The sequence below is a fragment of the Protopterus annectens genome, chromosome 5.part0 (genome assembly GCF_019279795.1).
Source record: "Protopterus annectens isolate FY-2018-M chromosome 5.part0, PAN1.0, whole genome shotgun sequence".
NCBI classification, from domain to species: Eukaryota; Metazoa; Chordata; order Ceratodontiformes; family Protopteridae; genus Protopterus; species Protopterus annectens.
Window position 1 is genome coordinate 630159976 of NC_056735.1, and position 72089 is coordinate 630232064.

A 72089-nucleotide genomic window follows, 5' to 3' on the forward strand; every position below is an offset into this window, starting at 1 on the left:
TTGAACTTTCAAAAATTCAAGTGTCATATGGTCGATACCATATGATCAAATTTTTGAGAGTTCAAACATTTTAAAAGAGATCTTCATACAGCGTGGAATGGGAAAATTTCCCTTTTCTGCACTGTAGTGTGATCTTGGAGTTGGTATATTTAAAGAGTAAGGGGTGTGGGGGGTTCAGGGGTCTTCCTCCCCTGCTTAAAATGTTTAGGTATGTTATTTGTGTAGTTTATTTTTTTTTATTAGATGTTCAAACTTTTATAAGTTTGTTCATATTGTATCGACCATATGATAGTCAAACTTTTGAAAGTTCAATTATCTAATATAGACCCACCTGCAATATAATTAACATAATTTATTGGCCCTATTTTAGTTTAAAAAAGGGTCAGAACTAATTAAATAAGTTTTTCTCAGACAAGCTCATCACAGTGGTGCACCATGCAAACACACACACGAAAGGTAAACAAAGCTTAGAAGTTAGTGGACACCCCCCCCCATAGTGACGTGCTCAGCTAGGCACCGTGCCATGCAAACATGTGCACCTAAGCTAAAATGAGATTAGACGTCAGTATACACACCCACCCACCCCAGTGTCAGCTATGACATGTGGTGGTATATTAAGATTTGCCCATGGTTTGTGTGGTTTAATCATGAGGGCGAAGCCAGAGTGATTAAATAAAGTCAAACGTGGGTAAATCTTAATATACCACACCACAGAGTCGGTTATTGCTATTATACAATGACATTATTTAGGAAAAAAATGACTTACTTTTCTTAAATAATGTCTTTGTATAACAGTGCCATGGTGTACCTCTGCTTCTGCTGCATATCCTGTTTTTTTTTTTTTTTTTTTTATGTACTGCGCATGCACATAGAACTTGAGTTCCTATGCTTACCCAGTACATCATTGCTTTGGAAAGGAAGCAATGGAGAAAGAAAGGTCTCCATTCATTTTTTTTTAAATAAAAAAGCTTTCGGACAGTTTGGGGGTAGGAGAGAGAGATACAATGGAGGAAATACATGGAAAATCAGGTACATGTCTTTAGTATTGAATAACGTACCTGATTTTCATAGTATTTTCTCGGTCCTGTCTCTCACATAGCTCTGGAGTCTGGATTTGTAATTTTCTTTATTTATTTTTGTTTAAAAGAAATTTAAAGTTACGGTATATACTAATGGAAAAAAAGTCTGGGTGACTGGACCTTTTTCCATTGATATTTGCTTGGATTTACAATGCGCATGCTGGTTGGGCTGAGCAATCAGCATGCTAGTTTTTGAATGCCAATGTCCAGTCATTGTATAATATGTAATTTACAGTGAAACAGCTACTAGACAAGCATCTTACTGCAAGCACTAGAAACATATCTCATTGCAGCGCAATTACCTATCAGCTATAAAAATTATAGATAGATTAAACTGTACAATTCCTAGACAATGAAAAATCCGTACCCCTATTAAATAGTGAAAGTCCAGTATATAAGCCTACTTATAATCTCAGACAGCATAGAAATGATAAAGAATTATTTCCACACAGTGGGAAGCAAACAGCTGAAACAAAACCTGCATATGTGAAACAGATGGTTGCACAGAACAGCTGTATTTTAAGAAGTAGGGTAATGATTTCTGGAGACTAAGTCAGTGATATCTTTAACATGGCTGAGCATATGACTGAGTAAAGGCAGCCCAGTATACAGACTGCTTGTTGTCTGGCCCTAAGCTGACACTGCAGTTGTGCACATAGCAGTCTCAGTTGTGCTAGATTTTAACACATGGACATCCTCTTTAAGCACATGACTGCATGCCAAAAGTAGGCATTTCCTAAGGAATTGCATATTGATTACATATCTCTTAACCTGTTGGCATAAGAAATATGGATGAAGTCTAAAATAATGAGGGGGGGTTCAAAGGCCCCAAAATATGGACAGGTTTTAACTATTGCTCTTATAAACTTAGAAAGTGGCTAGAATAACATGATTTGTGTTAGTATGCATTTTCTGAAGAATATGAAGTCTGAAACACAAATTTGTTTCACTATTTAGTGGCCTCAGTCCTCACTAATGTGCCTAAAAAACACAGATTTCATGAGGCAAAGACCAAAAATAGGAGGCAAAAAGCACTGTTGTTGAGAGATATGCTTGATTACAGGTGCAGTTGTTCTACCATATTTTTGCCTAGTGACAAGGCATTCTTTCTTAGGATGTCACAATACCATATTGAGAGAGGAAGCAACACAAATTAGCATTTATCAGCTAGTACCTGGAGGTCATGCTGATTTCTGAAGAAGCAAAGCAGGATGTTGTTAAACAATACTGTGAAACATTTAAGTTTCTTTGCCTATGTTGAGGTGAGCATAAGAGTTTAAGAACTTTCAATATCTCTAACAAAAATGAAGATGCTTGCACACTTTTGTTCTAAGACAATTAGAATTTTCTTCTATAGAGAGGATGGGTGCCATTATATATGCAAGCACCTTATTAAATGTGCATTTTCTAGCAAAAGGTCAATTTCATCATACTGATTCCATTTTGTAGGTATTTCTTTAAGTCTGCTACCAATGCCAGATATTATTGCATTAATTTTGAATAAGAATACAAGCCATTTCATATTGATCTATTTGTGGTGAGGCGGTGCAACCAGGTCAGTTGGAGGTCATTCATTAAGATCCTGAGGATCTGGAAATCATCAGGCACAGACTGTAAATATTGCAGACAGAAAATATCCACAGACAAGAATTTACCATGTAATAGTTTCCTGTGGAACAGATGATATTTCAAGCATAGATGCTAAAACAGCAGCTTTAGTTTTGACCATAAGCATCTTTCAGGAAATGAATTGTGAAAATCAAATAAGGGACCTGCACCAACACTTATCTGTAAGAGAATTTGAGACATAATTCCAAAGCAACATCCACGAAAACACTCAGCTTAGGTTCCACTAGAGAGGATGACTTAAAAACATAGTAGCACAGCTTTCACATCAGTAATGCTTCTTCAGGTGTTCAAAAAGTTATTAATGGATTCCATCCCTTAAACAGTGAGAAGTGACATTATAAACTACTTAATTAATAAAAGCCTATTCTAAAAGCATTCTTGCATGTGGAATTCACTTCATATTTGAATAAAGTTTATGCTGAATATTAAAATTTGAGAATCAAATGACAAATGACAACACTAGACTATGTAAACTTAGACAAAGAACAATTCATAACTATTTAACTTGTGTCTATTTCAATTTTGGTTTAATTTTGAGTATGACTGAGATCTGCTTCTACTGGGAAAAATCCAATGATAATCTAATAGATCTATATGTTTAACCACATAGTAGTACCTCATTATGTTAAATACATATATTAACTCTATAAATTTATCCATGCCCATATTGCATACAGAGTTAGCAAAACATCCATTTTGCTGCAACTGAATCAATGATGAATCATGCAAAGAAAACTGTCACAAGAATTAATAAAAGAACCTACCACTGGTATTAAGGACCATGGTAAAAGGTCCTGTTTACATAATGTGGAGATCTCTGATTCAGAGACACAACAGCTGCATTGAGGAAAGATCTCTCTGAATCCATGCTACCTGAATGCAGATTAGCACTTTTTTGAGGTAGTTAACAGTGGCACCCACATTGTATTAATGCAGCCACTTCCCTGTCACTGTCCCGCACATACATACAATAACACACACACACACACACACACACACACACACACACACACACACACACACACACACACACACACACACACACACACACACACCACATATCCAATACCTCACCATGTTATCAGAACATCCAAGATGTCTTATTTTCCCTTGCCTTATCAATTTACTGATGATTACAGTCAGTCCTCAATGACAGACATTTGAATTTCACACATTATATCCTTTAGTAAATGCATTCTAGTGCAAAAGCCGCTTGCCTAGCAACTTACTACATCTGTTGGAGATAACATTAAAATCCCACCATGGATTTGTCTTACCATTAATTAATCTTTTTGTCCTGATGTCTTGCACTACAAGGTTGAAAGGTATTTTTAATATTCCCTGTACATCTCCCTAGTAAGTCACAAAGTCTTGCAGGCATTTCATAATGCTAGAGATCCACAATACATACAAAAAAAATGTTTTTGTGTTATTTTTAATATATCTCTGGTGTCTAGTGGTGGCAGTGAGAACTAATATTGTGTGGGGCGTGGGAGGGTTGGCATCCATTTTAGTTTCTTGTAAGACACACACTACTCCTTGGCATCTGTTGGTTCCCTGTGTCATCTTTTTTTTAAATACTTGCCTTTAAGATACACTGTCTAGTGACCCCAACATGACCCACTTTGTGTTTAAGTGCCTTTCCGGTTGTGCAGAGTAATCTCTAGTGTCTATTGTTTCTCCTGACCCTGTGTGTCATTAAAGCATGTAGCTAAATATTTACACCTCATGACTAATCTTTACCTCCAAACCTCCAATCCCCATTCTGTTTAAGTAATGCTCAGGCACAAATTTAAAGAGGTAATCCTAGTGGCTAGCAGTTCCCCCTACCAAATGCTGCAGGCTCTGCTTGCTAGTTTAGGGGTATGTGGAAGCAGGACAGCTACCACAATACACACACACACACACACACACACACACACACACACACACACACACACACACACACACGTCTAAATTACCCACCTCACTAATTTCAAATTTCTACCTACCTGGCAGGCACACATTCACAGATACAGTCAAACATGTAGCTACTCGAATGCATTCATTCACACACAGGCTAACACTACCTTACCACTTAACTCATTCAGCTGTGAACATGCCTTATGACAGGCAGTTCTGGGAGAAAGTACATATCTAATTAGCATATGCGTCTTCCCTGGACTGCTTTATTATCATGCACTATGACCGAGTAGACAGCCCACCACAATGGGCAAATGATTTGGGTAGGGCTATCTATGACTTTGAACCATTTCCTTGTGTACACTTTGTGGTAACTTAATGGATTTGGCCCATTATATATGTTGAGATGATGTAAGGCAAGACTTGCAGGTATACCAATTGCTTCAGCAGTATTTAGTAGAGCTGTTAAGAAGGCATGCTCTGACTAAGTGGTTAGACATTGTATTTAGGGAAATATTTCAAAAGGGAATAAAAATTCTTTATATAAATAATTATGCTCTCTATGTAGTAGTTCAACTGATGTGTCAACCAAAAACAGGAAAAAAAAACATGCGGTCACTAGCTTGTCCAAGAAAGGAGTCAAAAAGGTGCAATTGACCAAATAATTTATTAGAACTCAGTTAAGCACTTTTGTCTGGCAATCAGTAAAATAGACTAAGATTTAAGATTTTGGTTGCTTTCAATATGGTTCCTATTTAGTGACATATTTTTACTGTTGACTATTTAAGTGGATGAATTGCAGTATAGGTTCATAGTTTAGTACTAGGCTAACTGCCCTTGTGGGCCATTGTAAGCCTCACCAATTACCCCAAGTGAGAATCAAACCCTGTGCCTTGTGTCTGTAAGGTAAACACATAACCATTATGCCAACCTCCCCCCTAAACAACCTTTGCAGGGTTCAAACCCAGAACATTGCACACCATAGCCAAAGTAATTTACCACTAAGCCACATCAGATATAATGTGATTTTGTTCTGAAAAAGTCTGTTTTATTGATTGTCAGATGAAACCACTTAACTAATTTCGAAGAAATTATTTGGTCAAGTCCACATTTTTTTACTCCTTTGTTAGACATGCTAGTGACCACATGTTTTTTCTTAGTTCTTGTTTTACATGTGCAGATGTTTTCTGTACTTCTGGCTATTAGTTGCTCAACTGACATGTTCGAGAGACTAAGATACAGTTATTCCAACAATACCCTAAACACTCATTTTTATTAAGTATTTGGTCTCCATGACTTAGTCACTTATTAAATTAAAACACTCCTACAATCACACATTCTACATATAAAAGTGCAGGAACATCTCATTCTCAGTATTTTAAGAGGCTTTAATGCACTTGAATATACAGGCATGGATACTACAATGTTTTTAGCCTGTATCTGAAGTATTCTCTTGTACTATACAACCATCTCAAATTCAAATGATGGCATGACATGAAAAGCAATATTCATTTCATTTAATATTCATTTTATTTCAAATACACATTATGAAGTGAGTACTACTTTTTAATTTAACAGTATCAGGTAATGAAACATGAGTCTTCAGCAATAACACTAAGCCATATTTCTATCTCGTATGAAATGTTATACAAATTGCACACCACTGCGTCTATGTTTTAAGACCATTAGTAATAGCTTTTGGAACTCCATATCCTATTATATAAATAGACCGCTATTAGCATATGAGGCATTTTCAAATATTCTGATTAAAAAGTAGCTTATTCATCACCTTAATAAGAGAAGCAGAATCTATCAAATTCTTCTGAGAATACCTGCATGTTGCCTTAATTAAATTACAAACAAAGAAATGGATTAATAATACTTTGTCACTTCATGGTAAACAAATTTGTTGAATGACCATCAATATGCAGGGTGTGTGACATTCAAGAAACACAGCTACATGGTGCAGTCAACCATGTTATATACAAATGAACACAGAATGAAGCACCAGGTCTGCTAATAAGGCAAAATAAAAAATGGCCAAGTGATTCAGAAATGCTTAAACATCCTACAGCGACGTTGCACCCTCTTTAGATCTGTACACGACCATATGGTCATGTTCAGGCATTGTAAGACAGTGAATAGTGTTTGCTGTTGCCTCAGGATTCAAAACATGTATTTGTAAGAGGCTCTTATAGCAGCTGCTTCAGCCAACAGAGCATGATATTGCTCCCGCAGGTGCTGGATCTTCTGGCTATGCCATGTATGAAAATGACATACTGCATCAGTGCAGTGTGGACACAGACACCATGCAACAAATACTGGACATGCATCAGCCTCATCTGCAGCCATGTGGGAGTCATGGATTAGCCTTCCTGTAAATGCAATGATATATGCAGCTTTACATATGATAGCTATAGGGACCTTCAATGACCCAGTGAGGTCACAGAAGGGGTATCTCAGGCATCTGCCTTGTGAATACTCCTTCAGTTCCATGATGCCAGGCTTCAACATGTAGGGGGACATATGTGGTCCCCACCTGCACCAGAGGAGAAATCAAATGCTGTGTGGTACTTCTATGCAATAATCTGCTTCCCTGAATTAGTAGGGGCTATAAACTATACCTACATTAAAAAAAGGCCCCACCTGTTAAACTAGGAAGGAGATACATGAACCGCAAAGGGTATTGCTTCATCAACTGTCAGTTAGTCTGTGCTGCCCAATGTGTATTCTACAATTTTTGTGCAGGCCACCAAGGTAGTTTCCATGACTTCCAAATCTGGCACACATGTGAGATCTATCAGGGGTTTTCCCGAGGACATTTTCCATGGATATGCCCTGTATATCTCTCAACTGCCCAGATTTCTGCAGAATATCCATATTTCTGCCTCATATTTTCGGACTGTTTCTCCTACAATTTGTGTATCTGATGTTGTCAGTTTTCATTCTGTAACTAACGATTTTACGTTATTTTATTTTATTTTATTTCATTTATTCTGTTAAATGGTTGGTTGCAGTGTTGTTTTGGTCCTTTTTCTGTTTTGTTTTTTATGTGTTGCTTACCCTTGTGTTTGTGTTTTGGTTACTAATTTTCACTCTGTCTTCAACTTATGTGTTCAGATCTGATCTCACAGATCTGATTCAGTCATTGCAAAAGCTCATGGCAACTAGAAAACTGTTGAGCTACGCCCTTACGTACAATGCACCAATTCCAAGTACCTCAGATCTCGTTTGCCACTTGAAAGTGTAAGACATGGTGTTAGCTTCTCTTGAGCAGCTGTGTTATTTTTTCATAAAGTTTTATGTTTTTATTCTACATATCCAAAATATCTAAATACTATTGTTTCTCTATCTTTAGTATCCCTTACCTTTCCTTTTCATACTTTTGTACTCCTTCATATACTATCTTTAGTATATTTTTCTAATAGTCTACATTTACTGTAGTTCATTAAATACCAGTGTTGGTATTTCATCCTGTTTAATAAAAAAAGTATTTTGTTTAGCTTATTGTTGAGTGCTGTTATTCCACTTTCTCCTTTTTTGCTATGTCTGACAAAGATAATGGCCCAGTTGGGTTTAAGAAATGTGCCAAGTGTGGGCACAAAACTCCATTTTTTGATACCCGTTCACTTTGTATTTACTGTTTAGGTCTGTCCACCTGCAAGAAAACTGTTCTATCTGTCATGCTTTCAACCCAAGACCTCTGGTTGAATGTAAAAACAAACTTATTTTGAAGGGATTACTTCCCTCTTCCTTTAGTGAGTCACCATCTGCAGCTTCCCCCTCTCCAAGTACTTCTTCAGTATCTTCCAAATATTCAGACAAATCTAAGAGGTGTTTATTGGATTTGACAACTTCTTCAGATGATAAAAAGAAAAACTTAAGTCATCTGATCCAACTTCAACCTCAGATCCTAAATTGAAAAAGAAAGACTCCGCAGACCCAACCTCACCATTGGATCCAAAACCAAAAATGGCTAAAGATGCTTCAGAGCAGAGTGCTTTGAATCCAACACAGAAATCATCAGATTTGACACCCAGCATTCCCTGTCTCCTGAGAACCAGATATGCTCCATCAGTGGACTCAGTCCCCTCTAGGGTCCATTCTCCTTTTTTGGAGTGACCAAAATCCCAATCAGTAGTTTCCACTCGCTCTTCCAGGAGCCTTATGGAAGAAGACATCGAGAGGTTAGTGCAAAAGATTCTCTCGGCTCAGAGCATGTCAAGCATCCTGTTGGCTCCTACCCCTCTGGGTCAGGAGATCTGACCTCCCACTACACCCCCTCTGCAAGTTCCTTCTACAACTCCATACTTGGTCTTGGAGATTTCTGATCAGAGTCATCCAGGTCTGTCTGCATAAGATCCAAGATTATCTTTATCTTCAGATATAAAGCTCACTCTGAGCTATTTGGTTCCATCAGATCCAGAGAGCTCTCAGAGCCAGGGATACTGTGTTGGGTCCAGGGTGTCACAGTCAACTCTGAAGTTTTTGTAGCCATCTCTACACCTCTTGGCCTCAACATGGGTTGCTTCAGCTCCAACTTCAGCACTGGGGAAGTTCTCATCAGAGCAGGGAGGGACTACGGTCTGAAGACTTGCCCTTATAGAGCCAGGGTCCTCTTCCTATTTGAGGGGTCTGCCTTTGAGGTCATGGACAGAGCCTTCTCTACTTCCATTGCAAAGATGGTTCCATTCCCCTTGGGTCCTCAGTCTGCAGACTTGTCATCTCTTCACTTCAAGTCTCATCTATCGTCTCCACAGGGTCATCTGCTACCAAAACATCAGGCTTCCCAGCAGGGTGTTTCCACCTCTTATGACACCTCCCTGGAAAATCCCACTGAGGAGGTCCCTAAGAAGATAATGTGCAAGAAGAAGCACTTAGACTCCCCCGAGGAGTCAGTCACAAAACATACAGACTCTGATGAAGGTAAAGGTGAACTCACGTTCACCTCCTGAAGATGTCCAGGTTGGAGACATCCTTGAAGTCCTGAAGCAGAGAGGTGGCTAGAAGTCTAGCAGCCTTTTGTCTGAGGAGTCTGTATTTCTGGAGGAATTCAGTACTTTTAGTCTATCTCCTGGATGACTCTGCCCACCAATGACCTCATAGATTTGAGTTCATAGGTTCATAGGTGTTTACTGGGCTAACAGCTGCAAGTGCTTTTTTAAGCCTAGCCATGCATTCCAAATCTCTGACAAGTTCTGATACCTTTGATACGTGTAAGCAAGGGCTTGGGAGATGACACGTTTACAAGTTGGGGCCTGGGAGATGATCCATTTACAAGTTGCCTGTGTCCATCTGAGACATACCAGGGATGAATTTCCTGTTCCCCGTCCAATTGTCCAGGTTGTACTTGAATTGGATTAGGGAGGAACTCTGCTTCATATGGATGGGGAGCCTGTTCTAAAGACTGGGTAATCTCTGGGATACAGACCTGTCTCTCCAGCAGGTCCTATGTATATCACAAGCAAGGTTTAACTCTTTAGAATGGGTAATTCTGGTACTTGTTTGTTTTGTGGATATGCAGGAGGTCCATCAGAGTGTGGTCTGACAATGCCCTGACAATGCCCTGTATGTCAGGCATAGATCTCCCCTCAAAGCCTGTAGGAGATAGAATACAGGGATAGAGCCTTGAGGCAGTCTGTATAGGATATTTTACTTTAGCCCTGTATTCTTTAGTGAGGAACCTCTGTGGATGTTCCAATTGTTGGATATGCTTGATTAGGTACATATCAAAGGGGGCACTGCACTCAATGATAGGTCTGGTGAATGCCGAATACAGTAGAACAATGACTTCCTTGGACTCAAACCTTTGTTTATATGTTGTGCAACATGGAAGGATTTCCTCACTACTGCAGACATGTGATGGTGAAAGGCTAGATTACTATCTGTGTGTGTCCCTAAGTCCCTGACTACTGGGTCAGCTCTAAGGCGTGTGTTGTCAATATGATAGTTACCAAGAATAGATGACTACCCAAAGGATATTATTATGCATTTCTTGGTATTTAGTTTTAGTCCATGGCTCTGACACCAGTTGTTTGTCTGTGTCAGCCCCTCCTGGAGAACATTTGTATCAGTGTGGGATTCAATGACAGCTCCTAATTTGCAATCATCTACAAATTTAGTCAGCCAGAGTCTACTGACATTGGCCTTGACTTCAGAGAAGTAAATGCTAAAAAGGAGTAGTCCAAGTACTGATCTCTGAGGGACTCTACTTGTGACTGACCTCTTTGTTGAGGTGGACTCCCCAGTTCTAACTTCCTGGGTCCTGTCTGTGAGCCAGCCAAGCAGGCATGGAAGGCCCCAGACACCTTTAAGCCAATCCCCTGGAGACCAGAAAAATATAACAGCACCAGAAGACAGGCAGTTTTGGACAAAAGGGGTGTATGTTGATGCCACAGTGGCCACTAGAAAGAAACTTTTCAAAGTTCCACTGTCCATCCACCAAACAGGGATTCTAAGATGATGGACAGGTTTGGGAAGTGTGTCTATGCTTCACCGACCTTTGCCTTAAGGTCTCTGAACTATTTGACACATTTCACCTGGTTACAGAGAGACCTGATTAAGGAACTCTCTGATACCCTTTTAGTATCCATTTCTGATGAGGTAAAGGCATCTGTCACTTCTCAGTTGGCTACCCTGCAATCAATTTCCAATTCTTCAATGAGGTTAATTTCACATGTGGCCAAAGGAACCTGAAGGGCAGTGGGTTCCAGCATTTCCATAAGGAAGCATGCCTGGATGCGCTTATATGAGTTTGCTGAGCCATTCAAGCCTTCGTTTGTCAATGCTCCCTTTGATGGAAAGTCTTAATTTGACCCCAAAGTTAAGGACATTTTATCCAGGTGTGAAAAGGATGGAAAGACCCTATCTGCTGTGGGCATACATTTTTGCACATCTCAAAGATCCTTCTCCAGGAATCCATGAGGTACTGGGAAAATGTGGTTCAGAAAGTTTCAGGGTCTCTTCCAGAACACACATGGAGGAGGTTTCCCCCAGGGGTAGCGAAGGGAACTCCAATGATAGATGCCACCCTCACAAAACCAAGGGTCCAGATATTCTGTTTTCAATAGACCCTTCCAGTGCTTCTGAAAGCAGAACCAATTGTCCCCCTCTGGAGGCAATCAAATGTCATTTATTCCTGCACTATAGAGCCTGGCTAGAGATAGCAACAGATACATGGGTACAGAGGATCATTTCCAGAGGTTATATAATACCTTTTTTCTTTTCACATCCCATCTTTAAAAAAATCCCTGATATTCCACCCAGACAGAAGGACCAAGCACTTCAAATACAAAAGCTGCTAGAAAAAAGAATCATCCAAGAGGCCCTGCCAGACCAGATAGAATCTGAAACTTACTCATGATTCTTTTTAGGACCAAAGAAAACAGGGGACTGGAGACCAATCTTGAATCTCAGCAACTTGAACAAATCAGTTTGATGCACTTAGTTTCAGCTGGTCATTATTCAGTCCATTCTTCCATTTCTGGGAAAGGATGATTGGATTTGCTGCCTAGACCTTCAGGATGTGTACTAACACATAAAGATGAACAGGTGGTTCAGAAGGTACTTATGCATCCATCTGGGAGCCAATCATTACCAATTCTGAGTTCTGCCCTTTGTTCTCACCCCAGCCCCCAGGGTGTTCATCAAATGTATGGCAGTAGTAGCAACTCATTTGAGACTGCAAGGATTCTGGGTGTTTCCATATTCAGATGACTGGCTCATTACCACCCTGACCAGGAATCAAGTTATAGAGGCAAGAAGTCAGGTTCTTCAGACATGCTCTTATCTGAGGATAACCATAAACTATGAAAAGTCTCATTTGGAACCAACTCAAAAGTTAAAATTTATAGGAGCACAGTTCAGCACAAAGTCAATGATAGCTTCAGTGCCTTCTCTAAGAGTTCAGACCTTAAGAACACAAGTCAAGAAAATAATCTGCAGTACCAAAATTTCTGCCTGCTTGGTTCTTCAGACTCTAGGATCACTGTTAGTGGCAATAACTATAATGCCATTAGACAGGTTTTACACGAGGATTCTACAGTGGATGCTAGCTACACAATGGTCAATACTTTATCAACCAATGTCAACCCTGATTTGAATTACTCAGATTTCCAAGAGAAATCTCAGGTGGTGCATTCAATCAGAATAGTTTCTACAAGGCTGTCCATTCATTCCTCCTCAGCCCAGGCCAAAGTGACCATGGATGCTTCCCAGTTAGGGTGAAGGGACATTACCTGAGGAAGAAAGTCCAAGGCACTTGGTCCTCTGAAGAGGCCAATTTGCATATCAATGTCCTAGAGAGGATAGCAGTGCTTAGACAGTTGTAAGCCTTTCAAGAAGCTCTCTCTTTGGAGACTATTGCAATTCAAACTGACAACGTCAGTAATTTGGTACATCAACAAACAAGGGTGGACTAAATCTTATCCGTTGTGTCAAGAAGTGCTCAGGGTGTGGCAATGGGCAATCTCATCCAACCGCTTTCTCATCGCAATCCACATTCCAGGCATGTCCAGTGTTATAGCAGACAAGCTTAGCAGGTGCATTCTTCTAACTCATGAATGGTCTCACAACAAGAGTGTTGCACAGATGATTTTCTTCAGTGGGGCCAGCCTTGCTGCAATCTTTTCATTTCTCTCCTAAACAAAAAATGTAGCAGCTACTTTGCCCTGATCCCCTCACAGGGAGAAGTCAATGACGATGCTCTAATTCACAACTGGCCTTCCAGCCTGCTTTATGACTATCCACCAATCCAACTAATTTCCAAATTCCTGCAGAAACCTTCCATTTTGAATAGCAAAGTTACCCTCATTACACCTTTGTGACCTCAACATATTTGGTTCCCCTTCCTTTGGCCTCTCCTACTCCACCCATCGTGGATTCTGGATCTGACTCCAGACTTCCTATCTCATCCAACAGGCATGATCCATCCAGACATATCGAGCCTCAGGCTGAATGTCTGGCTTCTCCAATTGCATTAATAGCCAGACAACCTACGAGCTCCTCTCCAGTCTGTAAGATTCTTTTATCATTTCATAAACCATCTACATGTAAACTGTACTGTAGTAAATGCAGAAGATTTGCATACTTGGTCCACCAGAATAATGTTGATCCCTTTTCAGCTCCTTTGCATAGTGTCCTTGAATTTTTAGCCGTACATTTTAAAGATGGAGCAAACTCCTCTACAGTGAAGGTCCAGCTAGCAGCGATATCATATTTTCACATAGGATTTGAAGGTGCTTCTGTTGCCTCCCATAGACTATGCAAAACCTTTTAGCAAGATACTCTTCTTCTGAGGCCTCCATTTAGGGACCCTATGTCCCCATGGGACCTTAATCTGGTACTGCAGCAACTTACTCAACCCCCCCCCCTTTGAACCTGTAACTAAATGTGACCTCAAGTATCTTTTTTGGAAAACAATTTTTCTAGTAGCCATTACTTCTGCCAGAAGAATTTCAGAGATTCAGGCCTTCCCTTTGAAACTGTCTTACTTGAACTTTCACAAGGGCAAGGTCACTTTCACTTTATGAACTAACACTTCCTTTCTTCCTATAGTGGTTTCAGAGGCTAATATTAATCAGTCTATTAATTTGCCCATGTTCTTTCCCAGATTTTCTAACAAAGGTGAACAGAAGTTATTTATTGGATGTTCACACTGAACTACTTTTTTACCGGCACAGAACAGAAAATATCAGGAAGACTGACCAGGTATTTGTCTCTTTTTCTGACATGAAACTAGGAAAACCTGTTGCCAAAATTGCTCTAGCCAGATGGCTTATAGATTGTATTTCTTATATACAACAAATTGGGGATTATATTATCAAAACCATTACAAGCTCATTCCACTAGAGTCAGGACTATTTCATCAGTCTTCCAGTCTAGAACTTCCATGGATGACATTTGTGCAGCAGCAACTTGGGCTGCTTCCCATACATTTGTTACCCATTACAAATTGAATATAGTCTCCAGGGTTAGGGCATCATTTAATTCAATGGTGCACCGGAATATCCTTTCTTGAGTCCATCCAGGGATTTAGTTAGCTGGGGACTCTGTCCCATAAGTTGAGGGCAGAATGAAAATTGACAACATCAGATAAAGACGTTATGTACTAACCATGATGTGCCATCTGTGTTGTCCATTTTCATTCTTCCTCAACTCCCTTCCCACTAAACCCCTGCCCTGAAAACTCCTGGAAGAGTGAGTGTTTCTAAGTACGCCACTTCCTTGGTCTATAGCTCTGGATATAGCATCCTCTCTCTGTAACTGTGATATTTCTTTCTGCTGTTATTAGCAAACAAGATCTGAGGTACTTGAGGTTGGTGCATTGTGGGTAAGGAAGTAGCTCAAGACTTTTCTGGTTGTCACAAGCTTTTAAAAGAGTCAAGTTGGATCTGAGGGATCGTATCCGAACCCATAAGTTGAGGATGAATGAAAATGGACAGCTCAGATGGAATGTTATGGTGAGTACATAACTTCTTTTTTTTCTGGCAAATCAGTGAGGCTTGAGGTCACTAAATAAAAACATACATTTGAGTATCAGACTTCCTATGTTTCAGAAAATGCATGCTAACAGAAATTATGTTATTCTATCAAGAGCAGTATAAGAGCAATATTTAAAATCTGTACATATTTTTGAACCTTTGTCCCCCATCATTTTAGACTTTTTCCAGATTTTTTGCACTAAAAAGTTTGGTACTTACGTATTATCGCAATCAGATTGGAAACAAGCCGATAATACGTAAGTAGCGATTTCTCTACTTTCTAAAAAGTTCATAAATGCTGTCCCTAATTTGTGGGTCAAATGTGTCAATCCTCCCAAATGTTAATCATTATTTGGAAACAGCAGAGCACAAGGGAGGAATGAATTTAGAATGAGCCGCTGTTGTTTCTGGGTCTCCGTATTTACCGTCCTTTTTTTTCCTGTGTCTCCACGGGCATGAATGTGCTTGGCCACAGTGAAACCTGTCAAGTGTCCAGAAATGTAGGTACTTTAAAGCAGACAAGATCATAATATTTCATGTGTTAATGGACAGTACATTTTTAACTGGAAGACTGTTTCCGTTATTACTGCACCTGTCATCTTAAGGTAAAACAACTGCCTTCCCAGACACTGAAATGGTCATTTTGTGAATTATGCAGACGTACCCCCAATGAAAAGACATTACACATATTACATCTGACACCCCTGGCCCAGGAGTTCCTGCTACCGAGAAATGGAGCAGTCAGTGAGGGATCACTTTCCTACCACTTAGTAGTTGTTACTGGCCATGAACAGTTAGATGGTATGTCCCAGACTAACTTTGCTTTGCTGAAGCTGGAATTGCGAAGAAGTGTAGCACTGTGCAGGTCACAGAACAAATGAGACACACCCCACAGGATCCTAAAAATTGACCGTTTTTCCTCCTGGGCACTCATACCCACAGTTACCCACTAATACTACTACTGACTTGCTTACACGTGCCTTTCATGGTTAAGAAACATGTTTACACAGGAACGGTTTGATTTCTGGCCATTCTGAAATCTGGTTGCGATAATACACAAGTACCAAAGGTTTAAAGCTACTGCGGCTCATGACACCAATTAGAAATTCTCAAAACAAAACTGAACACAGTTCCAACCATGCCCCATCATAAACTCAACTATCACAAAATTTGGGATGCTGAAGTCAAGATTGCACTGCCTGAATGCATCAACTGGTGCCCTCCTGCCACATGTGCAAAAGTACTTCCTGTGTGCGCTACATTACACAATATTATATTTAAGAAGCAGTTAAGCAGTGCGGACCAGTACAGGGGCCACAGTTCCCAGCAGCACAGGCAGTGGCAGGTGACATAGTTGAGCCAGAGGAAGAGCCAACAACAGGGGATGACCATGCCAGACGGAGATGGGCGCAGTACACCGTGGCACTAACAAGGAGAAAATGGATTGCATAAAGCTTTAGAACATTACTCTACAAGAACTAAACAGACACATAGAGTAAAAATGATGCATACCAAAACACCAGACCCATTCATAGGCTGCCCATACTGCATCAGACATAGGCATCCCGAGTAACTTTATTCAAAAGGCATGACATAGATATCAGTATTTACACAGGTGAGGAAGTGAGCATAGGAGTGCATGTCTTTCACAGTGAAGTGTATGAGTGGGAGCACTGAGATGTATAAAATGAAAAAGTGCTTTTAGTGGAAGTGTTAGAACTGCCATAAGGGTGTTATTGGCAGAAAGCCTTGATTCTGGATCTGTGTGGTGTGTTGCAAGCTATGGTGTATGGGTGTGTGTGTGTGTGTGTGTGTGTGTGTGTGTGTGTGTGTGTGTGTGTGTGTGTGTGCGTGTGTGTGCATGTGTGTGTCAGTCTGTCTGCAGGGCACAGCCTCAGTATATTGTACACCACTTCACCATGGCCTACTGGACAGGTCCAGGGCATGCATATTAAGCCTTGCTTGCATATCCCCGTTCGTGAGGGTTGGCTCTGTCTGGAACTGCACTCGTTGTAGCATGACCTTGACTAGATATTGATGTGCTGTATGACCTACACTGACATCTGCTAGCTGATGTGCCAGCATAATGATGGCCACAGCCCATGAGGATGCCTTCTCCAGGTTGTAGAAATAGCCACAGCTGATGTTGCAATGGATGTGCTACCACTATGGGAGCATGATCTCAATCATCCATGGCCAGATTGACTAACATATACAAATGTTGCAGATGACCATAAGTGAGGACAGCCCATCACCCATGACAGGCAACCTAGAATAGACACAGTGTGTTCCAATATACAATTCATGTTATACAATGAATCATACACACAGTTAATGCAGTCCCATATTTCAGCATGGACAGTCTGGATCATCCACATAACCTTTGCCAGGTCACTGGTGGAACTGACTTGTGCCTCCACAATGGCCCTGCTCATATGTTTGGTGGCAGTTACCTAACACACCAACCTCAGGAAGAGTGGTAGATAAACTTCTGATGAGCACGGCTAACAACTCCCCTGTGTGAACACTCCCTCTGCCCCCCAATGGCTGAGAAAATGCAGGCATGTCTCCACTTGGGACCACCACACTTCCCTGATCGACAGTGTCACCATCAACCCAGCCACTTCCAGTTGTAGTGTATGTCCTAGGTATGTGCAGGCATAGTGACAGTGTGCATATAATGAGTTGGGGATGTGGGCAACTGTCTACTTCCAACACACTCTCTGCATCCTCTGATGGTCTCTCTGTCTCTCTTTCTCTAAAGATGCTCCATCTGCATGCTTCTGCCATACCACAGGAAAAACTTTCTTATTATGTAATGTGTCACCACATGACCAGTTGTGACATCCCCAAATCTCCTTACTTCACCAGATGAGTAAGCAGTGCACAACGATTAGCTGCTTCTCTTTTCCACACTTTAAGTTCTATTCATGGTTTCCTAGAATTTCACTGAAAAGCTTCCTCACCCTTATCTCCTCCTGAGCTTACACTCCCTGCCTTTTGGTAGAAAGCTGTGAATGCCTTTGTATCTAAATCATATTACAGTCTTTTTTCTCCAGGTAACACTATAGGTAATTGTATAATTACCACATCATGTCAAAAACACAATCCCCGGGATTCACGAACCTTGCGCCAGGCGCACGCATGGCGTAGGCGCCACAACGCCAGACATGGCCGCCGAGCGATTCAGGTACGATCCAATTCCACGTGCACCACCGGCGTGCGCCTGACATGCACCTCCGGCGTAGGTATGTTAAATACCCCATGTGCGGTGTTGCACCATGCAAATGAAGGCATGTAGCGATTCACGAAGTGGCGCATGCGTAGCATAAGGGCACGGCAATGTAAACCAAAAAAAAACGTTTACATATATCCAAACATGACATAGGAGTAACGGAAGGCTGTCAACGTCAGGTGTCATACTGGTGCAACATGCCAATGGCGAAAGACACCGAGAATGTCAAAAGAAAACATGCAGAAAATGTAAATAATGACATAAATGGTATGTACGCAGAAACCACAGCAGAATCCCAGGACATGTCCGCGGAAGGTGCGGAACAATGAAATAATATGACAATGTCATAAAAGAGCAGTATAATACACATCAGCTTCACAGCCACAATACACCATAGTATGCATGGAAAGCCACAACCACAGCCCAAGGGTTGCCAAGGAGTGGCGGCAGTGTCTGGCACCGTAACCATGTATTACTAGTCAATGCCATGCAAATGAGGCAGATAATACTGAATCTCAAAACCCCCGCCGGCGTAAGGCTGCACCAAACGGCGCAGCGGTAATACACCGAGGAGTGGCCTAGAGGGAATACATGTCAATCGCAGAGGGGTGTGCCACTGTAGGAGGAAGCACATTGGAGCCCAGCAAACATGGGCTGTACAATGCACATCACAGCATGAGGACCGGCGTGTGAAGAAATAGATGCGCTGAGAGTACACAATGCGCGCACAGATGCATGTGCACGAGGATGACTACGTTCCCCAACCCAGTCATGTGACGGCCGCCCCGTCAACAACCACGGATACAGGAAGGTGATGCGGAGAATATGAGGAAATGCGGAAGCAGTGTAATTGGAGTCGTAATGAGCAATCAACACCAATCAACCCACGAAGGGCAATCGGCGGCAGCTGACAACTCTGCATGCAGAATCCCGCAAAACGGGAAAGGGGAGGCATATGAATGCAAAGAAAGTAGGGGATGTAGCAGAATTGCAAAGAGCGAAGAACCGATACAGCACAGCCAAGTAGAGAGGTACCATAACGGCGGCGGCAGACAAAATGCATGATATGCCATGTGCCTGCAGGATGCACTCCAGGCAATAGTAGGTGCAACGTGCAGAAACAGTAAGGTAAGGTGTAAAGCTAAACCAATGCAGGCAAGTGTAATGTAACACCAAAGGCAACAGCGTTGCAGTGCCAACGGTAAAACACGGAAAATAATCCACAGATACGGCCGCACAGACACACCCAATGACATCACCGGGTGTACAGCACAACAGTATAAAGTGTGAATGCACACAACACACAGCGCGTATTCCCAAACGCTGCACTTTAGGGTGTAAACACACGGGGAACTTTTAAAATGTATATGTTGGGTGCCACCGTGGCCGTGATGTATCGGCATGTGTCAGAGACAGACAGAGTTTTGGAGGAGGGTGCCGACAACTACTGTAGGCCTCAGAGGAGAAGGAGAGTGTTCAGACCAAGGGTAACCTATCAGGGGCTTCAAGACCTGGAGATAGTAGAGCGTTACAGGGTGGACAGGGACACGTTACAGCAAATAGTGGAGCTGTGCCGGCCATGCCTGAGAACAAGAGACAACAGAGGGGAGCCCATCCCAGTGGACACAAAGGTATGTGTAAGATTGCGAATACTGGCAACAGGTACCTTTCAAAGGCCAACCGGGGATATAATGGGCATCTCACAGGCATCAGCATCCAGGGTACTACACCAGTTTCTGGATGCCATGTTACGACATGCCCATGAGTATATATACTTCCCCAGATCTCAGGAGGAGTTGGCTAGCAATATGCACCACTTCCACCGTGTGGCACAATACCCGGAGGTACTGGGTGCGATAGACTGTACGCACATAGAAATCAAGTCACCACCCAGGGAGCAGGGTAGACGCTACATAAACCGCAAGGGATTCCCCTCCATCAATTGCCAGGTCGTGTGCAATGCGCAGGGCATTATCATGGATGTGTGTGCTGGCAGCCCTGGAAGCTACCACGACTCCCATATCTGGCATGCCTCACAGCTGTATCAGGTATTCGCCAGGGGGGACATCACACAAGGCCACCTTGTGGGGGATGCTGGCTATGCACTGGAGCCCTGGATGATGACACCCATCAGAAATGCACACACACACATGCAAGACCACCATAATGAGGCACACGCACAAACCAGAATAATCATAGAGCGTGTGTTTGGGATGTTGAAATCACGGTTCCGGTGCTTGGATACATCCGGTGGAGCCCTGCAGTACTCTCCAGGCACATGTGCCCACATATTCATAGTATGTGCAATGCTACATAATATGATCCTGCGGAAACAGCTGCTGCAGGGACATAATGGTGTAGGGCCACCAAGCCCGCCACAACTGCCAAGGCAAGCACAGGCACAGAGCATTCAGTGCCATGAACACACTGTGCCAGCCCCAGTAGGCAGACGGAGGCGTACCCAATATGCCTATACCTTGGCAAAGAGGGAACGTATAGCACATACTCTTACAGCGTAGGCCCCATGGACTGACACCTCCCTACCTGCACACACAGTGAAATGGACGGCACATAAACATGGCCGCCCGTAATGTGTACCGTATGGGTGGTCCCATGTGTGACTCCAACATAGGTAGCACCCAAACACTGCACACCCAACAGCCAGCGGAGCATGGAACGCCAACACCTCAACCGTACGCGGGTCCTACAGCAGACGGCGTAGCCGTATGCTGCCACGTTCGCCGCAAGGTGTATACATATGTACATATGTGCATACACAGATATGGAGATAGATATCATTACACACGTAGAAATATATGTACACATACACAGATAGAAAGTACAACAGGTAAAACAGGGAATCACAGGGATGCAAGGTGACAGAGAAGTAAGACGCGAAATCTCTACATACTAAACATAGTGAACGACAACCTGAGTATCTGGGAGGGTGGACAGAACAGGGAACGCCACCCATGGAAAGGTCAACCTACCTAAATGCATATTCGCGAGTCGGGATGATCGCCAGGCCACGGAACAGTAACAGGACATGTGCGGGTAATATTCTTAGGATATGAGGGCAGAGGTAGACACCGCCGCCGGTGATGCGGGCAACGTAGGTACTGTGTGCAACCGTCCCTGCGACAGCGGCAGTATGTGTATGTGTGAGGTGAGGGTGTCGTGTGTTCCGCTGTGCGAGTGTAATGTGTGTGCCACTGTAAAATGTGTATGTAGGTGACATGTGACAGGCGGAGTGGAATAACATGTGTAGGCATACAGTATAGGAACCACAGGCGTATGTACAGCAGTACCCACAAAGTAGTACTGAGAGCTCCTCCCTGGCTAGGCGCGTGGCGACGTAAAACGATGCAAAGCGAAAATGTCCCAGAATGTACCACAGGAGTATAGCCAACATGAGATGCAAAGGACGCATGTACAAACCATGACCGTATGTATGGCACCGATATGTTAATTTCAAAATGATACGTCGGCAACGTTGCACAGCAATAGTCATGTACTGCGGAAATATGCATGTGCTACCCCGGCACAGATCGTGGCCACATATCATCCCGTAAACACCGCTGTGTGTTCTACGAGTGTTAAACAAGCAATCGCCACCCGAATAGGTGGCAACCGGTAGCACACAGGCCGTACCAAGTACAGGACCACATTGACCGTAAATATCCGTGACAAAATGCCAAGGGATAGTCGGCACGTACGAACAGCCGCAGATATACTACCGATGTGACGGAGGAATACATGCAGGAAGCACACATGCAGGCGATACCGACACCAGACGCCATCAACAAAACCTACACTCCTAGAACAACAGACAGGTAACTTGCAGCTCCCCAGGCAGGGATGGAGCACACACACAAGCATACCGTGTATGTATAAATGCAAGGCCCACAACCCGTACCCGTCACCCACATCCGCCGATATACCCCATCACACATATCAAAGGGATACAAGCCGCAATAGCAGCAAAAACATACAGGCAGTCAATGACAGCGGCATAACCGCAACATCTTGCGTGGGAAACACTATCAGCAGCGGATGCATACTTGCATCCGTTGTGTAAAGGAATACAAGAGCTATGTTACACATCCGAATGCAAAACGCCATCGACAGACGCCGCCAGGACAGGGACACCCACATGTCGAACATAATACCATACCCAACACACACAATCCACGGCTAACACCACAGCGAAATGTACCTGACGCCACACATAGCGGCTGCAGTCACACATAACATAACACAATACATACCATCCCCACGAAGGTAGTGCAAATAACCAACGCCCAGCCGAGGAATGAACCATGCCCTAGTTCCAACGCGTACTGTATGAATGGAGGAGATGCACAGGTGATATGCGCATAAGTACACACCAAGGAACAGCTATTGGTGTGATGAACCCACATGTCGCAGGTGACGACGGATATAAGGAAGACTCCTAGGATATTCAAACTGTATGTTCATACCGAACAAATACAACCAAACGGCTCGAGTGAGAATAAAGTATCTAGCGAGACTCGAATGGAATACGGAAGTCAACACAGGAAAGGTATGTAGAACCCACGAGATGTACTGGTGTGTAACGCGTGATATGTATGACGAAGCTGCACTGTATGTGAACGGTGTTTGTAAGTAAAGATACCTGTCCATAAAGCAGAGAGTGGTGAAAGGTGGTTATGTAGTGCTAACCCGCTGAGCATACCAACGACTGTGGACACCGTGTGCACAGCAGTGGGACATCATGTACACAGCCGGAATAACCCAAGGGCTGCCATAGGGGGGCAAAACACAGAACAATGCCACCACCCACGCCGATGCTGGCAGTGGATGTCCAACAAGGAAGTGCCACAGCAGGGGATAGGACATGTATGTATACTGTCACAGCACACATGTGTATGGGCATATACCATCGATGTCATACGTAATGTGCGCACGACGTGCACGTATGCCTCGCAGTAGGGGTTACTATGTCAAGTATGTGTAATGTAAAGCTGTCATGATGGATATGTTCAGACATCATACACAGTATCACAGGCATAGCATGCATAATGGAGGTATGGCCTAGTGTTATGTACACTAACAGGATATGTATGGCCTGCACATATGGGACAACGTAGTAGCAGAATAGCCACCCGAAATGGAAGGAACACCAAGTAACCATGTCCAAATGATCTGTAGCAGGTGCAATGTGTGCAACAATGACGTCCGGCAGGTCCATGTGTAAACACATGTGCAATGTACACAGTAGTGTCACCTCCCCATGGTAGTGTCCACTGAACAGCAGAGGTGGATGTCAACTGCATGTCTACACAGTACTGCCGCTGTGGTGGTACCATGTCTATGTGTCACCCTATCAGCAAGGGAGCTATCACATGACCAGTGCCACAGTGTGTCCCTGTGGGATGTGCACAGGACCTACGTTCCACAGCATGGTGTGTGTCTAGTCTGCGGAGGTAACACAGAAGCCCAGGCTAAGCAACGTGGCATGTGTGCACATATGTAGGAGCGCTTCATTCACCCCACCCACTGCAAACGCCATGTAGGAGTACTACATGCATCACTAATGCGGAGGACATGGCCCATGTCAGAGTAGATGACACCCCTGTGTAAGTGGTATGCAGATGAGTACAGATGTGTTCCCCGTCTGTCATCTGCATATGTAAACTGTCTGAGCCTGGTATACATCATGGCATGAATATACCGTGCCATGTAAAGTTGTAGCCGTTGTGGAAGGTACACCACGAATGTGTTATTGTAACCCTGCCCATGTGTAGATGTGTGTATGGCACAGGTACAAAGGCTACCAATGTACCAGCAACACACACAGTACAGATATGTGTGGCCCTGCAGATGTGTACCCACGCCACAGTGGAATATGGCAACCACAGCACCATGTGGGGCATGTGTGTGTACAGCAACCATGTACAATATGATATGCATGTATGGGGACAATATCCATGTGATACCCAGTGGATGACTGTCGCTATGCAAAGGTGATGTGTATGCACCATGTGTGATGTATCCGACGCAATGACATCTACACGATATATCTGCCACACTGACACCTGTATGGTTGTTAGTAGTATGAGCTGGTGGAGCTAGAATGCTGCCAGGTATGTAGATGTGGGATATGTAGGCATGGACAGTACTCTGTGACAGCATGTTGTGTATGTAAGCAAATAGTGAACATGAGGGGCCACATGACTGAGGACTGTGTAATGCCACATGTACCTGACATGTAGTAGGTAGCATGATATGCTTGCACCACTGTGTGACCTGTCCAGGAGTCATATAGCCTAACATCCTGAGACACAGGGTATGATGTGATGGTGGATGTGTACATTAGCAATACCAGAATGTGGAATGGTGCTGAAGGGCAATGTGGGGATAATGTCTGATCTGTTACCCTCTGTACCACACCAACCACCCATGCGATGGTATGACAGGTGGCCAGCATGTGGATGTGGCGTGCTGTGGCACACAGAGGCCCAACAAGGGTGTCAGTAAAGGCATGGAGGTCATCAATGAGTGTGTGAAGCACGGATGTGAGGATGTGCCCCAGTGCCATACTGAATGGTCCAGTCATGGGTGTACGAATGCAGTCTCACATGTGCAATGCAGTACCACCCATATGTAGTGTGATAGATGCGGTAGTGTGGTGGTCAACATACACAACGTCCATGAATAGGCTAGCAGTTAATTCAGTGGGCTGCTGCAGAGACACATACCAACCAGGTTGGCGGGACATAACAGCTAGCGAGATTGGAGGTGACATTGGGACAGTGTCCTAGGACATAACGTGTGCATGGCAGTACCATGTATGTGTCCACAGGGACAATGCGATGTCCATGTATGGATTGGAACCCTGTAGTGAGTGAGAGTGTGTATTGTTGGTAGGTACCCCATTGGCTGGCATGTTGCCAACAACATCTCAGTTGGCAATGCCTGGGTGACTGTTGTATGCTACATCGAATGTGGATGTAGCCAAACAACACAGACATACCACCACACTGCGTGAGGGCCCACACTGCAATGTACGGCAGTCATGTGTAGGTAGCTTGCTGTGGAGCATGTGATGGACCACGAGGACCCACCATAACTGTCAAGTGATGCACCCCACACATTTGAATATACCCACCGTGCAACAGCCTGCACATGTGCCCATACAGCACATGTGCATGGAACATGAATACCACCGAGGCGTCTGTGAAAAGGCCAGTACCGCCATGTCTCTGTGTGGAATAGCATGGTCCCTACCATTGCGTACATGTAGCGGAAGTGCACTGTGATATGTGTCAGCATAGTCACGTATACTGTCCAGCTGCTGGGGTGCCATGCCATTAACCACCCCCGTCAGCAGACGTCAGTAGTACCGGCCATTGAGCACATGTACCATGTATGCTGCGATGGGTGTGTGTCCAGGGTGTGGCTAGCAGGGCCGCGAAGCATATATGTTCATCTACCAGAGGGGGGATATCCGTAGGTTTAACACACAGACACATGGAGGTATGGTGCATGCCGAGGGTAGTGTAGGGATGGTATGTGTTGTGTAATGTGTCACCCAGCTATGTGTAGTGCATGGCCAAGCATGTGTGGGTACATGGGAGTCCATACTAGGGAAGTGTGGGTTGCTGTCAGCACATGGCAGTAGCAACTGTCCGAGGTGCAATGTACAGTATGACAACACAGCCAGCATGTAACCTGTGGTGTACAGTGTACTCTCTGTTGCATGTCACAATGTGTCTAGCGGTCACAAACATGGGTATCCGAACATGGAGTACCTATGATGCATTGTGTTCGGAAAATATACAGTATGTGTGTAAATCATTGTGTGATGTGGGATCCCCTCACCTGTGTGTGTTGCAGTCCAGGTATGTGCCTGGGAGGTATGATCTGTGTACAATCTGGACTGGCAGGTGTGCTGTGCAGAGCATGGAGGCAGGTCCCAGGCACCGCAGATAAATGTCAGGCGTGCCTTACTGTGTGTGCAGTGCTTGTGTGCAGCACAGTGGAGGGTGCAAGCATTGTCACACATCACTGCATGCCATGCCTGCCTGTGACAGCCCTGCTGGAGACAGACATGTGACACCGCTGCAGAGGCAGCATAGCATGTGAAGATGCACATGTGGGCCCCACACCCTAGGCAGATGTCCGCAGGTCATGTGTGCCACAGTAGTGTGATTGACCACGACTGACATACTGGACAAATACCACATGCCTGTATAAGTACAGTATGAGCATAGTCAACAGTCGCAGTGACAGAGTAGGCCAATGTACAGTATCCCCGTGTGCAGACCACTGCCTACTGTACAACTGGCTAGACACGCACCCGGAGGGTGAATATACCTTTGAGCCATCACATGTCCCAGTCCACGTAGCCTGTACAATGTCATCACAGGGTGGTCACAATAACGTGTGGTAAGACAGACACGTTGTACCAGGTGATGTGTCATGTGTGCATATGTTGAGTTGCACAGCCGTTCACATGTCCACAACATATCGGTGCATGATGTATACTGTTACATGATGTGTGGAACTGCACTGTGACCCACAACAGGGCCATCTGACACAGGTGTGTTGTGAATGGTGTAACCCATGTTCACACAGGATACACACTGCTGCTGTTGGCAGCCATGCTGGTGGCTACCAGAGGTGCCTGCAGTGGTCATACAGACATACTGCACACAGTGTTCATGCAGGGATGTCCATTGTTGTGGATGATGTGTTGCTACGTGAAGGTAGGTGTGTGTTGTGAATGTTACACATCCAGATGTCACCATCTGGCGCAGTCATGGTCGTCGACAGCATCACACACATCCACAGCGGTCAGAACCCTGTCCTGAGAATGTGTGTCAGTCACCCTCGTACTGTGTGACATATGTGCACATGGCAGAACACTTCCCACTGGCCGGATAATAGTGTCAGCTAGGATGGCTACGTGATGGCTGGAATATGCTGTGATAATGTACAATGCTGGTAGCCCAATGAAGCACCTGGAATCACACACAGTACGCCATGGCTGCCATGTAAACCATGCACAACAATGAGTGTCTGACAGACACAAACAATGCGTTGACATGTTGAACATGCACACATGAGAACACCCAATGAGGTATGTTGCACATATCGATGTACAACTGTCATCTATGGCCATAGCATGGATGCAGACGCACATGCCCCACAGGCAGTACCACGTGATGTAGGTAGGGGGGCATTGCTTGTGTACATGTGACAGTTGCTGTACCGCCACATGTCCTGCATAGCCATCATGTAGGGGTAGCAGTGGCATGTGACTGTTGGACATGCCTGTACATTTGACCATGTCCCACAGGACATGTGTTACACGTGTTCAACATGTGTTGTGCCGTCACCAAGCTGTGAAGTGTACGGCTGCCAGTGTACCTGTGTGACTTGTTCTGCGATGGGTGCAAAGGCACGTAGTACTGCATTGCATGCCCACATGCCCCACACAGGTGCATAGCCTGAACATACAATACAAAGAGGGTGTTGGATGATAGCAACCCACAAGAGGAGATGGGTACAGGTGGCAACCCACTACCACATGTTCGGGTACGGTGTGCATGTCTATGACACATTAGCACCCGAGAAGCTAGCGGTACAGCAGTACAGGGTTGCATGCATATATGTTCAACAATATCCCTGTGTGTCCCACCACTGGCCCGTGGACAGACAGACACCAACACAATGTGCAGATATGATATGTGCACAGCACATCACCAATGCCTACTGTAGAACAGGCTTACTGTGTAGACATGTGCACAGTAGGTCTGCGCCAGCCGCACTCAAACAGGTTATGTGCCGAACCACACCAATAGTCCAGGCCATGCCACAGAAGGACGTGCACGCATCTGTGTATGTACGTCTGTGAATGTCTCCGGCATAGCAGTATAGCTGTGTCAGTGTATTGACCAACATAATGAATGGGTTGTATGTGTGAGGGGTGCGTCATACGTGTATGGTCAGATCGACGATACCATCAGTGCCCCTGCTATGTGAACATCCCTGTCCCCATACATGGATACCTATGCTGTGCCCAACACCACGTTTCCCATGGGAGGGATGGCGGTGTGCAGTGCACCAGCAGACATGGGGTGGCAGCAGGCACTGGATGTAGACATATGTGGTACCCACGTCAGTCCAGGCAACCATCCATGTGCACGGGATAGCAGTGTGTGGCCACATACAGCACTGTGTTGATCAATATCGCAGCACATAGCACCTGTCAGGGTTAAAGTGTATGCATGGATGTGCGATACCTGCATGCACCAGACACACCCCCACCAAGCAGCGTGCAGCCTACCTTGCATAAGGCCAGTGTCCACACCATGATGATAGACATGTGTAATGTCCATATACACATAGCAATGACATATGGAATGGACAGCCACCCTGCCAATATCATTACCCCCCAGGTGGATCACATCCCAGTGCCATGTATGTGGCATACCCTGCCATACCATGCAGCCCTGCCCAGCAAGGCTGCATGCTATCACAGTCCTACATGGTGCGATGGACAAAAGGCACTGTCACTATCAACCGCCCACAGCAGTAATGTGGCGGTGATGCACCCTGTGGTGTTACAGGTGCTGTGTGTTGCTGTGGACAACGTGCGTGTGCACATGCTATGCATGACCTTTCCTGCTAATGTGACATGGTTACACATTGTCCCATGTGTATCACATGTGCAACACAGGTGAGCCGTGGCAAGTTGTCCAACACCCGTACAGTGCTGTGTGGATGTACATGGCACAACACATGCATGTGCAGGTGTCCATGTGTATGTGTGCAGTGCCACCGCTGACGTTCATAATGGCCGCGTACGTGATGTCTAGTGACATATACACAGCATCCAGGTGAACAGTAGAACTGTTGTCACATGGGGACCCGTGCCAACTGATATGGACACAGGTGCAGGCAGGTACACATGTCCACAGCAGGCTAACATCAACATGGTGCGTGTACAGTGTGATGAGGTGACACACAGATATGATATGACACCCACTGCTCAATGGTGTGACGGCAACACATCGGCTGTGTCACTGCCATGATGCATCACAGAGATTACTGTGCAGATGTTGTACATGTCATAGCAATGTATGTCCAGCAGTATGCCAGCACAGCAGTGTAAATGTGACCTGTCACCATCATTATGTCTTACAGATAATGCCACGTTCCCGGCTGCCTGCCTTTAGCCGACAGGAAGATGAGGTGATAATACCGTTGCTCCATGATAACTATGACATCCTGTTCAGCCACGTGCCACTGCAGGCACAACAACGTGAAGACATGTGGCAGGATATGCGCAGGAGGGTGAACACCCTGGGCCACAACCGCACATATCAACAGATCCGCAGGCACTGCACAGACCTAATTCGGCATGCGAGACAGCGTGCCGCTGCAATCGCCAGACAACAAGGTGGGACAGGTGGTGGGCCACAAACCCAGCCCCCACTCACACCCACGGAGGAGCTCCTGGCCAGTCTGGGGACACCCATGGAACAACATGCTGAAACCCTCGCATCCATCGTGGAGGTGGGTGTCTCCCAACCAACGAGCTTGGAGCTGCCTGGTAAGTCAGTGTTGCATGTTTGTATGATAAGCGACATAGGAGTGGGTGTCATAGTACAACACATAATATAGCAACACATGCCAGGTATATGGCCACACAAGATGCATACTACAGTATGCTATGTTGTGTTTGCAGACATGTGCATAGCACATGCTAACACACAGGTGCATGATGTGACATGCACAGTGCTTACCGTGGCGATAGTAATGGATAATGTGTATACTTTGTGTCGCCCCTATACAGGTATCGCCTGGCGTGTCACAGACATGGGTCTGTCGCAGGTAAGACTGTTGCTAGTAAAAGGCATGATACGGTGTATCGATATTCCCCATGTGTCCAGGTATGACATGCACACCTGGGTGTGCCCCAGTCACGGTATACAGGTTGCACCACCCGACACACACACCACCCATGTACAGTAGATACAACCGTTAGTATAGACCGGCATGCAACCACATAACCCATTGGTGTGATATGTGCAGTCAGCTATGCATACAATGGTGGAGGTGTTCCACAATGGCTGCATGTGTAGTATGCATCGGTATGCCTCTGCGGTATGCACACAGTACCACATAGTGAGCTGTGATCTGGCCAGAACACAGGTGTTACCACTGTGACCTATGCCCCTGCATTGGGTGCACATGTTGTGACATGGCACATGACATGTCCCATGCACGTGGATGTCTGTCCGCAACATTGTCACACCATGACATGACCTATGCACGACATAGCAGACATCCACAATGTCTGCATAGCCTTAGGGAATGTGACACCTCAGACTACTACGGTTGTATGTCACATGGGTCACCACAGGGCTGTGTGCATGATGCCCATCACACACAATTGTCGATGAACCAGACAAACATGGCCATGGGTGATACCTACAGGCATGTTGCCACACAGTACATCCGCAGTGGTTGCCACACAGTACATCCGCAGTGGGTAGTCACCATTGCACCCTGTCCACACATAGTGGGCTCATCACTGTAGTGGACCCCCTGGACATCCGATGTGGTACACCAGAGAAATGGAATGCCTGTCTGCAGCCACTAGAGGTGCCACCAATGTCTACCATATGCGTGCTGTTGAACAGCAGAACTGACTTGCAGACATGGCAACACAATGCGTCCAGGTCACGCATCGCACAGAAACATACCTGTGTCCTGCTGCCGTGCAGTGGCACAGTGCCCGTACTCCCCACTGTACAGCTATGTACACAGCTCACACCAACCAGACCTGCACAGACATCCTTGTTACACATGCATTCTATCTGTAGACTGTACACATAACACTGCACTGTGACATCTGTTGTGATGTGGTGCATGTGGTGGGACACCATTGTCACATGTCCACATGATACCGCACATGTTTGCGGTGTACATGACATAGTGACGCCAGCCATCTGTACTGTTAACCCGTGGCCACACGGTGTATCACGGTGATGCATGCAAACTACCATGAATGTGTGTACTGCAAGCCTACTAAAAGACACCTGCCTGATGTAGTGTGCACTCCAGGGCAGTATGCATACTGCCACTATTAATGTCTGGGCTGCATTCACTGGGCTGTGGTGTGGGAATGCTGCATGCCACCTGCAATATCACATGCATGATGTGTCTGCATGTGTGTGTGTCCACGTGTATGTCAGCGTGTGTGTGTCCGCATGTGTGTGTGTGTGTGTGTGTCTGTGTGTGTGTCTGCGTGTGTGTAATGTAACTTACAGTATGTCTTTGTATTCACAGGTGCTGTAGGTGCGTTCCCCTCCTGCGGTCCATCTGATGCTAGTGTCCCCACAGATACTAGCGGTGATGACCATGTGCATGAGGCACAGGCAGGGTCGTCACGGGCAGACACTGTGCCATTGGAGAACATCACACTTATGTCCCCTTCATCCCCGCACACGGTTCAGATGCCGACACATACCACAACACCGTTGCCCACAGATGACGGACAGTCAGCGTCTGTTGGCACCGAGCAGGAATGTGTGGTGGCTGCAGAAGGTGCGGGTACACACCATGTTGCCAGTGTAATGACTGGTGAAGTGCCTCACAGGCATGTGGCAGGTGCTGCTCGTAGGAGGAGCACTGCTAGACATACACCTGCCGTACAGGGTGCAGCAGCTGGTATAACCAGACGCATGTTTCAGACTGTAATGGCGGCGCAGGCACGTGCCGAATGGCAGAACCAGGAAGGGCAGAGGCTGCAGAGGTCCGCAATCCGTTCCTTAAATGAGAACATCCAGTCATTGGCGAATGCCCAACAGCAGCTTGCCAATGTTCTGGATAGGAGATTAGGTGAGATGGCTGGGATCCTTGACCGAGGCATGGCCATCCGTGAGTGTGAGCTGTCCGTGCTGGAACACCTGGTAGGGGTGAGGGCACGTGGGCATAGGCCAGCAACACCACCAAGTGCAGGTCGACATGTGCGTGCCACCTCCCATGCCCACCCACACAGTGCTGGTAGCAGCAGCAGTGCAGCTGCTGCTACACCAACCACACCAGGACACAGCAGGCCACGTGGACGTGGCCCTGGACGGTCCCAGCGTGGACACGTTTCCAGCGGACATGTGTCATCGGAGAGTGGCCACTCTATACCTCCACCCGGTAGTGCCCGTGCGACCCCAGGCAGGCACGGGTCACGTCGCCGCAGGCGGACACAGTGAGCCATACCACCTGCACTGTACAGTCTGGGGCTGCCAAGTATAACTGTGTAGGCATCACAGATGACTGAACTGTGTACACACATACCCACACACAGCAGACACAACTGTAGGGCTCCACCACATCCACATGCATTCTGCACAGTCATGCCCAGTAAATGCACAGGCCCTTACACACACACATGATGTCATCCATTGGTACAGCCTATGCCCGTGGCACACATATCACCCTGTGCATATGATGAAGCCTCTGCCGCAGAACCATGAGCTACACCATCGGTGCACGGTTATGCAAACATATTCTGATGCACAGGGTGGACAAGATAGTGAGAGGTGTATGTGATACCTGTGTCCGCATAGTACGCGATGTGTATGTTGCGGTGGTTGTGTATGGCAGGTGACAGGTGCGTATGTGACGTGGGTCGTGCACTGACATCATGCAGCAGACATACCATGTAGTGCAGGTGCAGCATTCATTGTTTTGTGTACACGGTATGCATGGTGGTTACATGTGTAGCACCATGTTGGTTCAGTTAACCCGTATGCCAATTATGGTGTACTTGCATGTGCCTACTGGGAGCACTGTTATCAGTTCCCCACGTGTAGTTGTGGGGTACCCACAGGCACATCTGGCAATATCAGCATAGCACAGGTACCCGCAACCGGCATGGACCCCTACATAGGTACAAAGTGCACATGTACATACCAGGCTATGTGCCCTACGGCATGTGTAATCCTAGCCAGAGTGTGTGTGGCTGCTAACACCCCTTAGGATGAGGATACCACATCCATCGGTCTCCTGTCCCCCATCCAGCACTGACACAGAGATGATGCCTGGCGCATACCTATGATCACACATCCACACGTCATGATTACTCCTGGACAAAGTCAGTCAGGGCCTCTGCTTCACATGGGCTGGCAATCCTCTCCGTGTTGTAGGGGGTCTCTGGGCATTGACCCTGTTCCCCCAGCACGTCCTAGTCATCTTCGTGGTGAGGTGTCTGACAGTCGCTTCTGTGCCCGTGTTTGCCTGGAGCCTAGGAGGTGGAACATGTCCATGTCACCCAGGTCGGACATGGCCGTGTATGTCAGGCACAGATCACCACAGAGCAGACGTGCTGGGAAGGTATACAGCCGGAGTCCCCTTGGTCGGGCAGCGTGTGACACATGTCCCAGCACCTTTATCCCCGCATCGTGGAACATTTGTGGTCCTTCCGAGTGCTGCAGGTGTCAGGTTAGGTACAGCCCAGATGTGCCATTGTACGCAATCATTGGTCTGGTGTGTGATGTGTACAGGGGTACAATGAACACCCTGATGTGGATGTGATTCCTTCCAGACCAGGTGGCCACAGTGGAATGTCTTCCCACCCACATTGGCATTGTGTGTGTTGACAGAGGTTACCGACAGGTGTGGTACCCATTTCCCTGAACACGTCCACCATGTTGAATGGATTACCACCTACATGTTACGTCAGGGCGAACATGTCCTTCCCACTGGGTAGGTCTGCACCTTCTCTGGCATGTAGCAGCAGGCCATGGCTCTGGCACCAGTTATCCATGTCTATGAGGCCCCAGGTGGATGTCCGTGTCAGATGGGGTGTTGGGTATGGTGGCCGGTGTGCAGTCATCTGCATACCTTGTCTGCCACAATCCCCCTATGTTTGCATGCACATTGGAAGGTCGAATGCTGAACGGCAGGGGGCCCAGGACTGAGCCCTGTGGGCCTCCACTTGAGACCAGCTTTGAGTCTGACACGGCACCAGGAACACAAACCCTGTGTGGTGTGACCTCCATCCATTCCGAGAACCATCGTGTGACATATGTCCCCACATGTACGCTGGCGAGCCTTTCCATGAGTCCCACGTGGAGTGTGTTTTGAACGCTCCCGCCAGGTCATGGTAGTGTGTGCAAACCGACGTACCCCATCAATGGCCTTAGTGACCACTCCAGACAGGCCAAGCAGGTTTGGGAGGCAGGGTCTGCCCTTGACTAAGTCGTTGTGGGTATGTTCCGTATTGGCTGTACACCACTGTCTGTATTCATGGGCACCAGTATGGACCTCCCCGCAGCTTTGCAGACAAGGCTTGTCAAGCTGATAGGGCAGGAATGTCTACAGTCCATAAGAGCACTACCCTGGCGTAGTGGGACCACAGCTGCCGTATGCCATCCAGCGGGACCTAGCCCGTAGTAAGGCTAACATGACACAGCGGCCTTATGTGTGGGGCGAGGGCCTCAATGAGGTTGGGTAGCACACAGCCAGGGACACCATCGGGCCCATTGGTGCTGTGTTCACCGCCTAACAGATATCAGATCACCCAGGGCATATGAGATGTTTTGGAGGCTAGACTCTGGTGGATGGATACGCCCTCTTGGGGTGGATGTATGCATGGAACATGTCCGCTGGTTTGTTGACAATGTCTGTGGGTGCAGTGACCATTGTACCATTCTGGATTAATTCTGGCCATGACTGTGCGCTCCCACCCATGTCCCTACCACAGCTAAGGAAGGCCCTATGGTTGTCTCATGTGCCCTCTGCAGTACCACTCCCACAAGCGGCCTTGGATGATTGTATGTGTGGCCGTATGTTAACGCCGGTATGAATGGGTGATGGCTTCCTGGTACTGATATTGCTCTGTCATGTATTAGCTCCAACTGTTGATGTACAGTTTGTCAGTGGCTGGGGTCCACCAGACCATGTGCCTGCCTTCGTGGACAAGGTCCTGATGTTATCATGATCGCTTGGTGCAGACATCCCTGGGGTTGCTCAGAGAAGGCATTCGTAAGGGTTTTGGCAGTGCGGCCTGTGTTCACCACTGGCATGGAGGACTTGTAGGGTACCACACCGGTCGTATGATGTGTGTGGTTTGCTGTGGAGAGGTCGCCACTTAGGTCTCCCATGCCGGTGTTGGGTGCAGGATGTGGATTACCAGTGGATCCACTATATGGTCTGACATCACCATTGAGGGATGTACATCCTGTGTGGAGCATATCCTCCCCATGTGTGATGAGCAGAACTGGTATACGCCCCCCCTAGTGGGTATGGTTCATGGCTGTTTCACAGCAGTCAGGTGTTTGAACACCCGGGACCTGTGGCGTAGGGTGTTGTGTCATGGGTAATGTTCTCAGTCTATGTATGGGTGGTTGATGTCACCCAATACGGCGGTGTTGTGAGAGCATGCACACTCACCAGTGTCCTCAGGACGGCTGTGCAGGTATCCTGGGTTTGGGAGGGTGGTCTGTAGCATGCAACAAACTGTAGGGCAGTCCTACCCATGGTTAATTGCACCTGGATATTCTCCGCTGCAACGGCCACTTCTGTGGCATGGCCGGGTTGCTGTTGTGTGGCTGGACACACACGACGGTCCACAGTCTGCCACCCATGCCGTCGCACCATGTGTATGCATGTCTGCTCTGTGCCGAGTCTAAGTGTCTGAGCATGCCCAGTAAGCAGCTGTGTAGATGGACACACAGTACAGTGCACACCGCGCCCGACTGCATTAATACCCCGGGTGCATGCCTGTTTCCCCTTCGCAACGGCCACGTCTGTGGCATGGCCGGGTTGCTGTTGTGTGGCTGGACACACACGACGGTCCACATTCTGCCACCCATGCTGTCGCACCATGTGTATGCATGTCTGCTCTGTGCCGAGTCTAAGTGTCTGAGCATGCCCAGTAAGCAGCTGTGTAGATAGACACACAGTACAGTGCACACCGCGCCCGACTGCGTTGATACCCCGTGAGCATGTCTGTCTCCCCTTTGCAACCGCTAGGTGTGAGAGGCATGGCCAGTACACCCGCCGGGGGTACACACGACAGTCGGCACCGATGTCTGCTACTAGGCGTGTAGCCATGGCCAATGGCATCCTGCATAGCCATGGTGACCATCCAGGTGACACATATGTGGCTGTCATGCCACATTGGCTGCCTACATCCTGCACGCCGGATGCCCTCTTATAGGGTATACTGTCATGTGGTGCATCCCGTATTCCTGTCGTGATGTACTGATCAGTAGTTATTTGGTATTCCCGACTGCAGCACTAACGTGTTACTGTATGGCCACCTTGGGATGGTAACAGGCTGCGTGACTGCACACTCTGTCTTCATTCCCTATCGGACGCATTGCCTCTGCAGATGATACCACCCACCTAGGGGTATGCCTCCTGACAGTGCTGTGCTCAGTAATCCCGGTAGCGCGTTCTGTAAATGCTTCATGCTGTAGTGAGTTCATGTAGGTAGGCGTAGGTTCGACTCTCGGCCCTTCTGTGTGTGTGTGTGTGTGTGTGTGTGTGTGTTTCCAGCTGCCTCTGCAGATGAACAAGCTTTTAGATGCTTCGCAACACATACCTTGGCTATTGCCAGCTATTCTCTTACGGGTGATGTCACCCGCCTAGAAGTATGCCTCTGACAGCGCTGTGCTCAGTAAACTCGGTAGCGTGTTCTGTAAATGCTTCATGCTGTAGTGAGTTCATGTAGGTAGGCATAGGTTCGACTCTCGGCCCTTCTGTGTGTGTGTGTGTGTGTGTGTTTCCAGCTGCCTCTGCAGATGAACAAGCTTTTAGACGCTTCACAACACATACCTTGGCTATTGCCAGCTATTCTCTTACGGGTGATGTCACCCGCCTAGAAGTATGCCTCTGACAGCACTGTGCTCAGTAAACTCGGTAGCGCATTCTGTAAATGCTTCATGCTGTAGTGAGTTCATGTAGGTAGGCGTAGGTTCGACTCTCAGCCCCTCTGTGTGTGTGTGTGTGTTTCCAGCTGCCTCTGCAGATGAACATGCTTTTAGACGCTTCGCAACACATACCTTGGCTATTGCCAGCTATTCTCTTACGGGTGATGTCACCCGCCTAGAAGTATGCCTCTGACAGCTGTGCTCAGTAATCTCGGTAGCGTTCTGTAAATGCGTCATGCTGTAGTGAGTTCATGTAGATAGGCGAGGTTCGACTCCGGCCCTTCCTGTGTGTGTGTGTGTGTGTTTCCAGCTGCCTCTGCAGATGAACATGCTTTTAGACGCTTCGCAACACATACCTTGGCTATTGCCAGCTATTCTCTTACGGGTGATGTCACCCGCCTAGAAGTATGCCTCTGACAGCGCTGTGCTCAGTAATCTCGGTAGCGCGTTCTGTAAATGCGTCATGCTGTAGTGAGTTCATGTAGATAGGCGTAGGTTCGACTCCCGGCCCTTCCCTGTGTGTGTGTGTGTGTGTGTGTGTGTGTGTGTTTGTATCCAGCTGCCTCTGCAGATGATCAGGCTTTTAGACGCTTCGCAACACAAACCTTGGCTATCAGCGGCCATTCCTTTACGGATGTTGTCACCCACCTGTACATGTGCCTCTGATGGTGGTGTGCTCGGTGGTCCACGTAGCGCATTCCATACCTGTGTCGTACGTTTGTGCATTTGGGTATGTGGGGGTGTGGTCAATCACCATGCCTGCCACATGTGTGTGTGTGTCCATGCTCCCAGCTGCATGGGTTCATACGGTATTGCCTTGTGGTTTACGCAGAACACTCATATCCTGCCGCCATCCCTGTGTTTGTGGATGGTGGTACGCAGCTCGTGTACTGCTTGTGTGCCTGTTGTGGTCGGCGACCGCCGTAGCGTGTTCTCCACGTGCACCATGCTATGGTGTGGTGGGGTGATGCTGTGTACATTACACTCCCAGGCCTGCCACATGTGTCCGTCTGTATCTCTGTCATTGTATATCTACGCACCTATGTTGTGCCCGTACTGCTGCTCTAGCATGGACAGCTGTCTTTCCCATGTATCGCATATTTGCATGGCTGACACATATAACTGTGGTACGTTGCATATCCACTCATTGTCCATGCACTGTCCGTATTCCAGAACACCGTAATGACATCTGCTGGATATCGTGGCAGACAGCTATCCTTGCTGTCCTGACAGTGTACCTGTACACGCCATACACCTTGTGTGTACTTGCCTAGTTATGGTGTGTGTATATCTACCTGTGCTGTATGCATGGCCGTGTGTGTGTCCCGCTACAGCCATCTGTGCAGGTGTCGCCACTATGGGTAATCCTTGTGGACCGCTGTTTCATGTGCACGTCTGCACATACCTGCAGACCGTACTACCCCTCCTACGGCAGCGGACTTAGATCGACTGCTGCCCTAGGCTGTAGGGCTCCATGGCGCCCACCACCACAGCACATGGTGCCCCCATCTTGGTATACCTACATGACACACCTACTAGACAGGTGGCCCTACTAGTGCGGCGCCCTGGGCAGCAGCCGCAGGATTGCCGTATGCCTATGGCCGGATATGGGCACATCACAAGGCATACGTCTACATTCGGTGTTTTACGATGTCCAGGTTATAATACCAGAGGGGGGACCTCATCAGCTATGCTATAGAATGCGGATCTAGTTGGATTAGTAGGTGGAGGGTTGGCCACACACCAGGGCTGACCGATGGAACACTGATGAGGCCTCTTTTGAGAGGCAGGTGGAGCAAGCCCCGTAACGGAATGTAGTTTAGGTACAGATGTAGGGTTAGCACACATTTGTCCACTCTTTCAGTTCTGTACCGCTGTATTACAGTGATATGCTATGCATATCTTCCATATACATTGTTAAATCTTTGATTGATGAGTATTCGCATAGTACAATATCATATGATACATGTGTTAATAGGATGCCTTCTGAGATGTTAACATATGTGTGTGTGGTTAACATTGCGTCTGTGCTTTCTATGCTGTGGTTACATGTTCATTGTTTGCACAGAAAGTAACACATGGAAGTGTAAGGGTCGATATATAAAGCCTGGACGCCTATGTTATGTGTAAGTCTCACGGAGCCTACGGGTGATAGCGCTTACATGTCTATGGAGTAACCTTTGGATACCACATGTGACCTGTCGTGGACGAAATGTCTACGTTGACTGTTTCATCTACCTATGTGTGTCTTGGTTTGTGTGCCATAAGGTGCCAGCGGTCTTTGATGTTGATTAGGTGTATTCCATGGTCAATTGACATTAATCCTATTAATTCACTGAAGGATGTTCTTCATTGGTGGGAACGCCATAGTTTGACCATCGTATGGCTTTCCTAGCTGACGCTGATATTGTGCCATTGGTATGTGTTCCACAGGTCACCCATTTGTTCCGCGGTATGGGAGCGTGTGATCCCCATTTCGGTGCTGGCAGATTGAGTGCTGTGTACGCCGGTATTCGCACAGCGGTCTGGCTTTGTATGGGGAGTGTCTACTGTTGTCCCTATCTGTATGTCCTGTGTTATGCCTCACTGCAGCTGTGTGGTTACACCAGGTTCGCGGTTATGGGTGCCATCTTGGTCCTACGCTTGTCCATCCCTAGCGATTGTCTACTGGACACTGGTATGGAGCAGTACACATTTCACACCTGCATTTAGCATTAGCCGGTGGATGCTTTGCACTATCAGTGGGGAGTAAGGCACGTGCTACTCCCACATCCCTCCCACGGTGCGGGACAACGACATCTGCCAAACAACACCGAGCCCCGCTTCTGCATACCCAGGATCCCATGGCTGCAACCTCGACGGTACCCATTACACATCCGCATGTGTGCGGAATGGGATGTGGACGCACCTCTATGGACTCTACAATCTGGGAATATCTGTACATATGTCCTGCATTCCGTGGACAGTTGTCGTCAACCCTGAACACGCTGGGGGTGCATATGTCTGGCTGTACCGTAGTCACGGCTGTCAGTTCTTTCGGTCTCTCGATCGTAGCTGGTTGACATTGCATACGGATGAATCTCTGGGGTCCTACTATGAACACCATTGTGCATATGTACAGTGTAGACCTTGTTGGACTGTGTCCATCTGGCTAGTGGGTTTGACTGCTGCTGTATGTTCCCCAATCGCGGATGTCTGCTTGCTACCCATATTATGTAGTGCTACGTTAACCAGGGTATTCTAAACTGAAACCGATGGTGTAAATCCAATGATGCAGGCTAGAGATGCTTTAAGTAATCCTCAAATGTCCCATTAGGATATGTCCGCCACTGTATTGTCAAACTGACACAACCAAAACATGTAGATCCTATTAATTCATTGACGGATGTTCTTTATAAGCGTGAACGCCATAGTTTCAGGATCCTATGACTTTCCTACTTGACGTTGTTGGTGTGCCATTAGTATGTGTTCCGCAGGTCGCCCATTTGTTCCGCGGTATGGAAGCGAGTGATCCCCATTCTCTTTCTGGCAGATTGAGTGCTGTGTACGCCGGTATTCGCACGGCGGTCTGACTTTGTATGTGGAGTCTCTACTGTAGTCCCTATCTGTATTCCCTGTGTTTTGCCTTACTACAGCTGTGTGATTCCACCAGGTTTGCAGTTATGGGTGCCATCTTGGCCGTGACGCTTGTCCATCCATGGAACTGCCTAATGGACACTGGTATAGGGCTGTACACATTTCACAGCTGCATTTAGCATTCTCCGTGGATGATTTGCATTATTAGTGCGGAGTAACGATATGCCATACCCACATCCCTCACACGGGCGGACAACGGATCATCTGCCAATCAACACCGAGACCCATTTCTGCATACCCACGATCCCATGGCTGCAACCCTCGACAGTACCCATTGCACATCCTCCATGTGTGGGAATGGGATGTGGACGCACTTCTATGGACTGGACAATCTGGGGATTTCTGTGCATATCACCTGCATTTCATGGACAGTTGTCATCAACCTTGAACACGCTGGTGGTGCATATATGTAGCTGTGCCGTAGTCATGGCTGTCGCTTCATCTGGGTCTCGATCGCAGCAGGTTGACATTGCACGGATAAATTTTGGGTCCTACAATGGACACCAATGTGCATATGTAAAGTGTAGAACTTATTGGACTGTGTCCATCTGGCCAGTGGGTTTGACTGCTGCTGTATGTTCAGCAATCACGGATGTCTGTTTGAGTACCCATATTATGTAGTGCTACGTAAACCGGGCTTTCCGCCACTGAACCCAAATGGTGTAATTCCAATGATGCAGGCTAACAATTGCTTTAACTAATCCGCAGATATCCCATTGGGACATTCCCGCCTCTGTATTGTCAAATTAACACAAACAAAACATGTAGATCCTATTAATTCATTGAAGGATGTTCTTTATATGTGTGTACGCCATAGCTTAAACATCCTATAACCTTTCTAGTTGACGTTGTTGGTGTGCCATTAGTATGTGTTCCGCAGGTCGCCCATTTGTTCCGCGGTATGGAAGCGAGTGATCACCATTCTCTTGCTGGCAGATTGAGTGCTGTGTACGCCGGTATTCGCATGGCGGTCTGACTTTGTATGTGGAGTCTCTACTGTAGTCCCTATCTGTATTCCCTGTGTTTTGCCTTACTACAGCTGTGTGATTCCACCAGGTTTGCAGTTATGGGTGCCATCTTGGTCAGACGCTTGTCCATCCTTGGGAAATGCCTACTGGACACTGGTGTAGGGCTGTACCCATTTCACAGCTGCATGTAGCATTCTCCGTGGATGATTGTCATTATTGGTGGGGGTAAGGCATGTTCTATACCCACATCCTCCCACGGGCGGACAACGGATTATCTGCCAAACAACACCGAGCCCCATTTCTGCATACCCACGATCCCATGGCTGCAGCCCTCGACGGTACCCATTATACATTCTGCATGTGTGCGGACTGAGATGTGGACGACATCTATGGACACGCCATATGGATATTTCTGCCCATATGTTCTGCGTTTCATGGACACCTGTCATCAACCTTAAACACGCTGGTGGTGCATATGTCTAACAGTGCCGTAGTCATGGCTGTTACGCCTTCAGCGCCGCCTCCATCACGTTATCTTGCTTAGGGCTAAATTTTTGGGTCCTACAATGGACACCAATGTGCATATGTAAAGTGCAGAACCTGTTGGACTGTGTCCATCTGGCCAGTGGGTTTGACTGCTGCTGTATGTTCCCAATCATGGTGTGTGTTTGACTACACATATTATGTAGTGCTACGACATCCAGGTCTTTCAAACCTGACACCAAATGGTGTACATCCAAAGATGCAGGTTAGCAACTGCTTTACATAATCCTCTGAGGTCACAATGAAATATCCGCCACTGTATTGTCAGAATAACACCACCATGACATGTGGATCCTATTAATTCATTGAAGGATGTTCTTTATATGTGGGTACGCCATAGCTTGACCATCCCATAACCTTCCTAGTTGACGTTGGTGGTGTGCCATTACTATGTGTTCCTCAGATCGCCCATTTGTTCCGCAGTATGTAAGCGAGTGAACCCCATTTTCTTGCTGGCAGATTGAGTGCTGTCTACGCCGGTATTCGCACGGCGGTCTGGCTTTGTATGGGGGGTGTGTACTGTGGTCCCTATCTGTATTTTCTGTGTTATGCCTTACTGCAGCTGTGGAATTACACCAGGTTTGCAGTTATGGGTGACCATCTTGGTCGTACTCTTGTCCATCCATGGGAAATCCCTACTGGACACTGGTATAGGGCTGTACACATTTCACAGCTGCATTTAGCATTCTCCGTGGATGATTTGCATTATTAGTGGGGAGTAACGCATGTGCTATACCCACATACCTCCCACGGGCGGACGACGGATTATCTGCCAATCAACACCGAGCCCCATTTCTGCATACCCACGATCCCATGTCTGCAACCCTCGACGGTACCCATTGCACATCCTTCATGTGTGCGGAATGGGATGTGGACGCATCTATGGACTCGGCAACCTGGGGAGTCCTATTCATATGTCCTGCATTTCATGGACACTTGTCATCAACCTTGAACACGCTGGTGGTGCACATATCTAGCTGTGCCGTAGTCACGGCTATCAGTTCTTCTGGGTCTCTAGATCGCTGCCTGTTCACATTGCATACGGATAAATTTTTGGTCCTACAATGGACACCAATGTGCATATGTAAAGTGTAGAACTTATTGGACTGTGTCCATCTGGCCAGTGGGTTTGACTGCTGCTGTATGTTCAGCAATCACGGATGTCTGTTTGAGTACCCATATTATGTAGTGCTACGTAAACCGGCCTTTCCGCCACTGAACCCAAATGGTGTAATTCCAATGATGCAGGCTAACAATTGCTTTAACTAATCCGCAGATATCCCATTGGGACATTCCCGCCTCTGTATTGTCAAATTAACACGAACAAAACATGTAGATCCTATTAATTCATTGAAGGATGTTCTTTATATGTGTGTACGCCATAGCTTAAACATCCTATAATGTTTCTAGTTGACGTTGTTGGTGTGCCATTAGTATGTGTTCCGCAGGTCGCCCATTTGTTCCGCGGTATGGAAGCGAGTGATCACCATTCTCTTGCTGGCAGATTGAGTGCTGTGTACGCCGGTATTCGCACGGCGGTCTGACTTTGTATGTGGAGTCTCTACTGTAGTCCCTATCTGTATTCCTTGTGTTTTGCCTTACTACAGCTGTGTGATTCCACCAGGTTTGCAGTAATGGGTGCCATCTTGGCGACGTTTGTCCATCCATGGAACTGCCTAATGGACACTGGTATAGGGCTGTACACATTTCACAGCTGCATTTAGCATTCTCCGTGGATGATTTGCATTATTAGTGCAGAGTAACGATATGCCATACCCACATCCCTCACACGGGCGTGACAACGGATCATCTGCCAATCAACTCCGACACCCATTTCTGCATACCCACGATCCCATGGCTGCAACCCTCGACAGTACCCATTGCAAATCCTCCATGTGTGCGGAATGGGATGTGGACGACATCTATGGACTCGACAATCTGGGGATTTCTGTGCATATGTCCTGCATTTCATGGACAGTTGTCATCAACCTTGAACACGCTGGTGGTGCATATATGTAGCTGTGCCGTAGTCACGGCTGTCACTTCATCTGGGTCTCCCGATCGCAGCCGGTTGACATTGCGTACGGATAAATTTTTGGGTCCTACAATGGACACAAATGTGCATATGTAAAATGTAGAACATGTTGGACTGTGTCCATCTGGCCAGTGGTTGTGACCGCTGCTGTATGTTCCCCAATCGCGGATGTGTGTTTGACTACACATATTATGTTGTGCTACGGAACCCATGTTCTACTACGATTAACCCAAATGGTATTAATGTAATGCTGCAGGTTGGCAACTGCTTTAAGTAATCCTCAGAAGGCCCAGTAGGACATATACGCCACTGTATTGTCAATATAACACAGCCAGAACATGTAGACCCTATTGATTCATTGAAGGATGTTCTTTATAAGCGGGAACGCCAGTGTTTAAACATCCTATGACCTTCCTAGTTGACGTTGTTGGTGTGCCATTGGTATGTGTTCCACTGGTCGCCCATTTGTTCCGCAGTATGGCAGCGAGTAATCCCCATGTTGTTGCTGGCAGATCGAGTGCTGTGTACGCCGGTATTCGCACGGCGGTCTGGATTTCTATGGGGAGTGTCTACTGTAGTTTCCATCTGCATTTCCTGTGTTATGCCTTACTGCAGCTGTGTAATTCCACCGGGCTTGCAGGTATGGGTGCCATCCTGGTCGTAGGCCTGTCCATCCATGGGGATTGCCTACTGGACACTGTTATGGCCTGTACACATTCCACACCTGCATTTAGCATTATCCGATGGATGCTTTGCATTATTAGTGGGGAGTAGGTCATGTGCTACACCCACATCCCTCCCACGGGGCAGGACAACGGATTATCTGCCAAACAACACCGAGCCCCATTTCTGCATACCCAAGATCCCATGGCTGCAACCCTCAACAGTACCCATTACACATCCTTCATGTGTGCGGGACTGGGATGTGGACGCACATGTATGGACACGTCGATCTGGGGATTTCTGTTCATATGTCCTGCATTTCATGGACACCTGTCATCAACCTTAAACACGCTGGTGGTGCATATGTCTAACTGTGCCGTAGTCATGGCTATCGCATCATCTGGTGGTCGGAAACGGCTGGATGGAGTTCTGTTAGAAGGTATTTTTGGGTCCTACAATGGACACAAATGTGCATATGTAAAGTTAGATGTTGCTGGACTGTGTCCAACTGGCCAGTGGTTTTGACTGCTGCTGTATGTTCCCCAATCGCGGATGTCTGTTTGACTACCCATTCTACGTGGTGCTACGTAAACCAGGTGTTTTAGAACTGTGAATAAATGGTGTATATCCAAAGATGCAGGTTAGCAACTGCTTTAAATAAACCTCAGACGTCCCAATAGGACATATCCGTCACTGTACTTTCAACATAACACCACCAGAACATGTTGATCCCCTATGTATTCATTGAAGCATGTTTTCTTTATAGGTGGGAACGCCATAGTTTACATATCCTAGTTGACGTTGTTGGTGTGCCATTAGTATGTGTTCCACAGGTCGCCCATCTGTTCCGCTGTATGGTAGCGAGCGCTCCCCATTTTGTTGCTGGCAGATTGAGTGCTGTGTACCCTGGTGTTCGCACGGCGGTCCGACTTTGTATGGGGAATGTCAACTGTAGTCCCTATGTGTATTTCCTGTGTAATGCCTTACTGCGGCAGTGTAATTCCACCAGGTTTGCAGTTATGGGTGCCATCTTGGTCGTACGCTTGTCCATCCATGTGAATTGCCTACTGGACACTGGTATAGGGCTGTACACATTTCACACCTGCATTTAGCATTCTCCGGTGGATGCTTTGCATTATTAGTGGGGAGTAAGGCAGGTGCTACGCCCACATCCCTCCCACGGGGCGGGACAATGGATTACCTGCCAAACGACACCGAGCCCTGTTTCTACATACCCAGGATCCCTTGGCTGCAACAGTCGACAGTACCCAGTACACATCCTTCATGTGTGCGGGACTGGGATGTGGACGCACATGTATGGACACGTCGATCTGGGTATTTCTGTTCATATGTCCTGCATTTCATGGACACTTGTCATAAACCTTAAACACGCAGGTGGTGCATATGTCTAACTGTGCCGTAGTCACGGCTATAGCTTCGTCTGTTGTTCGGAAACGGCTGGAGTGATTTCTGTGAGAAGGTATTTTTGGGTCCTTCAATGGACACCAATGTGCATATGTAAAGTTAGATGTTGCTGGACTGTGTCCAACTGGCCAGTGGTTTTGACTGCTGCTGTATGTTCCCCATTCGTGGATGTCTGTTTGACTACCCATTCTATGTGGTGCTACGTAACCAGGTGATTTAGAACTGTGAACAAATGGTGTACATCCAAAGTTGCAGGTTAGCAACCGCTTTGGATAAACCTCAGACGTCCCAATAGGACATATCCGTCACTGTAATTTCAACATAACACCACCGGAACATGTTGATCCCCTCTGTATTCATTGAAGCATGTTTTCTTCATAGGTGGGAACGCCATAGTTTACATATCCTAGTTGACGTTGTTGGTGTGCCATTAGTATGTGTTCCACAGGTCGCCCATCTGTTACGCAGTATGGTAGCGAGTGCTCCCCATTTTGTTGCTGGCAGATTGCGTGCTGTGTACGCCGGTGTTCGCACGGCGGTCCGACTTTGTATGGGGAATGTCAAGTGTAGTCCCTATGTGTATTACCTGTGTTATGCCTTACTGCGGCTGTGTAATTCCACCGGGTTTGCAGTTATGGGTGCCATCTTGGTCGTACGCTTGTCCATCCATGAGAATTGCCTACTGGACACTGGTATAGGGCTGTACACATTTCACACCTGCATTTAGCATTCTCCGGTGGATGCTTTGCATTATTAGTGGGGAGTAAGGCAGGTGCTACGCCCACATCCCTCCCACGGGGTGGGACAAAGGATTACCTGCCAAACGACACCGAGCCCTGTTTCTACATACCCAGGATCCCTTGACTGCAACAGTCGACAGTACCCATTACAGATCCTTCATGTGTGCGGGACTGTGATGTGGACGCACTTCTATGGACTCGTAACTCTGGGGATTTGTGTGCATATGTGCTGCATTTCATGGACAGCTATCATCAACATTGAACACGCTTGCGGTACATATGTCTAGCTGTGACGTGGTCACGACTATCGGTTCACGTGGGTGGTGATGAAGGCTGGCACACATTCCGTATGGGAAAATTTTTGGGTCCTACAATGGACACCAATGTGCATATGTAAAGTGTAGAGCTTGTCGGACTGTGTCCGTGTGGCCAGTGGGTTTGACTGCTGCTGTGTGTTCACCAATCGCGGATGTCTGCTTGACTACCCATAGTGTGTAGTGCTACGGAAACCATGTTTTCCGAGACCGGAACCAAATGGTGTACATCCAATGTTGCAGGTTAACAACCGCTTTAATTAATCCCCAGAGGTCCCGGTTGGGAAGTATCGCCACTTTATTGTCGGAACGACACCTCCAGACTAGGTAAATCACGGGCACGTTGGCACGGTCTTAACGGCCATTTGCAAATGTAATTAGCAGACACGTGTCAATACATGTATAATAATACATATTGTCATGCCGGGTTAATGTATGTTATTTGGACAATGGCTTCTGCTATTGACATCCGTTGCTGTGGGTGTTGCGGTTACCATACACATGGCTTTCTCAAAGGCCAAATTCACAATTCTGAACACTACTGTGGTCTCCTTTAAGGACCCTGAGCCAATGGTCAACAGTACTGCAGCCACTGCATCACTTACATATGGCGTCTGCCGGTACCTACAGGACTGCATGGGTCAGGCATTCCCTTACCCAACTGTGGTTCATTGTACCAATGCCAAGCATCCAGTGTGGTGTACCCCAGCCATACACAAGCTGTACAACGAGAGGAGGTGGCTACTACAAGGCAGAGCAGACACCTTGTGAGGTATGACACCCTTGGTCATTATATGTGTAGAGCTACAGGCTGTCATGACATGGTTCGGGGCACGTTCCACAGATATATCTCCATGGACCTGGCTGACAATCATACAGCCTTCATTTGCTATGCTGGACACCTGGGAGGTCACTCCCACATATGCTCTGACTGGGTTCACGATGATGTGGAGTTTACTCAACATACACACATTGCCAACATACGGGCTGACAGGTTCGGTGAAGACATCTCCACACCCTCCCCCCCCACATGAAGAGATGTCTGTACCGGCAGTTTGTGGTCCCCAAATGTTCTGTGACGCACGGGTGGAACATGCTCTCTCCAGGGTAGTGAACATAGCATCCATGTGACCAGCTGGTGACCCGACTGTGTACTCCACGATCTCATTGAGGAATTAGACCCACAGTTAGGACAGCTGTTTATTTCTAGCCTCACCTCGGGTAACGTACCCGGGTTGTGTTGCACGGCGACTGTAGTCCCACGTCACAGGGCCAATCCCTCCACTGACCCTGGTTATTACTGTCCCATTACCATGAGGAGACCTATCTGCAAAGACATGGGAAGGGATCATACTGCGGCCCGTAGATGAAGGCATAGGGGACCTGCATACTTTGCATCCAACCCGGTTTGGCTTGGTCAGGGGCGGTTCATGCGTTTAAAGCATGGTTGACGTTTTCGACAGTCACCGAGGCCATTGATGGGGTCTTGCAGTCCATACAGCCTACCTCGACCTGGCAAAGGCCTTCAACACAATACCCCTCGGTATCATTGATAAACCCATCGGCTTGGATCTGAACACGTACATCGCTGCATGGCTTGTAAACTGGCTATGTGACATGGCCCACGCCGTCATAGTTGCTGGCAGCATGTCGGACCTACTGCCTGTCGCCGGCAGTGTCCCACGGGGCTCTGCCCTGGGTCCACCTCTTCTACATCTACATTTCCACAGTACAGGCACACACAGGGGTGTTATGGGTGACATTGTTTGTAGATGACTGCGAACCGGTGCCATAGTGGGACGGACATCTGACACAGATATCCTTCAAAGGGGCCTCCCAGATATGCATATCTGCTGTCAGGGACATGGCCTACAGCTAAATGCAAGGTAATGCAAAATCATACCCATCGAGGAGAACGAGGTCACCCCTGTCCGGCATATGGGTGGCAGTCCACTGAGCACGGGGGTAATTACCAGGGATCAGGGGACACAGGTTGTCGGTCACCATTCGTTCAACACACACGTTGCTATCGTGGTTCGGTTGGACTTCTACATTGCCCACCTGTTTGTGCAGGGATTCACATCTAGATCAGGGTAGGTCATTGTCTCCTTGTAGTCATTACGTGTTACACCTATGATTGAATACATTGCCCCATTCGGAGGGTATCTGACCCAACACCTACAGCAGCTGGGAAGGCCTCATAGGTTAATTGTCATACAGATGCAGGGTGTCAGGGATTTGTGTAATGCTGGCCCACTGTTAGGACCCCTGCTCCATTCGGTCACATACCTCTTGTTCGGTGTTGACCTGTGCCTGACATACGAGGCCATGTCGACCCATATGTCATGTCTATGCTTCACCTACTGTATCTACATCCCTCGGAACCACAAGGGCAGGTGACGTGAACCTTGACGCGGTCATTAATAGGATGTGTTGGAGTGACACATACGTCACCCAGACACTCACTATGCTGTGGATCTACATCACAGTACATGTGAGGCAGAGATCCTTGCTAGCCTTGTTCGAGGAGGATCTTGTCCGTTGGATGGGGGATTGCAGATATACCCCAGGGATTACATCATTATCACTGCTTGACAGAGGTACGGCAATATCATAGGCATTTTATCTCCAGACCGGAAGGTTGGCAAAGGAATCCTAAGTATGGACTAGGGTTATGGCTGACCTTGGGTAGATAGCCTACCCTGTACCTATGGACCTATGAACCTATGTTCATAGTTTGTCCCATTTACACTTGTCTATCCCCTATCCTCTTTCTCATGTGTATATTTCTGTGGCACGTGATTGTCCTCTGTATTACCTGCAGGTATGCTGTCTACAGTGCACATACGTCACGGTTGATTACAGTGTATCTGTGTCCCTACCACTGTGATACTGAGGACTACTACACATCCTTCACAACATTACATGCATATGTCCATTCTATTATTCTTTGGCCTATGGGGGGATGTTAAGGCAACGGTTACACGTGTCCCTGTTTGTGCGCGCGTCATGGTGGTCTTTGACCAACCTCCGTTGTGGTCGTGGGATGGACGGTAGTGTTGCTGTGTGTTTGGCATGTGTTTTCAGTGCCGGTACATCTGTGGGAGGTGTGGTTGGCACATGTTCCTCTTTGCAGGGAGCCCCATCCTGGGGTTTTGTATCATGCATCTACACTTGGCACGTGCCATATGTCCTGTGCTATTCCCACAGTCGTGTATGCCTTCATGCATTACTACTGCGTGTTACTGGCTGTTTGTATGTGGTACACATGGCGATTGTGGTGGTTGGCTTGGCCTATTCCCATGCTATGACATACACATCTGTCAATTAAGTTGTTAAAATCAGACTGTAACACTCATTAGGCTTTTCAAAATGACAGTCAATAACACAGGAAGCTCAGTTTCACAACGTTTTAATAGTGTACACCAGGAGGCAAATAACTATGCAGTACAAGTATAGAGTTTTGTCTGACTCTATACAGGAAGCAGCTTTATGTGTATTGTGTTTACAATCAGCTTTTGCCCACCTTAATGACGTGGTCAGTCACAGGGCATTTACATCACTATAATCCACAATATTCTATTCATACAACGGTGCTAAGGTAATGCTTATTAAATGTTTTCCCATGAGAATAGCACAGCCTTGCAAGGCACCTGGTCAATTAGAATGTCCTTCTGTAAATGTTGCTCTGTCAAGGTTCCAAGCCTGTTCAGATACAATAGTCAGTTCATTTCCTACTAGGTTCCTTTGTCTCTCTGGTGAGCAGCTGTAGTCTATCTTCGATAGAGCTCACAAGGCCATCCTCCTCAGTGGAAGGAAGAAAGATATACATGTACATACATTTATTATTCTCTAACCCAGCGGATAATTAATGCTGAATGACATACGCCTGCTGAACTGGTTACTGCCAGGGTCAGAGTTCAATCACACTGCAGCTATGCTTCAGGCAATTACATGCATGATAAGTTCTACTGCCATATTGTAAAATAGAATAAAATGCATTATACACTATTTGCTTCTAAACTAGCACGTCATATATGTTTAGATATATCTTTTTCTAACATTCTCCCTCCTTTTAATGCTTTTATTCTATCCAGAAACATATACAACATTATTTCATTCCCTAGCCTCGTCCTTTCTGGAACTTTTAACTAGGCAAATCATTTGTTTTACATTTCAGATAGAATTTCATTTGGTATTAACAAATTCCACTCCAGGTCTTGATACATAGTCTCGGTTACAGATACGTCAACAGAGTCCCTAACTAATCCTTTCATACAAGGTATCCCACAACAGACACATGCTCCCAATATGAGCAAAACAGCACAAATGGCAATCAAGATATTCATTATGAGTGAACCCCATCCACCAAATGGTTTCTGGAAATAGTTCGTCAGTGGGTTTGGGCCTGGTTCCGCCATGGCTGATACCTGCTGTATTACCTCTAGGTGGTCATTGATATCGTGCTTATTATGTGGTATATACGCACAGCAGTCTTCTTTGATAAGCGCGCACGTACCACCTCTCGCCGCCAGGGTGCAGTCAAGAGCCATTACATTTTGTAGAACAACAGTTCTCATTGCATTCAGTTCATCAGTCACAAGTTCGAGAGCGGAAAAGTCGCATTGCTCATTACTTCGAGAGGTTTTGACAACTTCCTCAGTTCCCTGATTGATTTCACTGCTCCATAAGCTGGGATTATTCCAGCCCAGGATATAACACTGTCACTCAAGTCCATAGGAGTCAATTTTCCTTTATCTCTTACAGAAGAATGATCTTTCCAAACAGCTTCGATGTCACCCACTGGATTAGTAGGTTTCTCGACTGAGTTCCCAGTTCTTCGAGCTATATCTCTTACATTTCGTATCGTACCCAGAGGCAATTCTGCAGTATGTCTTATGGCTGGAACCAGATAACCCAAAACAACTGCCGGACCAATTCTCAGGTAACCATTGATATGCTTTTTTCCCCACAAACAAAATAACAATATTCTACTTTACTACTGATGCGGGTTAACTCTGCATGTAACATTTTCCTGTCTATAACAGACAACTGTTTATACAATTCAGGATGTTTCTGCACATCTTTCCACGTTGTTCTCATTAAGCTTAAATACGAATCATAAATCGTGCTACAACTACTACTGTGATCTTTGGCTTTTATATGACATTTGTAAGACACAGTTATGTTACAATTACTCCCACCAACTTGGACTGTATCATGTTTATAAAAACAAACAATTCCTTTTTGTGTAACAGGTAAGTACAGTGCCACTTTGTCCTGTGATCTTACAGAACCTGTATCAAAAGGTAGATATTCACAAGTCTCAATTTATTCCCAAGGGGACAGCAGACATCAAAAGTCCTCCATATGCTGTAGGTATGGCAGTACAAACCCAGCAATTTGAAATGTTCATAGTCTCTACATGCACACGCTTCATGGCTAGGTATGTGTTGAGGTTTGGATGCCAATCTGTGGCCAGTTCATCACGTTTCATTATTTGTATCTGTGTAGTTATATGCAGGAAAGATCCCAGCAAAAGAAAAGTCACCACAAACATGGTTAATAGGTGTATGATCAGTAGGACAGTAAACCAATGTCTTTGGGGTTGCTTTGTATTGTTATACACTCTGCCCCTGGTCATTCTGTCTCTGTGGTATATCGGCTACGACATGTAAATCAGACTGGATATTCTTTACCGGTTTGCAAAGGGTCAGGTGAACCCAGGACGACCTCTCCGCAACCTTTACTGCAGTAGGCGTTGCCAACAGTACCTGGTACGGACCTTCCCACATTGGACTCGTCCTGTTACTTGTTTGGATAACATTCAACCACACCCAGGATCCTGGAGTCAGCTCTGCGTCCGTCTTCATTTGTTCTTTATCTGAAAAAGAGTTTAACTGCAAAACAGTGTTATTGGTTAACAATCCTCTCATGTAACTGGCTAATGAGCCATCGACCTCCAGCTCTGCAGGCATGAGAGCTTTCCACTGTGGCACATAATATGCCATTCCAAATACTACTTCAAAGGGGTCAAACCCTTTACATTTGGAACTGTTGTCATGCTCAGCAATGCTAGAGGTAGACAGCACATCCAATTCGTCTGGGTGTCACTCATCAACCTCCTCAACTTATTTCTCAAAATCCCATTGTACCTCTCCACCAGTCATGCTGACTGTGGGTGGTACGTGCAATGATTCTTCAAGGAAATCCCAAAGAATCACCCAGGTTGCTGGATTGTCTGGTTCACAAAATGTGTTCTATTGTCACTGTAGCTTCTTTCCGGTATGCCAGATCTAGGGATACTTTATTTTACTGGGGCCTTTGCCGCTGTTGCTGCATCCGGATTCCTGGTTGGAAATGCTTCTACCCATTTTGAAAACATATCTATAATCACTAAACAGTATTTCTTCCCTTCACATTTATTCAGCTCTATAAACTCCATACAAATAGTATGGAACGGATATGGTGGTGTAGGGAAACTCCTCGCTCGTTGGAATGCTCCCTGTGCATGATGTTTACTGCAAATATGACACGCTGCACAAAATGTTTGTATGTGGTTCCTAATTCCATATGTTTGGAATATTCTGTTAACCAACTGTACCATCCCCCCTGTTGAGACATGGCTCTGCCCATGGCTCAACAAAGCCGCATATCTAAATAAATGAGACGTTAATATTGGCTTTCTCACTTTGGAGATGTACAGTCCGTCTTCAAGGATTGCTCCTCGTCTTACCCACGTCTGCTTTTCTGCTTTCGTAGTTGATGTTTGCATTGTTTCTAACATTTCTAAATCTAGAATCTCTGAGGATTGTCATTCCTCATTCAAAAAGAAAGTTTCTGAGTGTGAGGCTGCTTGTTTTGCAGCTGCATCAGCTCGTGCATTACCTTTCGTAATGTTATCCTGTTGCTTTGTATGAGCTGTACATTTACAATTAGCTACTTTAGTAGGTAACTGAATGGAATCTAATAAATTCAAGATCAATTGCGCATGATTAATCGGTTTACCAGTGGATGTTATCATTCCCCTATTCTTCCACTGCTGCGCATAAACATGCACTGTAGAGACAGCATACTGACTATCGGTATATATGTCCACACATCTGTTTTTCGCTAGAGTGCAAGCACGTGTTAAAGCTATCAATTCTGCTGCTTGAGCAGACAAGTTATGCTGCAGGGGTTGGGCTTCTACAATCTCAATATCAGTAACTACTGCATAACCTACTTGATTCTTTCCTGTAGGACCCTTTCTACATGATCCGCATACATAAACTGTCACCTCTGCATCATCTAAGGGTATATCAGTAATATCCTGTCTGGGTAAAGTTATTTGCTCCATTTCCTGTAGGCAACTGTGTGGTGTGCCATACACAGGTGTCGGACGTGATGTTGATGGGTTTAATGTTGTACAACGTTCAATCACCATATGAGGTTGACTCAGGAGTATGGTCAAACAAGAAAGATGTCTAGCACGGGTCAGGAATGCTATTTTCTCTTGCAGCTAAATTATCGCAACTGCATGAGGCACTCTCACAATGAGAGGGTGGAATAGTACAATTGATGCCGAAGCCTGTACTGCCATGGCTGCTGCAACAACTGCCTGTACACAATGTGGCAATGACCGTGCCACTGGGTCCAACTGCGATGAGTAGTAAGCTATGGGGCGTTGCTTACTTCCATGCTGTTGCGTCAAGACTGACGTCATATATCCCTGCTTACAATCTACAGTCTGAAAACATCTGTTATGATAATTCGGGAGACCTAAAACAGATGATGAAGCTATCAATCGTTTTAGTCTGCAGAAAGCTGTTTCTGCTACTGGAATCCAGTGTAGTATATCTTGTGCTGCCATAGGTGTATTAAAGATTAAAGCAGACAATAGAGCCGATTCAAAAGCATAGTTTGGTAACCAGCTTCGACAAAAGGTAGTCGTCCCAGGAAGGACATCATTCCCTTCTTGGTAGTTGGCTTGGGTGCTTGTGAAATTGCTGCCTTCCTATCTTCATCTAATGTTCTACCCTCCTTGGATACCACATATCCCAGGTACTTGACCTGTATTCTCCGAAGTTGCAATTTATGCTTGTTTACATTATGTCCCTGTTCTGCTAAATATTTCGATAATGCTATTGTATCTTCCCTACATTGCTGCTGGGTAGGGGCCGCAAGCAGGATGTCATCCACATAAAGTAGAACTTGACTGCCCCCGGGTGGAGTAAACCCCGGCAGGTTGCTAGCCATCTCCTGTGCGAATATTGTTGGACTTTCACACTATCCCTGCGGTAGCCGAGTATGGGTGTATCTGTTACCCTGAATGTAAATGCAAACCAATACGGACTATCTGGATGTATAGGTATTGACAAGGAAGCATAGCTTATATCTACCACGGTAAGATACTTCTGTTGTGGGTTCATATCATTCAATATAGTGTGTGGGTCTGGCACCATCGGTACCCTAGGTAGTATTGCATGATTTACAGCTTGTACATCCTGTACCATCCACCATTCCCCATTTGCTTTTCTAACAGGAGATAGAGGGGTATTGCATGGTGAATCTGACGTTTCTACCAGTATCCCTTTCTTGAGTTATGCCGCTATGATAGGCTTGATTCCCTGCTCTGCATCCTTCCTCAAAGGGTATTATTTCTTTGGCGGTCTAAATGCTGACTTCGGTGTAATGGTTACTGGACGTGCTGTCCGAATAAGCCCTACATCTGATTTCCCTGTTGACCAAAGGGTGCTTGATATGTCACACAAGGCTCTCTCTCCTTTTAACAGGAACACCGATCAGCTGTCCTCACTCTGCTGTAAGTGTACAGCTGGACGTGCTTGCGTTAGCCACTTTATGTTTTGCTTCTGTAGTCCCTGTTGTGACAATTGTAAGTCGATTTGCCTTTCCCATCATGTCACTTTTTCACCCTGGTCCACCCATCTGACATTTATATGTTTGGTTACACTGACATGCGGTGGCCTGTTGGACTTATATAGTCCCATGAATTCCTGTGGTAATGAACAACTCAGCACACTATTACCCTCAGTATCCCAGTACAAGGTTCGTAACACTAGTCTATTGGCAGGATGTCTGCACAATGTTTGCTCATATTCCTTATCAGGCCCTGGTGTGCTACAATAGTACAGAGTACAATGTAACAAATGCTGCTGATCAATGTGAAGGGAGCATACCTTACTGATGGCTACGTTCATCAGTTCCTCGGTTACTGCCCCTGGACCAGTCGTGACGAGGTCCTGCCTGTACCAATTATGGGATTCACCCTCCGTTCGCACCACAAAAGTATCCATTTGCCTTTGTGCCTCCATACCCTTCTTGGTAGGGACTACTGCTATGCCAAAGAGCTGCATAATGTCTCTCCCCAGTATATTTACTGGACATTTTGCAGAAAGTACTATTTTACTTCTCTGGGTCATACCTGACACAGGGTCAGTTATTGCTATATCATGGGAAAGTGGTTCCCTGTATAGCTGCCCGTTTGCTGCTTTCACTAATATGTAGTCAGGTGATTCTGAGTGTTCCGGTAACTTTGAAGGGTGTATCAAAGTTCGTGATGCTCCCGAATCACACAGGAATCTCACATCCTTCCCCTCCACCAGACATGTAACTTCCGGTTTTGTGTCCGCCAAATAGAGCTCCAAGCTCAACAGGGCTAATTCTAGTACTTCGTTTTCCTCATTTTCTACATCTGCTTGCACTTCCTTTATTCCTTCTACTGCGTTTACATTTTCTCCCTGCCCATTAGTCTGTCCTGATGACTGTTGAACGTTATGACTGTCATATAGTCAATCCTCATCACTCCGATCCTTCCCTTCCGTACACGGTTTTTATTCAACCTGCACTCCCTTGCTAAATGTCCCCTCTTCCCGCAGTTAAAGCACTCACCTTTTCTCTTTCTTTCCTCAAACACCTCCGAGTCTCTGTCAGAGCGTTTATTGCCCTGAGTGTTTCTCTTACCCTTTTTACCTGACTGTACTACAAAGACTTTTGCTCCGTCTTCAGCTGTGAAGACCTGCGTCTTCCTTTTCTTCTTACTGTTAAGATGTCTTTCAGCAAGCCTAGCATACTCCAGTACGGCTTGTAGCCTACTCATTCGGTGATCTATCATATGCTTTGTAATATAGCTACCGATAGGAGCAATGCAACCTTTCGAAAATGCATTTTTCAACTGTTGTTCATATGCACTATCATTTTTCAGATTTGCAGGAATAGGCATGCCACTATGGTTATTGAAACATTCCAATAATCTACCATAGTATCCATCTACAGTTTCATTATCTTGTTGTATGCACTGATTAATACAGGTCCAATCTGCTCTAGGTTTCCAATTTTAGGTAATTCGGTCCATAAGACCCTTCAACGTGGTGTCTACTTCAAGGCCACTATGTGGGAGTGGTTTAAGTTGCACGTCACGAGCATTCCGGACGACACAAAACATGTGCCAGTCTGGACCTATTATTTGTCTAATCACCTTCTCTACTTCTTCCCCATTTAAGTGGTAACTCATTCACATACCTTGTAAATGTTGTATAAACATTTCATGATTACTTTGTGGATGGGGAATTCCCTCTGTAACTTTCCGGATATCTTCCGATGTCCACGGTCTATACACTAGGGGAGTTGGGTCCTGGCCTTCCTGTCCTGCCTGAGGGTTCGGTACTTCAATTAATTGACAGATTTCCTCACTCTGTTCTAGTGACTCTCTTCTTAGTTGGGTGTCCCTAGGTGTTTTACGTGTTCAGGATCTAGTTTCAATAGCTTCTCTTACAAATGATTGTTGTGATACCTCTGTTGCCACAGGATAACGTGGGGGGGACTAGCCTGCCCTCCCGCTTCATATCCTGGATGTGGTATCGGAGGGGGTGGAGGGGCCGTCGCTACTACTGTATTATTATCTTCTTTGTCTACGTATGATGCTTTCACATTTTTAGTCTTCTGTTCCCTTCAGTTCACTACCTCAATCCACCTATGTGCTTGAGGGATACCCAAATGTCGCTGTTTTTTCGCCTGAACATGTTAGGGTTGCCACCTTTTCAAATGCCCAAAGTGGGACATTTTTGGTAGGAACGTCAGATTTTGCAGGGCAAAACATACCCACGGCCAGTACAAAGGACAGAAATTCACTTTTTGCCAGAATAGAAACTTATTCTTGTAGCATTTGAGTTGCTTATTCTGTTTATTATAATATTTTGGTGTTTCAGATACAAAATAACTGTTTTATGCAACTATTAAAGAAAATATAGGAAATATTTTTGTCCTAAGATATCAGGACATTTGCCATTTGTTCAGTTTTTTTGCAGGACACAACTGCCCAAAGAGGGACTGTCCCTCGCAAAGTGGGACAGGTGGTAACCCTAGAACATCTGCGTCACATTTTAAGTGATTCCAATGTTTCACTAACGATATTTTGTCTAATATACTATCAAAGTCATATTTATTACCCCATTTTGCAAAATATCTCACATTATCTGCTCTCTGCAATTGCATATACTTCGCATCATCCGTCAAAGGCGGATCTCACAATCTCTTAGTCCACTAATTTCCCATGTCTTCTAAACGACTGTTACGTGACCCTTCTCTCGTACCACATGGTATCTCCTTCCCTGTATCCACTGTAGCGTCTACAATAACTGTTTACTCTGCTCTGTGTTCCCCTGATCTATGTCCAAATGTAAAACTATGTGAATTGGTCTTCGACCTGCTATCACAAATGTTAACAAAAACACAATGTAGCCTGGTCCCTGATCTACAACAGAGACAAAGAGGCAAACTCTCCTTACCTGAGCCTCCCGTTTATGACTGCACGTTTTCTTCTTGGGATCCAGTTTTCCGCTTTTCAGCCACAGATCAGAAAGTGGACAGCCTCTTTACACACAACAATTCAGTCGGAGGTCTTTTCACTCAAGAAGAACCATTTAGGCAACTTCTCCTGCGCAGATTTCTTACCACCCATGCACTCTGACCTGCAGCTTACCAAGGGAATTCCATATATATCTATGTGTGTGTTTATATAGGTTTACTATCAAAATCTCGCACCTGTAATGTGCGAGTTTTCAAATTTCCAAACTGAAATGTAGGAAATCAAATCTCTGAATAGAAACATGACTGAACAAGGTATTTCAGAAAAGTCGACATATCGGGAATGTCGACTTTACTGAAAATACCACACTTCTGGTCAAGAGCAACGACTATTTTTGCAGGGGGGCAAGCCCCCTGCACCCCCCTACACCCCTTGCTGCTTAAATATACAAACTCCGAGATCACACTACAGTGAGGGAAGGGGTACATTTCCGGATGCCCACTATAGTATGATCTGCATTCAAAATGTTAAATCCACAACAGTGAATGCTAGTGTGCATTTGCTTTTGTGAGTTCAACATTTTTTTTTCGGTTTCTTCAAATGTTAAACTAGGGCAATCAGTGTTTCCAATTTGAACACTGTCCTTTCACCCTTTTGATAGTAAACTTATATATATATATATATATATATATATATATATATATATATATATATATATATAGGTTTACCATCATAATGTTGTCAGGCACATCCCTAAATGTGCACATGGTCGAACCATTTCTGCAAATTCCATACTGCCGACACATCAGAACGTCGAACAAAACAGCGAACGCCAACATTTCCAACCGCTCCATACCTGAAACAAATGCTACCATGGGTCAAAAAGGGGGTGAGATTTTATGATTTGGAATATCAGCGTTCATGGTTTTGAGGAGTAGGAGTTTATATATATATATATATATATATATATATATATATATATATATATATATATATATATATATATATACACTTATAAAGGTAATCTTAACATAAATAAACAATGAACTTCACCTACTTGAAATAAAAAATATCACCCACACTTAAACTCACACCCCAAAAATACTGACTAGTGTATCACCTACCCCATTAAAGAAAAAAAAGAGTATTTTTGCAGTACATCCAGTTACCCCATAACTGCTGTATATAGGATAGATAGATAGATGATAGATAGATAGATAGATAGATAGATAGATAGATAGATAGATAGATAGATAGATAGATAGATAGACAGATGTGTGTGTGTGTGTGTGTGTGTGTGTGTGTGTGTGTGTGTGTGTGTGTGTGTGTGTGTGTGTGTGTGTGTATACAGCTACTCAAACAACTGTCCTATTGATCTGTTCATTCTCCTGGGGGTTTGAACCCTATAATCATTTAGGTCAAGAATTAAACATGCCTGGAGTGGTGTCCTCATCCACATTAGGACCAGGGATTTTTGTTTACGACCTAACTATTTAAACTAGCCCAGTTAGAATTTCTTGTGGTGAGGATGCAACATACCTCTCAACCTCTTAGCGCAAGAAATATGGACAAAGCCCAACATAATGGGGAGACAGAGGCTGCAAAATATGGGCAGATTTTAAATACTGCTCTTATAAACTTAGAAAGTAGGTGGAATAACAGGATTTGTGTTAGCATGCATTTTCTTTTATACTGAATACATTTTATTGATTTTTAGAAACATAAACATATAAACAGTATGTGTATCAAATAAATATTTACCCTATTCAAAACAATTCCAAAAACAAACATTACAAAATCAATTATTTACATAGGGTGTCTATACTTGGAAAAACTTTGTTTTCTTGAATGTATCTTTAAATGAGATTATAATTTATTACACTCTTCTGTTTCCAGCACTTGATTTACTTTCTGCCGGGTAATGCTTAAGGAAGTAGGCTGTTCTGTTCTTTCCTTGATTGTTTTCATTTCCAACTGCAAGACTGATAAAACCATGTTCTTGAAATGTTTAAAATTGGGAGGAGTTACAGCTTTCCATTTCTGTGTAATATTTTTTCTTGCAATAGCAAGGAGAGTCCACAAATTTACATATTTTTGCCTTGGAATATAAAATGGCACAGGTGTATTCAACAAAACTAGAGATTTTGTAAGTTAGAAATGATCAGGGAACAGTGTCTGAAACAAATAGTTAATACTTTCCCAATATTGTTTAAGTAAATGGCATTCATAGAACATGTGTTGCTAATTGGCTATTGATTGTGATCTACACCCCCAACATCTATTTTATTTATTATATATAAATTCTAATTTGTGTGGTGTTAAGTAAGTTCTGTGAATAAATTGTCATGTGAAAAGTAGCCAATATAGTGGCAAAGATGTTAGTTTTGGAGATGCAAGAATTAGTTTTTTATCTTTAGCATCTGGCATTTTACCATTAACTGTACATAGTATTTCCGTATATTTTGTTTTTTATGAACTCTTGTTTCTTTAACTAATTTGTACAATACTGATAAAATTCCTTTCCCATTTGTGGGGAATTTATTAACTGCTGTATGAACTTAGAAGCCTTTTCCCTAAAAGACTTCTGCATTATTGCTTGTTGGTTTAAAAACTGTTTCCCCAGGATTCACGAAACTCCATGCAAGAATAAGACTATGCTTGCACGGAGTGGTTTGTGTCCATTTAGAATAGCAGTGGGCCTTGCATATGCATGAAGGCACACTGCTGTTTATTCTAAATGAACACGAACCATGAACAAGTGTGTGGGGTATGTGTCAGCAGTGCCTGCACATGTAACATGCCCCCTTCACTCAGAAAGTGCCATATGGCACTTTGTGACACATTTGAGTGCCAATGTATATAATATTAGAGCCTGGCTCTAATATTATATACTAAACCAGTCTCCGCAGACACTGAAATGTAAGTAGCTAACATTTCAGTGTACGCAGACACTGAAATAAAAAAATAAAAACCACAAACACACCTAGAAGGCAATAGCCTTCAAGTGCATACCCCCGAATGTATGCACTCTTGCCCTACATGCATGGAAACAGTAGAGCAAGAGAAAAGCAATAAAAGTACAAACATTTTTTTTTCATTAAATAAATTTGAAATTTAAGCAGTGCACAGCGTATTTGCATGGCGTGCCACTATGCTTATTCTAGCTGAAATCCTGAAAAAGATAGACAAGTGCTACTGTGATAGAAAACATCATTAATCTGCTGTAGCGTAGAGGCATTGCCATGCTTTAGCATGTAGAATATGCTGTGTTTGAATCACTCCTCTGTCAATTTATTTAATAAACATTTTAGGAATTTGAATGATAGATGTCAATCATATGGCTCACGTATAGCACAGTAGGGGTGGGAATATGTAAAATGCAAATGTAAAAAATATTTTATAAATTTACTGAAATAAAATAGATTTAAGCAATGCTTTGCTAGTATAAGCATTCCTTACCTGCTTTCAGCTGTGCTTATCTGGTGTAAGCATTGCTATGTGGATTTACGCAGACCTAAGCATAGTTCAGCATATCAAAACTGGCCAATCAGGAAAAAGCGCAGAAAAACTGCTCTATTTAAACCACACATGCAGGATTACAGCCATAACCATTTGGGATTGTTCACAACAGGACCAAAATGTCTGGCTAAGGTGAAGGTGTTCACTTCCAAGTGCAACATTGGGGCATCCAGCAGTCCAGGGTAATGATTGGGCTCCTAGTAAAAAAATATGATGGCAGGCTGCTGCAGGGCTAGTACCAGTGCTCCCAGTACAAACCAGAGGCCTGGAACCACCTTGCATGTGATCTCACCAGTGCCACTGGCATACCCCAGACTGGTGAGCAGGTATGTCACCACCATAATGACCTGAAGCAGAGGAAGGGTACACTCTTGGACCAGTGTATCCAAAAAGCCAGTACACAGATTGTTCCACTTGTCTGTAAATATGCAGTCTTCTATATCTCTAACTTCTTCTTCTTTCGACTTTTCCCAGTTAGGGGTCACCACAGCAGATCACCTTGTCCGCTCATGATTGGCAGTGGAGTTTTACAGTGTCGAGTTGCCAGCCTGGCACCCAACCTTCCACAGAAGGCACACACACCTAGGGCCAATTTAGAGTGTCCAATCCACCTACAGCATGTCTTTGGGATGTGGGAGGAAACCAGAGCACCCAGAGGAAACCAACGCGACCACAGGGAGGACATGCAGACTCCGCACAGAAGGTACCCCATCTGAGGATCGAACTAGAGAACCTCTTGCTGTGAGGCGGCAATGCAAACCACTGCACCACCGTGGCCACCCTAGTCTTCTGTATCTCTAACTAAATATGGAAAAAGTTCAACTTTTGACTGTGCAGGTGTGATTAATGTGTCATGTCTCCCCATACAGCTGCTGCAGAGACGTCCCAGAATGTTGAGGCTCATGCCCAGCGACTGGCCCAGTTGCATCAGCATTATAGGGAGTACAGAATACCTCCTAATAGTAGCAGTAAGAAATCAAAAATATAGTAATGGTAGTACTGCCTGTATATATACATGTGCTGTAAAAGTCATGAATAAATGCCTGTGTCAGGCTGCCAGTGTTACAATGAAGTATTTCCAGCTGCTGTGTAATACAGATGTCAGTAGCAAACAAAGTACAAAATGCAGGAGAGGAATCTTAGAATATGTATGAGTATGCCTGAGTGAACCTGCCAAGAAAGTACCATGTCAGGGCTACTGTAACACTTAGAAATGGAAAGCATTCCCCTGTGCAGATCATGCAGGAATAGTAATTGTGGATTTCTGAGTTGTACAGAGATATGTATATCAAAACTAATAAAGGTGATCCCAAACACTGGTGTGTGTCATCCCACTTGTTCCTGAAAAATAGAAATGTGTACGTCCTGCAGAACTGAGGTGAACTGATTTAGCACTGCTTGTCTGCATACTTTAGAATGTTTATGTCAAATAACTGAAAAAAGCAACAGTACATATTTCCATCAGAATGTGTTTTACTTGTTTGTCTGCCAGCATTGTCCTGTATTAACCTTTCAGTTTCAGCTGTATGTAGCTGTGAGTGTACTGAAAAATGTATAAGAATAAACAGGTGCAGACTCACAACTTACACTGTGTACTCAGGAATCTAAATTGCAGTATGTAGTTGTAAAGCAGTCAAATATGCAATCCAGCTAAAGTGCACGTTTCTCAAACAGTGACACCATGTCTGTTGTGTATGCATAATTTGTACTGAAATGGGAAACAAATAATGCAACATGTGAAAATAAAAGTACTGTGCACAGAAATATGTACTAGATAGAAATGTCACAAGCAGCACACAACACCTCCCCAGTAGCTCAGTCTGATAAGGACTAGGCCTGCAGTTCAATTTTTGCACAAACGCCATGGTTCGAATCCAGCGACTGTCACTAACATGTCAGAATGGTTCTACAGTTGTAAATTGCAATCTGAATAGAAAAAGTAATGTACTGCAACACATACATTTTCTACACAGGGCACACAGGTAAAGAAATCTGAATAGAAATACTAGTATGATGTGTATAACAATGAAAGGTGTACAACTGCTGTGTTGATCAGCCACAGTCCTACAAATAGATGCAAGCTAGACATCCACACTCAGTCTGGCCCAGACAAGCACCTCAAGTGTCATGCTGTCACGGATAGTTTCCCCAGTTGCCAAGATACCCGCACACAGAGAATGTCACAGTTGATGTATGTCAAAGGCACAACAGACACTCCAGGGCCTGCAACTAATATGTGAATCTGAAATATGTGTAGAAACAGCAATGTAATGTGCACACAGTTCATCTCCACAGGGCCCACAGGTAAAGGCATTGGTATAGAAACAGGTATGATGCGTATAACTAAAATAAGGGTACAATTACTCTGTTGATATTTACAACTGTTGGTGTGCTGTAGCAGCCCCATGGCCCAGGTAGATTGTAAGTGTGGTCAGAATGTAGAGTAGTGAATTGTAGTGTACTGACAAATATACTTGATAGCAGTTGTCAGTTGTATCTGTTCCTTTCCCCACCACTCAACTGAATCAAACCATCAGATTGAAACCAACATGGGTATGTTCCTAAACAAACCTCTACTGTTGGGACCATTTTTCCATTTTTTTATAATCATTTAAACTGTGTGCATACTAATATTACCTGTTGAATAATCATTGTTATTGCCTGCCTGACATACCACTAACTGGCATGCTGTTGCAACTCTGAATGCCATTTCATATATGCATGCATTCTGTTTGCTATGGCACTGTTATATTGGCACTGTTTTGTGTAAATAGGAATATCCATACATGCTATTTTGACTAATGTTGTAATGTTGTAATGTGTTGTGTATGACTAACCAATATTCATTGTTAATTTCCACACCATAGCAGCCGATCTGCCTCTCCCACCCCACCTGGCTGAGGCACATCTGGGACCCAACCCAGACCTCCTTCATCTGCTAGTCCTGCACTACCCTCAGGTGGAACCACTGCAGGGGATGAGGCTCGCCCCCCCCCATTGCAAGTGGGGGTAGTGAGGATGTTGTCACCTGGGATGAGATCTGTGGCATGGTGTGCAGTGTGAGCTGGATGACTGTCTGCACCAGGTGGAGGGCAAGCTGGCACAGTTAGAGGGGCAGGCGGCCCCTCCAGCCCAACCCCCAGCACAGCCACCTTCGGGGCTGTGAAGGAGTAGTGGTGACTGCCATTGGGTGGGGACATCAGTGCCACTACTACCATCTGGGGGGCTCAGGAGTCTCAGATTCCCAACCACCCTCCCCGTCAAGGTGTTTACCCCAATATGTCATACACCACCCCTGTCTGCTGTCTTGTCTGTCTTGTCTGTCTGCAAATGCAACCTCTCCTACCAAACCTCCCTCACCACACTTACCTATAATCATTCCTTAACATCCCACTCTCACCTTAAAAAAAGGGGCATCTGTCACAAAAAAAAATCACGTCCCATACATAGCTCTGTATTTCACCCAGATACATGTACCCATCACACAATCTAACCCTACCAATCATCCATATTGTATAATTCCCACATACCTACCTGTAGGGTGTGAGGCTCCAAATTCTAAATTGCCCACACTGAAAGCAGCTGTTGCTGCCAAAGAAATACAGAGCTATAGTCCTTTCTACACTCATCCAGCACAACCCTACCTGTTTCTCCTCTTGTTTTTCCCCCTGCTTGCCACAATTTTACCACTTTCCTATCTCCCTTTTTTTTTCTTTATTTGAAATTAACATGGGTTTAAGCAGCAGTAATCAGGCGTAAGAGAAGCTGAGCTCATGTAAACATCGCTTAGCTCACTCACAAACCACTTACAACTGCGTTAAAGTGCCTTAATCATTGTGTCTCAAACAGCCCCTGTTCTGCCCAGCAACAAATAATCAGCCCTTGTAAGTCTCAAACCCAGGACCCTACACAGGGTAGCCAAAGCAATTTACCACTAAACTACCTGAGATGCGAATAAATTTGATGTTTTCTCAAACATATCATGCAGCACAGTCATTCACCAGTAGGGAAAAAAAAAAATATATATATATATATATATATATATATATATATATATATATATATATATATATATATATCATACCTCTCAACTGTACAGTTTTTCACAGACTGTGTCCAGATTTTTGCCCGATAATTTTGGTCCATTTTGCATAAAATTGTGGTTTTCTGGCAAATTAGTAGGAACATGTTAAAGATTAAAGTCAGAAAATAACGACAGACATTTGAGTTTCAGACTTCATATCCTTCATACAATTTGGGATAATGTAAAACTTGTTATTCTATCAACTTTCTAAGTTTGTAAGAGCAATATTTAAAAATTGCCTCTATTTTCGGGCCTTTGTCCCACTTTTACTTATGACTTTGTCCAAATTTCTTGCTCTAAGAGGTTGAGAGGTATGATTATATATATATGTATATATACACATCTCTCTCTCTCTCTTTCTCTCTTTATATATATATATATATGTATTGCGTTTGCACATTGGATCCACACTTTGAACCTCTCACTCCAAAACATCTTACCAAAGGCACTGTTAATGGGGGTGAAGGGCCCCAAATAAGTATATCTTGTAATTATTGACATCATCCCCTCCTCCACAGCTGAACAGATCTGCCTTGCAACACAATAACCAACACTTGCAAGTCTCAAACCCATGACCCTGCACAACATAGCCACAACAAGTTAACAGTAAGCCATCTCAGCTGTAAGATGTCAGGATGATATCACTAACATATCATGCAGAACAGTCTACCATAGGGAATGTACAATGTGGAAGTAGTAAACATTCCAATGATACATACACACACACACACACATATACATATATATATATATATATATATATATATATATATATATATATATATATATGTATGGGTCTGCTGCTTTTGGTCGAATTACATTTGGTCGAAAATTATTTTAGGCAGTTGACTTCACCGAAAATGCATTTCACTGAAAACCCATTTGGTCGAATTCCATTTGATCGAAAATGGAATATAGCCCCTGCCCCACTGCAGTGCAACCCTGGAGTGAGAATATAAAGTTAGGGGGGTGTGGGAGTGTAGCCCCTACATAATTGCAGTGTATTCACTATTATATACTTGTGTATCCATTACAAATACATTGAAATACATAACGTTAGTAAAAACTAGTTGCAAAATGTGGGGGGGCTATGCCCCCCCACCCCCTAACTTTATATTCTCACTTCAGGGTCACACTGCAAGTGGGGCAGGGGCTATATTCCATTTTTGACCAAATGGAATTCGACCAAAAGCAGTAGACCCATATATATATATATATATATATATATATATATATATATATATATATATATATGGATCACCTTTAAAATCTCAAAAGCTCAAAATCCTGAATCTCAAAATCCCGAACACAAAATCCTGAAAGCTCAAAATCCTGAAAACACAAAATCCTGAAACTCAAAATCCTGAAAACACAAAATAGACATACTGACGTCATTGTGGCTTTGCTATTGTTAGCCCTGTGGTGTTAGGTCATGCATTGGGTTCAGGTAAGTGTGCGGTTGGTTGTATGTTAGCGTTAGAGGCGGTTTAAGTGAGTTAGGGTTAGGGCGCAGGTTAGGCATGTATGCAATAGTGACAAAAATTAGGGTTAGGAGCGGTTTAAGTGAGTTAGGGTTAGGCGGGTCAGGTGAGTGTGCGATAGTGACGGACCTTAGGGTTAGGGTTAGGGTTAAGGTCAGTCGGTAGATATTAGTGTGTTTGTATTGGCATATTAGCATTATTTGTGTTTTCAGGATTTTGAGTTTCAGGATTTTGTGTTTTCAGGATTTTGAGCTTTCAGGATTTTGTGTTCAGGATTTTGAGATTCAGGATTTTGAGCTTTCGAGATTTTAAAGGTGATCCATATATATATATATATATATATATATATATATATATATACATACATACATACACATATAAATATATTACTACTTATAGATATGTATAATAAGAGTATATATAGAGGGTGCACAGCATATCAAACAGCCAGTATTCTTACAGTTGCCACCTTTTAAAATGGCCAATGTTTGATTCTTTCATACAAAACACAATTATTGCATGAAACATATACCAACAGACAATGCAAAGGACATGACACCACACACAAGTTTGCATACATAGAAATGTTTATTTGTGTACTATTTCAGTTGTATATGCCATTTCTTATAGTAGTTAGGTGTTTGAAATACATAATAACTGAGTAATGCAACTCTCAAACAAAACATTTAATACAGTAATCTGAAAACATAACATATGTTGTGTCCAGGGTAAGGCCTTCAAGTAGTACAACAGTAAAAAAACACTTGCCTTGAAGATAAGAACCAATCAACACTTGTTAATTACAGATGTAGTTCAGCAGCCTCCAATTACACTCTGTACTCACCCCCTAGGGGGAAAAGAATTAAGTTGTCACAATGAAAATGTATCTGTTACATAACAATGCTTAACTTAAAACATCACTATCACATTGACAAACAGAACTGTCTGTAAGACAGTAAGCTCTAGCCCACCACTGTTCCCATGGTGAAATGTATGAAAATGTACAGCAATATACCTTAATGTGTCTTACTACTGATATCCCTCACATTTTGTAACAGCCTAGGTTAAAAACAATTCATACCCCTCCCTCATAAAATGTCTTACAAGGGCATATAACATTGTTTTACATACACTGACCTCTGGACTGTACAAGGTCACACACGTTTTGTCCAGCTATAGCTGTCATATATATGGACCCTACTCCACAATTTGTGTGGGAGTCAACAACATCACTGTAATGATAGCTGGAATGCCAGCACTAAATAATGATAGGCCACTACTTAACAACCTCTTACTGCATGACATCTGGACAAAGCCTGGTATATAGGTGGAGGACAGAGGCTGGAACACAAGGCCATATTTGCAGTATTGCTCTTATACACTGTGAAAGTTGCTGGTGTTACAGGATTGTGTGCAACATACCCTTACTCAGGAATATGAAGTCAGAAATACAAATGGATGTTGCCATGTACTGATAGCACTCAACAGAGAGAATGCCACTGATATGTCAGAGACAAGACCTGTGTGGTGAACAGACAAAACATAACAGCCAATCCTCTGGCCATCATGTGGATAGGCCCACAGTTGAGAGCTATGCAGACAGACTGCATTCCATGCAAAACTAGCATGTCCACACAAACCCTATAAAACCAGCTGTATTCAATGCATATAACAGCAATACTTACACTGTCTGTAGGTCTGGAACCTTATACAAGCATATAGCTGGCCTGTGTCTGCAAGTCCTATTGTAAGAGGTATTGTTACCTGCTGTCTGTAACACTGCTGCCCACACACAGGAAGGATGTCTTCCATACAGGAAAGGTAAAGGGACAAAGCCCACATGATGTAGTCATTTACAGTAGTGGGTTGCCATGACATTGGTAATTGGAAGTACTACACGCTGGCTGTATGCAATTAGCAAGTGATGAATACCGATTGGTGCAGAGGCCATCACCTGATCATGAGCATCACCTACAAAATCCATGCTGCAACCTATTCAAACCAGCTCAATCCCTGTGGTGGAGAGAGATAGAGAAAAAAATAAATAAAACGACAAACCAAACCAAAACAAAATTATATAAAACAAAGGACACAATGTTTTTACTGACATTATATGTTGAAATATACGCTGCAATTATGTGGGGGGCATAGGGGCTGTACCCTCCACACACCCCTAACTTTATATTCTCACTCCAGGGTCACACTGCAGTTGGGCAGGGGCTATATTCCATTTTCGACCAAATGGAATTCGACCAAATGGGCTTTCAGTGAAATGCATTTTCGATGAAGTGAACTGCCTGAAATCATTTTCAACCAAATGTAATTCGACCAAAAGCAGTAGACCCATATATATATATATATATATATATATATATATATATATATATATATACACACAGTTGTAAGCGGGTGCAAAATGGACAGTTATGTCTGGTGTGAAATTTATATTGGGAACACATTGCTCTTTGTTTGTGAAGGTGCGAGTGGGATGTTGTGGAAGGATAGTAGGTATATTTGGGGAGGTTGGTTGGGTTGGAAGACAGGCAAGACAGCATACAGGGACAGTATATGACACATATGGTGGGTAATCACCTTGGATGGGGAGGAGTGTTTGAAAATTGGAAGCCCATGAGCCCCCAAATGGAAACAGAAGGATGGGACCAAGGTCCCTACCCATGGGCAGTCACCACTGCACCTTCACTGCCCTAAAGGTGGCTGAGCTGGGGGCTGAGCAGGAGGAGCATGCGGACCCTATAATTGTGTATTGAGGGCCACAAGATGGTATAGCAGATCCCCCGATTCTCTGTGGTGCTCGCCATGCACTAGACCCTGGACCTGACTTCAAGTGAATGGATCCTGTCTGTGTGTGCTCCCAAGGGGAGGGGGACAAGCACCATCCCCTGAGGTGGTTCCACCTAAAGGTATTGCAGGACCAGCAGATGATGAGGTCCCAGGTGGGTCCCAGATGTGCTGTGGCCTGGTAACATGGCCAGATGAGGTGGGAGACGTTGTTCTGCTGGGAACAGCCTTCCCAAACATGCTATTGTGTCACAGTTTTAGAATATATGTGGGTAGTAATAGTCCACACAATCCAGGATTAGTTATAACAGCATGCATAGATATCCCCATTAACACAAAATACCAGATTTGGAGCAGTCACATAGCAAACAGAGCATATGCATATATGGAACCATAGTGGCCCTTACAATGGCATGCAGGTGACATTGTTAGCAACAGGCCACCAATGATAGTGTTTCAGCATGGAACATGACCAGAAACACATTTCAATATTTGTCGTACAATACAATATATGTCCCAACAGCAGGTTTGGTGGAAACATACCCATTGAGCTGTGTGTTCAGATTATTGTTGCAGATATAGTGGGGGGGACAGAGATGTAAATTAACAACTATTACATCCTTGCAGTATGAGACCCTCATTATGTCTTTCAGATACCATGTCTAGAGAGCGCCTTCCAGTGTATTCCCCCCAGAAAAATTATGTTATCATTAACTACGTGGTGCAGCACCACCAAACTCTCTTTGGCCATACAGCCCATGATCTGCAGGAGAGGACTGTTCTACTGAATGAGCTCGTCCACAGGGTAAACGATG